The sequence below is a fragment of the Myxocyprinus asiaticus genome, chromosome 11 (genome assembly GCF_019703515.2).
Source record: "Myxocyprinus asiaticus isolate MX2 ecotype Aquarium Trade chromosome 11, UBuf_Myxa_2, whole genome shotgun sequence".
NCBI classification, from domain to species: domain Eukaryota; kingdom Metazoa; phylum Chordata; class Actinopteri; order Cypriniformes; family Catostomidae; genus Myxocyprinus; species Myxocyprinus asiaticus.
In genome coordinates this window covers 1,878,672-1,950,760 of record NC_059354.1, presented here as the reverse complement: position 1 = coordinate 1,950,760, position 72,089 = coordinate 1,878,672, and the positions used below count along the sequence as shown (strand labels likewise).

The window sequence follows — 72,089 nt, the reverse complement described above, 5'->3', positions numbered from 1 at the left end:
TTTCATATTTGGCTCCTAAACTATGGAATAGTCTCCCTAACACTGTTTGAGATGCAGACACACTCACTGAGTTTAAGTCTAGACTAAAGACTCATCTATTTAGCCAGGCATACACCTAATTTATCCATCAACTCACAATTAGGCTGCTTTAGTTAGATCTTTAACTCTGCAATAAATTGAATGGCATCTACGCTAATATTATATTATTTGTTTCCCTGTCTCAACCTCGGGACTCCTATCCCGAGGTCACCGGAACCGGTTGGATCCAGCTCCTTTCCTGCTTTGTGTTGGACTCCACCGCTACGTGTCGCTGTGTGATGATGACTAATAGGAGCCGGTGCAAGCCAAACAGTTTATTTCAGTCTATTACAATGGACTTCAGAGGATGAACTGATGCCAGCTCCAACCATAAGACATGGGATACTTCATATGCCATTGCCTGAACCTTGGACTTAGGATAGACATCAATGAAATTACCGGCCAGGTTGAACTGCGATGCACCTCACTGATCTTTGCCTACATCACCTCGGTCTAATGATGGACTACACTCTTGAAATGGAATACATAGACTATCAATTAATTCCCATCAAATCCCTTCATCAGCCAACTAACAAAGGACAATGCATTTATGTGAACTTCTGCAGTTAATCCAGGATGAACTTCAAAGACATTAGTAATTAATCTTATAGTTCATAAAAAAATCTTTTTTTTTAAACACTGACCCCTTAACACTTACTTAGTTTAATCATTTTAAACCATGACTTGCACTATACATAAGTAATATTGGCATTATATTCATGTTGTTTAGCCAGAGGGGAACTGGCCCCCACAGTGAGTCTGGTTTCTCCCAAGGTTATTTTTCTCCATTAACCAACATCTTATGGAGATTTGTGTTCCTTGCCACAGTCGCCTTCAACTTGCTCACAGGGGTTATAGATACAATTATTATTTAATTACTTATTTTTAAACACAATTCACAATCGCATTTTATCAAACTACACAATGATGACTCTAAGACATTATAGATATTACAGTTTCATTTTCTGTTAATGCATGATTTTCTGTAAAGTTGCTTTGAAACGATGTGTGTTGTGAAAAGCGCTATACAATTAAAAATGACTTGACTTGACTTGAAATAAGGAGTTCAGATTGTAGAATCCTCCAGCGCCGGCCACGGAGAAACAAAACCAATTGTTTTTTTCAGATAGTTAAAAAATGCAACTATCGGCCCGATTAATCGGAGGTCAACCTCTATTTATTTTTACTTCACGCAGTCTTAAGGGGCTCAAGGTGTCCACTCTGTTTTATGGTTTTTATGGTCAACATAAACAACACAATAGCTATCTACATGTTGGTTACACCACATGACTTTGATTTGGTGGACAAAAGTGTTTTTGTGCCAAAACACAATTCTTTCACTGCTTATTTTTTTAAAGAAATAACAATAAAAGATTATTCTGCGCTACTCATGCCATCATTTCTTTTCTTCTCTGGACACCAAATTTTTTACTTAAAGCCCCAGAAAAATATCAATATTACTTCAAACTCAGAAACTGAATACATGCTCATCTAGAAGAGGTGTATTCAAGTAAATGTTTTGTGTGAATTGCATTTATTTTTAATTTATTTTTAATTTAATAGATCTGAAAAAAAAAAAAAAAAAAACTAGCGTCATGTCATTGACCCTTATTACACACGGCCATAAAATGCACCATTTACCCTCTGTTACTGTATTTTATGAAGAATTTTGTGAAAATAATCCACATTATTATCATGAAAAAGGTTTGCTCTGCTCTAGATCGAATTTGCACAGTCACACACACATTTTTCTACTTCAATGTGCAGTGTTGGGTGTAATGCATTACTAAATAATTAATTACTCAAATTACTTTTTCCTTTGAAAAAAGTAAGGGATTACTCTTAATTTTTCAGTAATTTAATTACTGTTACTTCTGATGTAATTGTGTTAAATAAGTCTAATGTATGTTTTCTAATTGAATGCAGCCCAATTAAATTTTCTGGCCAGTTCATGAATAATTTATTTGAATTTATATGATTTATTTGAAAGAATTAAAAGAACAATTTCATTTCTATCCTTATATTTTTCATCTGGTCGAAGTTGATAAGGGTTTTAGAAGGTAATTAGTAATAAGTAATAACATTTTCAGACAGAGTAATTAGTACTGTAATCTAATAACACTGTAGAAGATGTAATAAGTAGTTAGTAATTAATTAATTTTTTAGAGTATCTTACCCAACGCTGTCAATAACCGAACTGTAACAGAAGTTTGGGCTGTTTCTGTGAAGGATGCTTAAACAGCGGTGTAAAAACAGTTGTTCTACACACAAAAGCGTTTTATGGGTGAAAACCTGAAAATTGTTTTAGTTAAAAACATGTACATGTTGTAACTGTACACTTAGGGCCGGCCCGTGGGTTTGTGGGGCCCTAGGCGAAATCATGAAAATGGGCCCCCCGTGTGAAACTTTAAAACATCCATAGAACCACTACAAACATGATGAGTATATTTTTTAGATAGAAAGCATTAAAAAAGAAGCACTATACTGTATAGCTCAGTAGATTAAAAATAACGTGTCCAATAGTTTTTTTTTTTCCCAACATGAAGATGTTAGGTTAACATGCATGCATAAGGGAATATGTGTATTTTAAGTGCTGTGACAAGTCACCATCTGATCACCTTATTTTTATCACCTTTCAACCTTTTTCTAGAAGTACAATTAAACCAATGTCTCAATTAATATGAGGTAATGGAAACTGCAAGTAAGATAATTACTGGGTAACATTTTACAACAAGGATTGCATTAGGTATCATTAATGTATAATAAAATTTTCCAGCATTTATTAATTTTGGTTAATGCCAACTTATAAAAATACAATTGTTTATTGTTTGTTCATGTTAGTTCATATTGTATTAACTAATGTTAACTTATACAATTTTTAATGTTAAAAATGGACTAGTATATGTAGAAATTATTATAAATGAAAATCACATATTTTAAATAGGGCCAATAAACAGAGCACCGTGAAATACACATACCTCTTAGAGAGCAGAGATCTTTGCAGATAGAATGGTTTGGTTATTTTCCAGATTAATTGCTCATATGTTCACTCTGTGTGAGTTTTTTTGCATCTGCATATCGACAGTGTCTGAATTCCTTCCCCCGCAGATCATTCTTGTGAAAACATGAAAAGCCCTAAAGATTTGATAAGCACTGTTTCTGCTCTCCTTTACACAAAATAAGCCTCAAAGACTCAAATCGCCACAAAGCATTATTTTTTATAACTAATTTCGTGTTTCTGTCAGGCGTGAGCATTATTCAGCAAGATGTGCGATCTGTGTCTAATAATAACGTTAGAAGAAGCCGCGCTCCATTTCTGATTGATTTACATTATGAATAAATAATGCTGATTAATGTTTACTGCTTAGCTTTACTTCTTGCCGATTTTAGATATAATGCTGTTATTTTATTTGTTGTAACTAAGTTATTTGTCTTTTCGTGATTATTCAGAGCTCATTTTATACTTAATATTTAGTACTTAGTATAATACTTCAAATTTCAAAATAAAAGTCATCAATGTTTCTTAATCTTATAATTTGTTCATTTATTTTGCATATGTTTGCTCCTTCATGGGGCCCTCCCAGGCACGTCAGGGCCCTAGGCGGCCACCTGTTTTGCCTGTAGTAGGGGCCAGCCCTGTGTACACTTGTCATAGGAATATCTTACCTTCTGTTCTCTTCTTTTTAAAGAAAGTCAAAAGATTTCCTTGAACTGTTCTCTTCTTGGCCATTTTTGAATGTCCGCGAAACTTTTGAAAACTTGCATTATAAGTTTCATGTGTAGTTTCAGTACACACTGTACGATTTTGGCAAAGAATCCTAAAGGATTTCTATGGACTGAAATATGTGCCATTGGGACTTGAACTTGAATTTTAGGACTTGAATTTGAACATGTTTACTTGAAACTGAATTTGCAGTTTTGAACTTGAATTACATCAAACTTGAAATTAAATTTTTTTTTTTTTTTATATGTTATGCTTGTGATGGAGTGGTATTGGATCAACGGAAATGCTGAAGTTCTGACTTTCAAAAAAAATAAAAATAAAAATAAATAAATAAATAAAAACGCTCCTCAGGTCAAATCTCGCCACTTCGCTTCTATTCCACAACTGATCGGGACGATTGGGACCACAGTCAGCTTTGATGTGTATCGTACAGTCTGACATAATATCGCACAGTGTGCCATGGCAGTCTCAATGCCTTCATATCGTACAGTCTGACAAATAACAATCTTAAAGGACTGTAAAACACCTACAGTTTATAGCGGGCTTTAGGCTAAGCTTGTAGGCTCCCCTATTAGAAGAGTTCTGATTTCAGTGATGGGAAAATGAAGCTCTCTGAAGTGATGGGGCTTTCATTACAAATGTTTTGAAAATGGGTTCATTACTTGAAGCATCAGTATAATGTAATCTTGTGGTCAAAAAAATGAAGTGCACCTAGTAAGCTGCTGTGTCTGGCAAAGTTTTGAAGCAATAAAATGTATCATCTTCAGTGCTGTTATATCGTTTTCAAGTATTATTTACTAAATTGTTTATAAATAAATAATAACCAATTAAGGCTCAAGCTTAGAGGGCTTCATATAAAAGAAGTTGTGTTATGTTAAAAAATAAAAACAATGTGTGACAGTAATTTAATGACTCATTATTAACATGTAGATTGGTAGGAGGGCCGGGCAGTAATATTTTGCTAACAGGGTAGCGTAATGTGCTTATGTGGCTGTACTGGGTACAAACTTATACTGGTTTGTGTGCTTCTTTTGAACCAGAAATGAAGCAGTCACGTGGTTTTAGACAAACGAAGCTTCGGACGTCACAAGTCACGTGGTTTTTCCAAAACGAATCAAGCTCCGATACAGTACTTCGATATGAACTTTTTAGTTTTTTCGACATATGCTTCAAAGCTTCGGTGTCAAACGTCCCATCACTATCTGATTCTGCGCATTCAAAGATGTGCGTTTAGTGCTCAAGCACTCTGCTGATGACGAGATTTGCATCACACATCCTGTACACGGACGCTCGGCGTTCGCGTCTGACCGAAGTATACTTTGGGTTTAAGGGTGAGGATACCTGTTTTGTTAAACACTCATTTATCTTTTAGGACACTATTGGATAGGTTTAGTGTAAAGTTTTAGGTTAGGGAGGTAAGTTTTACTCATTAAAACCTCCATCTAAAATTCACCTTAAAGGAATAGTTAATCCAAAAATTACAATTCTCATGATTTACTCACCCTCGTGCCATACTAGATGTGTATGACTTTCTTTCTTCTGCAGAACACAAATGAAGATTTTTAGGAGAATTTCTCAGCTCTTTTGGTCCATACAATGCAAGTGTATCAGTGCCAAAATTTGGAAGCTCCAAAAATCACATTAGTAGTGGATTATTAATTGTAATTCATAACACCTTGTCCTAACCAGACGCGACGTGATAAGATTCCAGCTACAAGCAAACTGTCTGCCCACACAGGCGCAACGCGACACCACGATATTCATACACTAAAATGAGGATAATTGACAAAAAAAACTTAAAAAACAGAGCAATCACAGACGAAACAATGTTTATTGAACGCAACAAATTTTTCTTTCCTCACATAAGTGCCGTAACGCTTTCTACGGCAAGCCCCGAGGGGATAAATACACAATCACACTCATACACAGGGAAAATTTACTTTATGAATTGCATCCTTATTCAGTCTGTTACGATTGTTTATGTTCACACATTATGCCTGTTGTTATTTTGCCGATCTCCACGTGATAGGGAAGCAGAGAGAAAGTTAGAATGAGCCGGTATGTCTCCACTCTACCATTCTGAAACTGTGTGTGTGTGTGTGTGTGTGTGTGTAACAGAGCTCCAGCTGAGAACGAATTTATAGCAAAAAACTACTTTACTACTATTTATCTGTTTCTCACTCACACCTATCATATCACTTCTGAAGATATGGATTACCATAAACAATCCACTACTAATTTATTACTAATCAGTTTTGGGTGTAACGTGTTACAAAGTAACGCAGTCATTTAACACGTTACTTTAAAAAAAAAGTAATCTAATTACTATTAAGACATGAATAAAATTGCATTACCTGGGTTACACATTTATTGCTAAGACAATAATATTAATTAAGTAGAATGCATTTTAAAATGTATTATGTTGGTACTTTTGTGTGTGTTGCTGTGTCAACTAATGAGCATGCGCTCTAACAAACCACCATGGCATAGAGGACACGTATCGAGGCGATGGCAGATGAGTGAGCGGCGTTACTATGGACGCAGCAGAGTGTAGTTGTTTATTCAAATTGAAAACGAAAGTGAAGCATTTTCATGCGCTCACAAACAATCTCAGCGAGCTCTGGCTGAGGCACGCAAGGCTGGGCCGCCGACAAATCCTCTTCAAAGCTCCGTGTGTCTCACTCATGTGTCCCTCTGCAGCTGCCGTGGGAGGAGAGAGGGATCGGTTTCAGGTATATATGGATAACAGCGCTCGTTCCTCTCTGACACAGTGATATATATCGCTCACAAGATGGGAACATTTGCAGAACGGCATCTTGAAAGACGTCGCTAAGCAAATGGCTTTTTATGTTCTTTATGTACTGTACACAATAAAACACAAACACAATGCAACAGCGTTACAGATGCGCATGTGATCCATGCTCATTAGCTGAGGCAGCGCGTGAGTCTGAGCTCCACCCCATCAGGCCTTCAGAATTTCCACAGAATCCCTCAACACTGCAGTGAATAGGCATCTAAAGTCAGACTGTCAGATTCATTAGCCAATCAGATTGATTTATTTGTTCTTGGTGGGTGTGAGCTTTAGGATATGTCCCAGTCCAGGCCTTCTAGCTAGCCTTGAGTAACGCAATCACACTTTAAGTGATGTACGTAATTTGAAAGAGAACAGTGCGAGATCTTGCTGACGAGTCGGCTGTCATCACTGCTAGTATTGCCATTGAGAAAGAGATCCTTATGGATTTACAAACATGAGATGTTCTCCATGATCGTGTGATTGCTTAATTTATTAAACAGGAAAGGAGAACTGATTTTCACTTCAAGTAAATTGGTAAGTGCTTTTTGCATTGTTATAGCAACATCAGGAGTTTTCTAAGTGTAAATTAGACTGCTCGAGCATTCAGTGTCGGATCAAGTTATGAAAAAGTAACCGTGTACCCTGAGGAAACAAAATTTATTGCAAGCTAAATTTAAATCGCAAATATTATTAGAGAGCTTTTTCTTGGTATTTGACCTCCTTGGTTCTGGCTTTCGTGCGTGGAAGTGTTTTTAAAATGACAATTGGTATTACTAGTTGACTGCCACGTAATGTATGATAAGCATATGGCATCTTATTCATTGTGAAACTGTTTTCTTAAATGGCATGAATTGCACTGAAGGCCTAGACTTAAAATGCACGGGCCGCGGCTGAAACACACACATGCTGCACATGTACACACACAAACAGACATACTGTATATGCACACAGACATGCATGATGCAACACACAAGCAAACCTGTATATGCACACCGAAAAGAAACAACAAGCATTCAAATACACAATGGTTTTACTATCAAAGCTGTCTGCAAATGGGTTTTCAGAAATGTTTTCAGTTCATTAGTATTCTTTTTCTGTTTTTCACACCAACACAAACACAGGTAAACAAGCTTACTGTACACAAACATGCCACACACAGCTAAGAAGGTTGTAGATAGCAGGGACACGCACACACATACCTGAAGATACTACTACAGCAAATTTGAGATAAGAAAGTTGTTGCATTTTTTTTTTTTATTATTTTTATTTTTATCCCCTTTTCTCCCAATTTGGAATGCAATTCCCACTACTTAGTAGGTCCTCCTGGTGGGGGCGGTTACTCACCTCAATCCGGGTGGCGGAGGACAAGTCTCAGTTGCCTCCGCTTCTGAGACCGTTGATCCGCACCTCTTATCATGTGGCTCGTTGTGCATGACACCGCGGAGACTCACAGCATGTGGAGGCTCATGCTACTCTCCGCGATCTACGCACAATCTTACTCCGCGATCTTACCATGCGCCCCATTGAGAGCGAGAACCACTAATCGCGACCACAAGGAGGTTACCCCATGTGACTCTACCCTCCCTAGCAACTGGGCCAATTTGGTTGCTTAGGAGACCTGGCTGGAGTCAATCAGCATGCCCTGGATTCGAAATCCTGACTCCAGGGGTGGTAGTCAGCATCAGTACTCGCTGAGTTACCCAGGCACCCCCTTAAGTTGCATATTTAGAAATGCATTGGATCTCTTTAGGCAAGTTGCTGTCTTTGTCGTATTGCTGTAATTTTGTTATTGTTTTCAGTCAATATTAAAGTATTGCTTTTTTTGCAGGTTTCATTGGTTTTAGAAAGTAATTAGTAATCTTATTACTTTCCACATGAAGTAATTAGTAAAATAATCTAATTACAATTTTTACAGAAGTAATCAGTAATGGATTACTTTGAAAGTAACTTACCCAACACTGCTACTAATGCTGTTTTATGTGATTGTATGGATTACTTTTATGCTGCCTTTATGTGCTTTTTGGAGCGTCAAAATATTGGCACCCATTCACTTGCATTGTATGGACCTACAGAGCTAAAATATTCTTCTAAAAATCATATATTGTGTTCTGCAGATGAAAGAAAGTCATACACATATGGGATGGCATGAGGGTGAGTAAATGATGAGAGAATTTTCATTTTTTGGGGTGAACTATCATTTAAAACCCTCATCTGGTTCAAACCTAATTTCGCTCGGTTTTGGCGCCCCCGGCTGGATGTTTATCCACCTCACATGAGGCGTGCACCATTTCTAAAACAACATTTTATAATTGCAAAAGACGGGTATTAGTTCTGTCACGTCCTTAACGTTTTAGAGGTACGTTTATATTACTCAAACAATATTCATTCAAATAAGCTGTACAAAGCTAACTTAAGTCAATGTTAATTATGATGGACAAATGGTCTCCCTTCTTTTCTCTTTACTTTAAACACCCATAATATGTCACGGACATGACTTATATGACATCATATGGTTGTTGGGCCTCATGTATTCAGATAGAAGACAAAGGCAGGCCTAACACAAGTCGTAAAACCTAACTCAGCCCCCACACACCAAGTCGTAAATTTTCCTGATAAAAATCGCGCCAAAATCAAACAAGGGAGTCCAAAACAGACTACAAATCCATGAAGCCTTGCTCACTAAAGGATCGAACTCTCAACTCCTATTGGCACACAACAGAACGTCCCTCAAACATGACATCATCAGGAGTAGAAATACCTCTGAAATGTTTCGTGAGTGGCTTCCAGCGACTTTGTTCACCGAATATAGACGTAGCTCTTTGCTGCTCTCAGGTGCAACCTCGTGGCACAAGGAAGTAATGTCTGACTTGAGACTATAGCCATACAATCTCCATCTCGCTGGACGAGTTGAGATTACTCTGTGTTCCACCGAACACTCTAACGGATCCGAAGGAGACCGCCGAGCAATTCGCATCTTCATCTGTTTGCCTACAGAAGTGAAGAGATTAAAGATTTCTCTTCCATCTTCAATCAAGTCGACATTTCTGAGTTCTCCGCCAGCCCGCCGAGAATCAACAGCCGTACCGCCTGCCGACAGAGCGAGGAAACGGCCTCCCGTCATCACCCGAGCCTCAAGGAACCGGGTCAGAGTTAAAGGACGGAGGAAAACACATTCTACCTGTGTCCTCATGCGATTCAAGTAAGAGGTTTACGTCTGGGCAGAGATAGAATATTATAGTGTGTTATTCTTGTGTTTCAAGGTTTTTGCTTGTACAGTTTACGGACCGTCATGTCCGCTCATTATTAATACTCAGGGTATTAATTATCACAAATTTGTTTTGCTGTATTGTGGTCCAACCAAATTGGATTGTTATGCAATTTCGCCATCGCGGGTGAGACAGCAACTGAGTTCATCCATTAAAGAGTCAAATAACGCGGGACTGTTTACGAGCCGATCGCGAAATCGGCTTTAGGGCCGTCACTTCTCTCTCTCTCTCTCTTACTAACCACACCCTCCCCCCCACACACACACACACACACACATCCACACCCACACCTTATGTGTTATAGGATTATTTTTATTTCCATATCTAATCATATCACTGTTTAGTTTGTAGTTGTAAGTCGGAAGTTTATTGACTGCATTGTATTAATTATTAATCGATATTTCTGCATAAATAAACTTTTGTTTAAATTACAAAGAGAAGTGTTTTGGTTTGTTTTTCATACGCCTGTGTCATGCTGACGGGATGTCAGTGCTCGGATTCAAACCTTCATTCATTGTTTTTTTTCCCCGAAAATCAATATTCTTCGGATGCCGATTTTCCTAAGAAAACAAATATTGAGACTGTTTTACTATTTGGTTATTAGTCCCTAATTCCAGGGTGGTGCCCCGTCAATGTTAATCCTTATTAATATTCTATTAATTGTTGATAATTGATAATTATCTTTGATGATTGAATTTGAATGATCAATAAGCTAGTGTTAATTTTAATTAATGTTTCATCGATGTTAACAGTTAACGATTATCTTTAATTGTTGATTTAAAGGATTTTAAAAGCTAACATTGATTCTCATCAATGTTCTTTTGATTTTAATAATTAATAATTATCTTTGATAATTATTAATTATTGTAATAACCAAACTTGCTCCTAAACGTAGCACACTACATTTACTGGAGTCCCATATCAGCTTTAATGAGTTAGATCCAATTAATTAATTTAAATATTAATTAATAACTACAGAAATAATTATTAATTATTTCTGATAGTAACACTGATCTAAACAACCGGTAAAGCCCTACATGGTTATCAATTGGACAAGAGAATCAGAGATCCACTGCTAGTTCTTTTACCAGGATGATTCTGATCGATCGCTGACTATTGATTTGACATGTTCTGTGTTTCAAGCTCACTACACTTAGCCCATCGTTTTGACAAACGGTTTAAACTGAAACAATAAATGTTGGATTATCTCAATAGGACAAATAAACACAATACAATAAAGATACAAATGATGTAAACATTGCTGGTATGTTTCAAACTTCAAGTAAGCATTCGGAAAATGAATAAAGTAATCAAAATAAATAAAACAAAATAAAAGACTTTAGTCTTCACTGTATTCATTACATTGATCCTTATTAAAGCTACAAAAGTTTTTCTGTCAAGTGCAGTGAGTGATTTTCTCTTTTAACGACACACAGCAGCAGGTACAGTATTAGGCTGCATTTACGCTTTAAGACCTATTGCACAGATCCAATATACTGACACATCTGATTTTTCCCAACTGTTTACATTCACTTAAGACATAACCGATTGTGTTTACGTGAATACTTGCCAAGATCTGCATTTTGGCATAATTTGTGTGTGTATTTGACTGTACACCTGAGTGGTGCTAGTTATCTTTCGTGGCTTATTGCACTCTTAATAATTTTTTAATAGGCTATCAAGTGCATTCCGCTTTGTATTTTCTCATTCATCCATGTTTCTTCATCATTCTGACCCGTCAATAACTTTAAGTAGTCCTGCCCACTGAAAGCCGCACAGATATTTTTACATAACGTGATAACGATAGCAAAATCTCTATCGACTGACACTTTATGTTGTCACACTCGATATATATCGTCATATCGCCCAGCCCTAGCTTGAGCAGTGTGCAGTGGAATCACATCATTCCCGTCCAGGGGCAGGTTTACGATTTCTTAGGCCCCAAGCAACTGACCAACCAGGGGCCCCATTTTGAACATTTTTGCTTAAATTACATAAAATTTATTTTAAATCATAATTTTAAATTCATCCTATCAGCCGTTGTTGCCAAATACATTCAAAATGTTTAATAAAATTAAAATCTAGTTAAATATAATGAATGTATGTTTTCCAGTTTTTCCACAGGTAAAAAAACAATATTAACCTACATATACATATATTTACATGTTTTATTTTTTGTTTTGTTTTTGTGAACAGGGTGTGCAAAAACCTACTACTTCACCCTGTAACATTTTGGAATTTAGTTGGTATTTATTAATATTATAACCCATCAATTACAGTATTTATTGTTGTCCAGTTTGTCATTATAACATGATATGGTATTAGTATTATTATTACTTTGAGGATTTATACATTAGTATTATATTCCTGTCTTATTTACTTTACTTTCACCAGGATCTTATATTCTAACGATGCAGGGTATTGTTCACCATGTTGCAAAAGGCTGTATTTTATGTAAGCATCGTAGACAACATTCATAACAGTAAAAGTAAACACACAATCCTGGCAGCCCCTCAGCACACTATCAAGCGCTGAAACTTTGCTTGGTGCAGAACAATCTGGAGTAATGTTAAACATTGTAACAGTTCCATCTTTGCAGCCTGAACTTGTTCAGAATGTTAAATCTTTGTGACACCTGCGCTAAAAACAGTCTAGACGCAGCGCAACAACTGAAACAGAACTCAGGTGTCTCGAAATGCGTTTTTGAAACCTGAAGTTCTTATTAACTTCAAACAGGGTCTGAAAATGTGCCGGTCCTGCGTGACACATTGAAGAAACACCGAAACGCGGTGCAGCAGTCAAGGACGTTCGTCCAGCGCGTTTACATACAAAAACAATGGAAAAACAGAGCAGACGCATGCAAAAACACTTTCGGTGTGAACGGCCCCTAACTCATCCGTTCGCGCGTATTGAACATGTGAGTGAAACAAGTTCGGAAGGCCTATATATTTTTTCATAAATTACAAACCAAAGTCCTGCTGACCTGAACCTGGCAGCTTCTAACGTGAACCGCTCTGAGAGCACTGACAACGTTGTGTTCGCGCGTGTCCCCAGAACAACATGTCATTTCAAGAGGTTTTGCTGAGCTTTCCCACCGGGGTGGGGGCCCTCTCAGTTGCATGGTTTGCATGGTGGTTAAACCCGCTACTGGTCCCATCTTCAGTCCTTGCCTTTTCATACTTTCAGTAAGCCATTTCAAGTCCGTCACATTGCTAAACCAGTAGGCTATATAAACGGTAACAAAAGCAGTCATAAAATTAATTCGGGATGTTATGAAATGTATAATAGGCTACTCAATAACGATCCATGTTACTTGTTGCTGTGATCATTGTGGAGCATCTGTAATACACAGCTGAAAGCGTTCATGACCCTTATTTTCTGCATAGTGCCATAAAGTTGGCTTGCTATATATGTCCCTACTGTATAGGCTCATACACAAAATATACCATAATTTGAAGCTCAATAGCATTTGAAGAGAATGACTTACAGTCATACAACCAACTCCAAAGTGTTCATCTAGGTGTCAGCAATAATGCACATCTTTTAGCTTTTTCATATTTATTAAAATAAATTGTCCAATCATATGTAAACATTGCTATGTATGTCCCTACTGTAATCTAAACAAAAATATGATATTTTGGACCAAGCTGTTAGTCAGCGCTCTCCAGTATCATCTTGAAAATTACAAAATGAAGAAATGTATTTGGAAAAAATTATGTTCTATCCCGCCTGTTGGTGTTCCAGAGACTTGGCATAGATCTTTCAAATTTCTGGATCCTTAACGATTATTTTCATAAGAATAAACTGACAGGCTTTGACGTTGTATACTAGCCTGCTCGTGAGGTTTTTTTAAACACTGTCAAATCCTTACAATAAATTTACTTTTACTGTAAGTAGCAAGCGTCTCGCAATCATTGTTAAGTGTAAAGTGAGTGAGATATGTAAAGGCAATAATTACCATATACTAGATATATAGGAAGTTAGTAAGCTATAATGTTGTAATGCTTAATGTGATCCTGTCCGCCTCTGATGACGACATCGAGGTTTACACTGATAGCATAACATGTTTCATCAGGAAGTGCATAGAGGATGTTGTTCCGACCAAAACAATACGGATCTACCCCAACCAGAAACCATGGATTAAAAGCAATGTTCGTGCGGCACTTAATACGCAGACCTCCGCTTTTAATTCCGGGAAGGCGGAGGAGCATAAACAAACCTGTTATGCCCTCCGCAAGACTATCAGAGCAGCAAAATGCCAGTACAGGGACAAGATTGAAGGACAGTTCAACACCACCGACTCTAGAAGCATGTGGCAGGGAATTAATATCATCACGGTCTTCAAAGGGAATAAAAACTCCGCCGTGGACACCGCTGCCTCTCTCCCAGATGAGCTAAATATTTTTTATGCTCGTTTCGATGGAAACAACACCACCCTCATGGAGAGAGCTCTCGTGGCCGAAGCTACAGAGGTTAGTTCACTCTCCGTCTCTGTAGCTGACGTACCCTGATCCTTCCGACGTGTGAATATCCGTAAAGCCGCGGGTCCAGATGGCATTCTGGGCCGTGTCATCAGAGCATGTGCGAACCAACTGGCTAGAGTTTTTCTCCTTGTCTGTGGTCCCCACATGCTTTAAAATGTCCACCATTGTGCCTGTACCACAGCAATCCAAAATCACTTGCTTAAATGACTGGCGTCCTGTTGCTCTGAACCTCATCATCAGCAAATGCTTTGAGAGGCTAATCAGATATTACATCTGCTCTGTGCTGCCTGCCTCACTGGACTCACTGCAGTTTGCTTACCACAACGACCACTCCACTGATGATGCCATTGCATCTACACTACACACTACTCTCTCCCACCTGGAAAAAAGGAACACATATGTGAGAATGCTGTTTGTAGAATACAGCTCAGCATTCAACACTATAGTGCCCTCCAAGCTTCATGAGAAACTCCGGGCTCTGGGTTTAAACAGCTCGCTGTGCAGCTGGATCCTGGACTTCCTGTCAAGCAGACGCCAGGTGGTTAGAATGGGCAGCAACATCTCATCTCTGACCCTCAAAACTGGAGCCCCGTAGGGTTGTGTTCTCAGCCCACTCCTGTATTCCTTGTACACACATGACTGTGTGGCAACACATAGCTTCAATGCCATCATGAAGTTTGCTGATGATACGACGGTGGTATGTCTGATCACTGACGAATGATGAAACAGCCTACAGAGAGGAGGTGCACACTCTGACACACTGGTGTCAGGAGCACAACCTCTCCCTTAACGTCAGTAAGACAAAGGAGCTTGTGGTGGACTTCAGGAGAAAAGACAGAGAACACAGCCCCATCACCATCAGAGCACTGGTGGAGTGGGTCAGCAGCTTCAAGTTCCTGGGTGTCCACATCACTGAGGAACTCACATGGTCCGTCCACACTGAGGCCGTTGTGAAGAAGGCTCATCAGCACCTCTTCCTGAGACGGCTGAGGAAGTTTGGAATGAACCACCACATCCACACACGGTTCTACACCAGCACTGTAGACAGCATCCTGACTGGCTGCATCACCGCCTGGTATGGCAACAGCACTGCCCTCAACCGCAAAGCCCTGCAAAGTGTGGTGCGAAATGCCAGACACATCATCGGAGGTGAGCTTCCCTGTCTCCAGGACATATATACCAGGCGGTGTGTGAAAAAAGCTCGGAGGATCATCAGAGACTCCAGCCACCCAAGCCATGGGCTGCTCTCACTGCTACCATCAGGCAGGCGGTATCGCAGCATCAGGACCCACACCAGCCGACTTCATGATAGCTTCTTCCCCCAAGCAATCAGACTTTTGAACTCTTGATCTCTCACCATCAATATACATCAGCACTGCACTTTATTAATCTCACACTGGACTGTCATAAATATAAATATATTCTCTCTTAAATACACACTGGCAACTGACTATCTACCAACAGCCTGAATGTCAATACAGCACAATACAAACTATATTTTATATATACTATTTTTATTGTATACTGTGTATTCTATATTGTGTGTACTGTATAGTGTACATTGTATATTATTATTTGTATATTGTGTTGTGAGTAATTATGTGTATATTAGATATGTAAATTGTGTTGTGTAAATGGTATATGTCTCATCAGAGTCATGACTGCTATGTTGCTCGGAACTGCACCCAAGACTTTCACCCACTGTTGCACTTGTGCATATGGTTGAGTGACAATAAAGGGATTTGATTTGATATGATTTGATATTTATTTATTGGGAATACAAAAGATTCCTAGTTAGAAATGAGAAATTAAGTTAGAAATTAAGATTAAATTGGTAGAAAATAAGAATCTTCTTAAGACCATTTCATGAATCTGGCCCCAGACCCCATGTAGGAGACAAGTAATCAGGATTTTCCTCTGATTTGTCAACTTTCTGTACATTTAGACTCAAAGTAGGAACAAATAAAAAGGTTACTTACATGAACAATGTTCATGACTTTATTTACTCTGCCAAGAGAGTACTTCAAGATGAGAAGAAACTGTCTCGGTAAAAAGAACTGGGTTGACGTAAAATGGAATGGAGGACAAATTAACCATTCCACACAACAAGACTGGGACAGCTGTGAAGTGTTTGTCATGCAGGTTGGTTTTCCTCATTAAATTGTACAACATGAAGAAAAACACAAGTTCTCATAAACTCTGATGCAGTTCTTATAAATTTGTGGGGCAGAATGTTGATTTGGTTCAGTCTTATAAGAACCTTGGAGTGCACCTAGACAACAAACTAGAATGGAGTGGGAAAATTTAGACTACATACAAGAAGAGCAGACTCTACATTTTGTTGCAAACATTGAAGAGCCTGAGCCTCCACATAAAGTAGAGTATGCTAACAGTGTCCTTAAATAATGAATATGATTTATGGATTTAGATGTATGTATTTTTTATTTTTTTTATTTGTATGTATGGCTGCTGTGGTGAAACAATCTCCCCTGGTCCATAAAAAACATAATCTTGTCTTAAGTAGATGGCAAAAGAAGTTGTTGGGGCTTTTCCCAATATCCCTTGCCATATGACAATTAACTCGTCCAAGGAGCACATGGAACTTCTGAGACTGACAATGGCAGAGGAAATTCTGAAAGCCTCAGGTAATTTATTTCCTCACAAAAACACATTTTGACTATGGTATAAAGTGTAGATTTGTTTTATCACAGAAAAACCACACATTTTGTAACACGATACTATCATTTTTACATGAGTAATACAAGATCAATAAAATTTTAAATAGTAAACATATGGTACCGTACTACTATATGCTATTTACAGTATGTACCATTTGCCAACACAGCTAACTGCATGTTTTCAGTATTCAAGAGTGGACATTACTGCTCATTATGTGCTGCCTCAAAACCCCCGGATGGTGGTCCAAAAACGTTTTGGGTGGGTAATGTAGCATTGATTATACATTTTTAATGGGCATACTATATTGTTTACAAGTGTGTGTGTGTGTGTGTGTGTGTGTGTGTGTGTGTGTGTGTGTGTGAGAGAGAGAGAGAGAGTGACTGAGAAGTGAACTGAGAGCTGGAGAAAATATATCCAGCAGAAGTTTTATCAAACAAATATGAGAAGAAGATGAAAGAGCTGATCCTGAGAGAGAACCCAGAGATACTTCTGTCTGACTACAGTGGACCAGAACCCAGCAGAGTCTGGTGTAATCTGCTCTTCTTCACTGATCACCCATCAGCCTGGCACAGAACTCTCATAACTGCCATGAAATGCAGCAGAAAAGGTGGCATCAGTAAAGACAGACAACTCACTCTAGAAGGAGAAAAGGAGATAAAGCTGACTGTAAACTTGTATCACAATGGTACAGTCATGGTCCAAGGGTCAGAACCCAGCCTTGATTAATTCCAGAAGAATTTAATGGACTTTAAAATAGAGGTTCAGAAGTTTAAGAAAGATCCTGAGGTGAAGAGCAGTGTAGAGTCCTACAACATAACAGCCACAAACACTGACCTAAGCTCGAGCTCCCCTGTAGCACACAGACACACTGTCTCTCCTGCATCTCCAAAGATCAAGGTCTTGAGACAGTATCGCTGTGCTGGAGCAGGACTACTTCCTGTTTAAAGAGGAAACTACCAACAACCTCTGCCAGCTCCAAAACCAGACCAGCCACCGTAACATACAACAACTTCAACAGCTCTGCTCTGCTGTCAGACAGCTGGAGGAGAACAACCAGGAGATGTGAGAGGAGCTGAAGAGGGTGAGAGAGGAGCTGATCAACCAGGGCTCGACAATAAGGACTGCCCGATGGCCCGGGGCCAGTGTGAGAAAGATTCGGGCCAGTTGCTAGAACTGTCACTTCCCTGATCGGGCCAGTGCTGCATTTATAACATTAGTGCAAGCAAACAACAAGCGAGAAAGCACAAAAATTACACGGAGTCTTCTAACTGAGGAGCGAGCGTGAGTATATTTATCTCGCAAAGACGTGCAAATGCATAATATACTGGACACGCCAAGGCACAGTCGTGTGCAGCACAAGATCATGCAGACACCCAGCGCACTCTCCTAACACTGTCCTCGCTCTTTTCCAAGTGTCTTAGCAGCAGCTATTACCAATGTGTAGAAAATAGCATGAAAAAAAAAAACCACTTAATGAATTTCATAGTGGGATTTAACGTCTTGTGCAACACTTTAAGTATCCCCGCACATTCCATGTTCACAGTGCGCGAAATCCCCACATTTTTCGTTTTTACATGTTAGTGAAAATTAGTAATCCACACAGTGGAACACAAGAAATCAACAGTTTCTTTCTATAGGACTGAAAATCCATGTCTCTCCGTGCATACAGTTGTGCTCAAAAGTTTGCATACCCTGGCAGAAATTGTGAAATTTTGGCATTGATTTTGAAAATATGACTGATCATGCAAAAAAACTGTCTTTTATTTAAGGATAGTGATCAAATGAAGCCATTTATTATCACATAGTTGTTTGGCTCCTTTTTATATCATAATGATAACAGAAATCACCCAAATGGCCCTGATCAAAAGTTTACATACCCTTGAATGTTTGGCCTTGTTACAGACACACAAGGTGACACACACAGCTTTTGAGCACAACTGTATGTCTCATCATCATCTCTCTCTGTGCAGCGTAGACTGTTTAACATGCATGTGCTCTCGTAAAGGGACAGAGTGCTAGTTTTATTCCCACTGTAAAAAAACAAAAACATTTTCTCTCATTAATTCGCCTTTAGAGATGAAGCGCCGAATGAAATGTAATAAACTTTGTTAACCCCAGTTATACACGTGTCTGGAAATCACGAGCTGCTCAATATCCAAAATGTAAGTATACATTTAATTAGGTAATGTTTCAAAATGTAAACATTAATTCGACATGATAATGCCATTTGATATGAAAAGAAGCAAGATCACTATGGCTATTAGGCTATTATTATCAGAACTGTTATCTGCAGGGTGAAGATGAATATTTAAAACAGTCTACTTCATATCATCCTCATAAAACACCTGCTATATGTCTAATTTCTGGACCATACAGGTATTTATGTTTTTGTTCTTTATATATCAGTCAGTGTTGGTCTTGTTTGGGTTGTCTGATTTCATGTTATATACACAAGGTTAATTCACAGATTAGGCCTAATATCTACCTACTGTATATTACATATATATATCACAACTGATTTAGTAGCAAGTCTGTTCTCTCAGCCAATAATCAGATCTTTAACTCAGTGAATAATCTTTGATCCTTCTTGTAAAAACACTACACATGGGCAAAAGTTGCATGACAGCATGACTAAACGGGTGACTGAAAACCCATCATCTCCTCCACAGAACTTCTGGCTTAAAAGCACATGTGTAAATGGCAAGACGGCTGAGGTTAATATGATGCATTTATGAATTTATATCTGTAAAGCGCATATATAGGATTACATAAAGTATAAATCATATCTTGCAAATTATAAATGTGATTCAATTTTGGGGGACATTGTATTTTTTATTTTTTTTCTCCACTTTTTCTCCCCAATTTGGAATGCCCAATCCCCAATGCGCTCTAAGTCCTCGTTGTGGTGTAGTGACTCGCCTCAATCTGGGTGATGGAGGACGAATCTCAGTTGCCTCCACGTCTGAGACCATCAATCTGCGCATCTTATCACGTGGCTTGTTGAGCGCGTTACTACGGAGACGTAGCGCATGTGGAGGCCCTTGCTATTCTCCACGGCATCCACACACAACTCACCACACACCCCACTGAGAGTGAGAACCACATTATAGCAACCACGAGGAGGTTACCCCATGTGACTCTCCCCTCCCTAGCGGGGAGACCTGGCTGGAGTCACTCAGCACACCCTGGATTCGAACGCGACTCCAGGGGTGGTAGTCAGCGTCTTTACTCGCAGAGCTACCAAGGCCACTGAGGGACGTTGTATTAAAAACATAAGATATGAAAAATTATTTATCTTTGGACATATTTTTTAAAGCTTTGATGGTAAAAACAGCTATTTGTCATTTTGTTGGGGCCAGTGAAAATCTGAAGCACTGGCCCAACCGGGCCAGTAGAAAAAATTCTTAGCATTGAGCCCTGTCAACACAGTAATATGCTGGATAAACAACTGGAGGAGATGAGACGACAGCTACACACAAGCACTGAACAACAGCAACAGTGTACAAGCACAGAAACACTCAACACCTCTACTTCTGAACACATCACAAGCACAACACAACACCAGCAGTGTGTTAACACACAAACACACACCATCCCATCCCTGTAACCCCACAAGTTTCTCAGGTCTCTCAAGCTTCTCAGAACTCCAAGAGAAAAGATATCAGCACCAGACAGAGATATCCACAGACCACAGCAACATCTATCAGCAGCAACAGAGAAGAGAAGAGACAACACAACATCATCATCCTCTGTGATTCTAACGGCAACGACCTCGACCAGAGAGGACTGTTTCCAGGGAGAAATGTGAGGAAACTCTGGTATCCCACCTCTCACTCTGCTTTGAAGCTGCTGAGAGAAGATGAACTGGGTGCACCCTCACACATTATACTGCACACTGGGACAAACGACCTCAACACCAGGAGAGTGGACGTCGCCAAAGCTCTCATCAACTTGGTGAAATCAGTTAGAGGGATCTACCCCAGTGCCAGAGTCATCATCTCTACACTTCTGCCTCACAGAGGTGTTCCACAAAACATAATCAATGCCATTAATGCAGAGATAACTGATATGTTTGCACTCATGATGACTGTACATATAGCAAATCATCAGCGCATCACTCATGCGCATCTATATGACGGTCTCCACATGCATCGAGACGGCATGAGACTATTTGCAAAATCCATCAAGGATGCGGGTCTCAGGAGCCCCCAGAGAACACGCCCTGTCAGAGAGGAGAGGGTCACACAGCATCCCGGCAGACAGTCAGACAGCTACACCGCTGTTGTGGCTGGTAGAGGTAGTTCAGACACCAGTGACCTCAGCCAGATCAAAAACATGCTGAAAATTATGTGGCAATCTGTTAGCTTAACTACCTACAATGTGAGTTTAGTCAAGCATATTCTTTCCATATCCTTTATTATTACTATTATTATTATTATTATTATTTTGTAATGAATTTTAATTGATTCACTACATTTCAAAACAATATTGGGTCACAAAATCATATATTATTCTTTCTGGTAAATAGAACATTTCTCAATGTCTTCATTTAAAATAACATGCTACAACATTCAGAGGATGTTCTCTTCATCTTTTGGAGAGAAAAGCACTAACCCTGATTTTTTAAATATTGTATATAGGTCGGATATAAATATATAACTTGAGACATGGAGTCGTTTGGAGTCTCAAACCTACAGAGTTATTTATACCTTCAATCAAAAACCCTCATGTTAAAAATGGAAGAGATTCAGGAGGAATTATAGTCTGGTTTAAAGAGCATCTTTTCCACTACATTCAGCCTGTAAAAAAGGGAAAACATATTTGGATGAAACTTAATAAGGAATTCATTTGTTCAGATGAGGACACTTACCTATGTGCAGTGTATATCCCCCCATACGATTCCCACTATTATAATGAGGACACCTTACCAACACTACAGTCAGAGATCATTCAGTTTCTCTAGGCTCTGTACTGTTAATGGGGGATCTGAATGCAAGAACTGGAAAGGAACCAGACTACATTAGTTCAGCTGGAGATAAATATATTAACAGTACACATATATAGCAGAATCGACTTTTTACTAAAGCACGTCAGAGCTATGACAACACGATAAACAGACATGGGAAACACGTCCTGCAGCTCTGCAAAAGCCTGGGTTTATATATAGTTAATGGCAGGACAAGGAGAGACTCTCTGGGTCGATTTACTTACTGCTCACCTCGAGGCAGCAGCACAGTGGACTATGCTATAACAGATACAGACCACAGTAAGATCAACTACTTCATGGTGATGTCACAGCTTCCTTTCTCAGATCAGTCACATAGTCATTAGTCTAAACGAGAAAATCTGGCATCTTCTGATCAGAAAATTAAATTGTATTCCCTTCCCGCCAAATTTATATGGAAAAATGACAGCCTTGCACAATATAAGGCTGAGCTGCACAGCACGCATGTTCAGAAAATGATTTTCTACACCAAATTTGGATTAGACAAGAAAAGTATCAATTTGGCAACAGAACAGTTAACTAAAATATGTTATATAGCCCTGAGAAAAATGTTGGGCTGATTGGTTTGACAAAGATTGTCAAACATCAAGAAAGGAATTACGATCATTATCAAATGAAAAACACAGAGACCCTGTAAACCAGCACACACAAACCACATATCATCAAACCCTTAAAATGTACAAGTCACTACTAAGAATGAAAAGAACTGAACATATGGCAGAAAAACTGAACAAGATTGAGGAGGCTGTCAACGAAAATTCCTTTTGGGACTTATGGAACAATTTAGATAAATAAAAAAAAAAAAAAAAAAGTCAAATCCATTCCCATCTGTAACCCAAAACTCTGGACAGAACATTCACAAAACGAACCAAACCTCAGCCAAAAACAGTTGACCTCTCAACTAAATAATCTGGAACACATAATAAAAGATCAATTAAACCATTTGGACACCCCCATATCATTAAATGAACTGACTGAAAAGATGAAATCCCTCAAAAATAAAAAGTCTTGTGGCTTGGATGGAATATATAATGAGATGCTGAAATATAACAGCCCCAAACTGAAAGATGCTATTCTTAAATCTCTTATTACTCAGGACACTTTCCTGAGAATTGGAAGAAAAATCAAATCACCTTAAACTCATCCAGAGTGGAATAGGAGGAAAGGCATATGATATCATAAAAGACATGTACAAAAACAATAAATGATATGTTAAGATAAATGACAAAAGAACCAATTATTTCAATCAGACCAAGGGAGTGCGTCAAAGCTGCAGCCTCAGCCCGACTCTATTTAATATTTACCTAAATGAATTGGCCACAACCCTTCAAAAGTCACCTTGCCCTGGACTGATCTTAGATGGCAGAGAAATCAAATGCCTCCTTTATGCTGATGACCTCCTGCTTCTGTCACCTAATGAAGAGGGACTACCTGAAAGCCTCTCCATTTTAAACAAATATAGCAGTGATTGGGCTTTACCAATAAACATGGAGAAGTCCAACATCATGATTTTGCAGAGAAAAAAAAAAAAAAAAAAAACAATCGCATTATGAGCAATAAATATGTTTACAATCGGGGGAACAATCCTTCATCATGCCAACTGCTAGAATTATTTGGGTCTTACAATCTCTGCTTCAGGACAATTTGATCTGGCAATAAAAGATCTGACTGACAAAGCCCATAGGACATATTATAGTATAAGAAAATCATTATTTAAATTCAATAATTTAATATTATTCAATTAATAATATTGAATAATATTAAATTGTGTCTGAAAGTCTTTGACAGCATCATCAAACCTATACTTCTATATGGCTCTGAAATCTGGGGCCCCAAATATAAATTAAATTATGAACCCTGGGATAAAAGCCCTGTTGAACCTAGAATTCCACAAAAACATTCACAGAATTCACAGAAATGCTCCGAATCTGGGTTGTAGAGCAGAACTGGGCCGGTTCCCTCTGCTCACTGAAATCCAGAAGAGAGCAGCTAAGTTCTAGTTCCATTTGTCAGACACACCTCCAGATAACTTCCATCACTGTGCCTTTACACACGGGACAGGACACTGAGAGAGTGACACTATGCACTATTTAGTAGAAAAATATCAACAAATTTCATCCATCCAGTTCAGACTAGCAAAACTGAAACAGACAGAAAGAATAACCCATGAAGAATACATTCATGATTGGCAGCACAAAGTCACACAAGTACATAGATTAAACTACTTCCACAGAATCAAGACTGGCACCATATTTGATCAATATTAAAGACTATTGACAAAGATAGCTACTGTCAAAGTATCATCTGAATGAGCACAGTGGAACTGGAGACCCAGAGAGGACAGACTGTGTTCACACTGCACTGAAGGAGTCGTGGAGGGCGAGCTGCACTTCCTCACTCACTACAGTAAATATGAGACCATTAGAAACACTTACTTTACACAAATAGCTCATATTCTACCTGATTTCCAGGACATGAATGATTTAGACATATCTTATGAGAGAGAAAGTAGAGTGAGTTCAGCTGGCAGCACAGTATGTGTCCTCCTGTCATCATATGAGGAAGTGAGACTGACCCCTCATCATATTACAGCTCTATTCAAACTACTATTTTAATTTCCTTTTTTTCTTCCCTTTCTCATTGCTCTCTGTATTTTACTTTGACATTTATGTGTATTATATATTAATATCATTATTATTTATTTATTGTATATACATGTTTTTTATGTTTGTAATATGTTTATTAGTCAATGCTTCGGCAACACTGTACATTGTATACAGTCATGCCAATAAAGCTCATTTGAACTGAATTGAATTGAGTGAGTGAGACAGTGAGAGAGAAAGTGAGAGAGTGAAAGAGTGAGTGAGTGAGTGAGAGAGAGAGAGAGAGAGAGAGACTGAGTGATTACTGGGCAATTTGATAAAATTATTATTATTATTATTATTTTCAGATTGAATGTCACTGCTGCAAGAGGTGGTTCCATGTTGGATGCTTTTCCGTGTCAGACAAGCAGTTCAACAGGGCTCAGAAGGTTGACTGGAAGTGCTACCTATGTAAATAAGTTTGAATTCCTGTGGCTCCCACCAACAATCTGTCTAAATATGTACATAAATAAAACTGTACACAGTTCCCTGTCTTTCTTTTCATTTTGTTTTAGTGCTTAATTAGTGTATTAAATTAAATTGCAATTTAATATATATATATTTTTTTTTAAATGCACTTAATTACAAAAAATGTATGTTGAGTCCAAAAGGCTGTTATCTGGTGGCCAGCTGACAGAAATAAAATCCAGATCCTGACACCAAGGCCTGTTACAATACTGATAGATACAGAAATATTTACATATAATCTGAAAAATAATTTTTAAAAATACCACAAATCTAAAAGGTGTGTATCGTAGCTGACACCTAGATGAACACTTTGGAGTTGGTTGTATGACTGTAAGTCATTCTCTTCAAATGCTATTGAGCTTTGAATTATGGTATATTTTGTGTATGAGCCTATACAGTAGGGACATATATAGCAATGATTACATATGATTTGACAGTTTATTTTAATAGATACCAAAAAACAAAAGACACTATTAGAAAAAATAATTTTATCAAATCTAGACAGGCCCCATTTCCAGCAGTCATCACTCCAACACCTTATCTTTGAGTAATCATGCTAAATTGATCATTTGGTACTAGAAAACCACTTGCCATTATATCAAACACGTTGAAAGCTATTTGGTTCGTTAAATGAAGCTTAACATTGTCTTTGTGTTTTTTTTTTTTTTGTGTGTGTGTTTTTTTAGTTGCCACAGTATGCAATAGACTGGCATGTCTTAAGGTCAATATTAGGTAAAAAAAAATGGCAAAAAAGAAACAGCTTTCTCTAGACACTCATCAGTCAATCATTGTTTTGAGGAATGAAGGCTATACAATGCTTGAAATTGCCAAAAAAACTGAAGATTTCATACAAAGGTGTATACTACAGTCTTCAAAGACAAAGGACAACTGGCTCTAACAAGGACAGAAAGAGATGTGGAAGGCCAGATGTACAACTAAACAAGAGGATAAGTACATCAGAGTCTCTAGTTTGAGAAATAGACGCCTCACATGTCCTCAGCTGACAGCTTCATTGAATTCTACCCGCTCAACACCAGTTTAATGTACAACAGTAAAGAGAAGACTCAGGGGTGCAGGCCTTATGGGAAGAATTGCAAAGAAAAACCCACTTTTGAAACAGAAAAACAAAAACAAAAGGTTAGAGTGGGCAAAGAAACACAGACATTGGACAACAGATAATTGGAAAAGAGTGTTCTGGATCTAAACCCCATTGAGCTTTTGTGGGATCAGCTAGACTGTAAGGTGCGTGAGAAGTGCCCAACAGGACAGCCACATCTATGGAATGTGCTACAGGAAGTGTGGGGTGAAATGTCACCTGAGTATCTGGACAAACTGACAGCTAGAATGTCAAGGATCTGAAAAGCTGTCATTGCTGCACGTGGAGGATTTTTTGATGAGAACTGTTTGAAGTAGTTTAAATTGTAATAGTAATTTTTAATGTTATTAATGTCCTGTCTATACATTGTGATCAGTTGAATGCCACTTTGGTGAATAAAAGTACCAATTTCTTTCCATAAGAGCAAAATCTGTACATTATTCCAAACTTTTGGCTGCCAGTGTATATATTTATATATATAATAAAAGGAAACAAATCTCTCCTCTTGTTAAAACTTGTCAGTCGCTGTCTTGAAGGAGAAAAATTCAGAAGAAATGGTGATTTTGCACCCCCTTATATAGGCCAAATGCACACCTCAAGGGGCGGGGCTAAAACACCATTGCCAATTATGGAATTGCCGTTATTGTACAAGGGCTTCAACTAGGTAGTCGGAGAAGTAATTCCCCATAATCATCAGCTTAACTGACACTATGTCGAGTGGTTCGAAATGTAACAAGCATCTTATTTATAACGCCGAAGCTCACGCTGCATGCACAACATAACTGAAGATGTATTATACCAATATTTTGACCATACTTAAAAGTGTGTAATAATAAAAAACTAAAAATGACAATGAATAAAATTCTATAATGTAAAAATATTGTAAATAACTATCAATCACAAATGACCATTAAGAGTTCCCTCTTACAAAATAAAATACCCTTAAATTAACAATAATTTACTAATATTGTGTAACAACATTATCCTGCTACACATGCATAATAATTATAAAAGTATGAGCAAAATGCTGTTTAAAAATAGGTTTAGATGGAGTATGTCAATGCATGCCAACTTACTAAAAGTATTTCCTGTCAGCTAACACTAACCATAACTATACCCCTAAACTTTTTGCATTTTAAGAAAAGAAAAGAAAAACTATTGGCTTTGTTTATTTATTAGTTTTCCAAATGAGGACATACCCAGATGTCCTCAGTGGGACGTTTTGTGAGATTTAGCCAACTTGTGACAATTTTTTTCTGCAAGGCATAGCTAATATAGTCTAATATATTGTATATCATTTATATAAATATCATAAATAAGCATTAATATCACAGGCTATTGAAGGATGTTAGAGGAGCTGTGCAGCTTTGGTAGGATACTGGATTGTGATTGTTATGATGTGTTTCAACTTAATGTGAATACAGTGATATTCCTGATAGCTGTAAAGGAAATCTGAGAGCAGACTCCCCCTTCCCTTCAGTTTTAAGTGTAAATCAGATTTATAGATCACATTTGAATTATTGTGCCATTTGAGGGAAGCAGTGGTAATTAGCCTTTATGCATCAGCATAAGCAAAGGCTCCATTTGCAAGAGACAACCTGTGATGTTGAATGAGTAGTGTTTTTAACATCCTGAATTTGTGAGTAACATATCAGCTGTTTTTGTAAACCCGGTGCATATTAGTGTCATCTCACTCATGCCCTTTGACACTGTTGCTGTAAAAGAGGGCGGCTGTGTCAACGCCCCGTTACACCCACATGATAAAGATTCTTCTTGATTGACTGTCCGATACACGGAGTGTCTACTGCATGTTCAGGAAGCAGAAGCCACAGTAATGGACACTAACGGACCAAAGGTATTGTGTGTTTGTGTATTGTCCCTGAAATGAATTCCTCTTTTTCATTTAGCTTATTGTATATATTTTTTTATTTATCTTTCACCTGATACATTTCCTTGAATTTTATTCTGGCCTAGTTATGCATATTAACATGCATATTATAGGTTAAACATCTGTTAATGCTGATTCAAATATATAGGTAGCTGCTTAATTACTCCAATTGAGATTTTATTAAAAGTACATATTCAAGTATTTACATTAAAGGATGACACACAGCATGTTTTGTCTGGTTAAGCAAATTTGCTCTTATGAAGGTAAAAATGGCTGAAAATAAAAAACTTTCTGACACAGTGTCATAGCCTTGACTGCATTACTTACTAATGAATTTTATTGTGTTTTGCCACTGTAAGAGTTTTTCTTAATCATTTCAGTCCCACCCAATGTTTTAATGTTTTCTTCCCAGGGTTACTAAACATCTGATCGTCAAAGTGCCACTGTTAGTGGAAAGGCCATGACCGTGCTTATTGTAAATGACGTGTGTGAGATTAGATTAGCTGTGTATCAATCGTGATTCAGCACAATCAGTTTAACATGAGTTTATGAGAGTATTATGTGTTTGTGATCACCTTGAGCGAAGAGTTCCTTGTTGCACAAAACATTCTCTTTGAAACCTTTGCAAACCGTCCACTAGGGCTCCAGTGCAAGATGACCAGTAGAAAGACACCACTAGGCAAGACTGGCTTGAAATACACTGCCTGGCCAAAAATAAAGTCACCGTTTGGATTTAAATAAGCAGATACTTAAAAGCCTATGATTGGATCATTATTGCAGTGATTAATATGTTTCAGCTGGCAACAATTCTTTTAACCCTAACTGATGCAGTGTGTAGCTTCTCATTTCTTAAACAACCATGTCGGAAGAAGTATCCTGTGGTCGTGGAAAAGATGTTACTGTGTTTCAGAAGGGGCAAATTATTGGCCTGCATCAAGCAAAGAAAACAACTAAGGAGAATGCTGAAATTACCGGAATTGGGTGAAGAACTGTCCAATCATTATTAAAACCTGGAAGGATAGTGGTTCACGGCTATGTTTAATTGTGTAAGTAAGAGCATTTCTACACGCACAATGCGACAAGAACTTACAGGATTGAGGCTAAACAGCTCTGTGGCCACAAGAAAGCCACTTGTCAGTGAGGCTATTCAGAAAAAAACAACTTCAATTTGCTAGGGAGCATAAAGATTGGACTGTGGAGCAATGGAAAAAGGTCATGTGGTCCAGATTTACCCTATTCCAAAGCGATGGGTGCATCAAGGTAAGAAGGGAAGTGCATGAAGCAATGCACCCATCATGCATAGTGCCCACTTTACAAGCCTCTGGAGGCAGTGTTATGATCTGGGGTTGTTTCTATTGGTCAGGTCTAGGCAGGGGCGGGTTTACGATTTCTGAGGCCCCAAGCAACCAACCAATCCGAGAATGTTAAATCTTTGTGACACCTGCGCTAAAAACAGTCTAGACGCAGCGCAACGACTGAAACAGAACGTAGGCGTCTCGACATGTGTTTTTGAGACCTGACGTTCTTTTTAACTTGACACAGTGTCTAAAAATGTGCCGGTCCTGCGTGAGACACTGAAGAAACAGTGAGACGTGGTACAGCAATCAAGGACTTTCATCCAGCGCGTTTACATAGAAAAACAATGATAAAACAGAGTAGAAGCACGTAAAAACACGTTCAGTGTTAACGGCCCCTCATCTATTTGCGCATATCTGTGTGAGTGAGCGCGTATGGGCGAAACAAGTTCGGAAGGCCTGTATATTTTTTTCATAAATTAAAAACCCGAACCCAAAGTCCTACTGACCCGAACCCGGCGGCTTCGTGAACCGCTCTGAGACCGCAGACAACAGTATATTCGCGTGTGTACCCAGAACAACATGTCACCCCTCAAGCGGTTTTTGTAGAGCTTTGCTACTCGGGCCGGGAGGCCCCTGACGTCCAGGGCCCCACACAATTGCGTGGTTTGCTTGGTGGTTAAAACCGCTACTGGGTCTAGGCTCAGCAACGTTATGCAGCAGTACAATGAAGTATTTAAAGTAAATAAAATGCGCAGATCAAAATAATTAGCGCAGATCAAAAAATAATAAGCATGAATAAAAAATATATAAACACATTTAAAATATGCTGCAAAAAAAAAAAAAAAAAGAAAAAAGAAAGAAAAGAAAAAAAAAAGAAAACCTAAAGCAAAGTCATCAGAATTGCAAACAAAATCATGTTTTCCTTGGTTATATTACTGTTTTTTATGCTCTCTGACAATTTTGATCATATTTTCATTTTTTTGTACACTTACGCTGTATTTTACTTTGCTTTTGTTTCCAAGTTCTGCGCTTGATTTTCCAAAACTTGTGAGTAGATTTTCATGTAAATCAGGGGGCGTTTTGCGTCCCCATTGGTCCACTTGTTCTTGATCGACAGCTCCTCCTCTAGCCAATCATTCGAAGAGGGGAGGTGACGTCACTCCAATGCGACTCTGACGGCTGCTGCTCAATATGCATATTTTTAGTATATTCATAATTATATAGAATAATACATTGTGTTAATATATTACAATATACTGAGTAATACATAAGGAATTGCCGCTTTTCATGTATTGGGAAATATATGACAATATATGTCCTTATATATTGTAATGTTTGTCATTTTATATTCAATAATACACTTCATAATATATAGATGTGCATGTGATAAACAATGGTAGTGTGTGCTTAAATATATTTTAACATATATGTTGTACATATAGTCACATTTATATGGGAATATGTATGAGCAATATATGTACACAATTCTGAGGAAATATATACTGTAATGTATCCATATATGTGAATATTTATGTAATTATATATTTGTAAATATATACATATTGAGTTTAAATATATTTGAACATATATGCACTATATTTTAACATATATATGGGAACATGTGAAATATATGTACACAATTCTGAGAGAAATATATTCTGTAATATATATCCATATATATATATATATATATATATATATATATATATATATATATATATATATATATATATATATATATATATTAATGTGTGAAAAAAAAAGAAGAAAAAAGGTTGTAGATTTTGTCCAACAGTTTGAAATACTATGTGGAAAGCAAATCTGTCACTGAATTTACATTTATGTCTTCATTTGCCTGAATCTGTAAAGAATTGGGGACCTTTGTAGGCATATTGGGAATATATTTTTGAGACATTTAATGCTGTATGTAAACCCATGCGTTAACTAATGAAAGAGAAATGATTTGAGTATTTCAATAAAGCTATTACATGTAAAAATGTAGTACAGTTTTTGTCTTGTTATTGCTATATATATATTTTTTTTATATATGTATCAATATAGAGCCATACGTGGTTCATGCATTTATTGCAGAATATTGAAAAATATAAGCACTAGATTCCCATATATGAAAATGTATTATTTAATACATCACATTATATTTTCCAGTATATTCACATATATTTTTGTTTCGTAAGGGCACAGTCCAATCTTTATGCTCCCTAGCAAATTGAAGTTGTTTTTTTCTGAATAGCCTCACTGACAAGTGGCTTTCTTGTGGCCACAGAGCTGTTTAGCCTCAATCCTGTAAGTTCTTGTCGCATTGTGTGTGTGGAAATGCTCTTATTTTCACAATTAAACATAGCCGTGAACCACTATCCTTCCAGGTTTTAATAATGATCTTCTTGCAGTTCTTATCCCAATTCCAGTAATTTCAGCATTCTCCTTAGTTGTTTTCTTTGCTTGATGCAGGCCAATAATTTGCCCCTTCTGAAACACAGTAACATCTTTTCCACGACCACGGGATACTTCTTCCAACATGGTTGTTTAAGAAATGAGAAGCTACACACTGCACCAGTTAGGGTTAAAAGAATTGTTGCCAGCTGAAACATATTAATCACTGCAATAATGATCCAATCATAGGCTTTTGAGTATCTGCTTATTTAAATCCAAACGGTGACTTTATTTTTGGCCAGGCAGTGTAAAATAACCATCTTAAGACAAATGTTTCCAAAACTATTCATGAGACTTGTGTACAGTACTGTAAATATCTGAATTTTTAGCAGTTACTTTATATATATTGATTCTACCATTATAATCAACAACTTTGAATCAGTAGTTTTATATTTTTCCGTTGTTTTTAATTTGATTACATTATTCGCTGTGCTTCATGGGATTGAAGTTTATTCCATGTTTAAGTAGACACGGTTTTTTACCTTTGTTTTTTTGTTCGATTTTCAAATACTTTCTTGCTTCAAATCAAAGTTTGTAATGTTGTGATTCACCTCAGTGATGGTTGGTTTGGTTCATAACTTATGAAGTTTTTTTATAAAATTCCTATGGAAGAACCGAGACAGTTGAAAAAAATGGACAGTCAAAATTTTACAGCAAACATGCACATTTTTGCACCTTTCAAGATTCGTTTATATGCTACTGTTAGTCGTCTAATGCCTACCACGACACACGTTTCCTAATGAAAATAAGCATATGAAGTTACATGGAAAGATTTCTTTGAGGAGCCTCTTTCATGTTGGTGAGAACTGTTCCCATTAAAGTGCAGCATCTCAGAGTGTTTCAAGCAAGCAAATTAAATCGTTTCACACTCATTCTCCTTTTTTATACAGAATTTGAGAGTCGATCCTGAAGAGCTGTTCACCAAGCTTGAGCGGATTGGGAAGGGATCATTTGGCGAGGTCTTTAAAGGGATTGACACCCGCACGCAGCAGGTGGTTGCTATAAAGATCATTGATCTGGAAGAAGCTGAAGATGAAGTGGAGGATATACAGAAGGAGATTACAGTCCTCAGTCAGTGTGACAGCCCCTTCATCACTAAATACTACGGCTCTTATCTGAAGGTGAGGCCCACATGCCTGAAGGATAAAGTGGGTTCCTCTATTAATGGACCTGATTATAGAGTGTTTCCCCTTTCTGTCTCTTACCTGAGTGAACTGCAGAGCCAGTCTTTCCAAGTTTTTCTGAGTTTGAGCCCCTGGAGCTGAAGCCATGCCAGCAAATGTGGAACCCTGAATGATTTGAGTGTATTAGCATTATGATTTGTGGAACCCTGAATGATTTGAGTGTATTAGCATTATGATATGTGGAACCCTGAATGATTTGAGTGTATTAGCATTATGATATGTGGAACCCTGAATGATTTGAGTGTATTAGCATCATTCAGTACATGAGAGGAATTGTGAAAATGTTCAGAACCAGACTTTTGACCTAGCATAAAGTCTGGCCCGTTTTGCAGCTTACTCTGGCCAAAGAATCGCACAGTTAGACAGGAAGGGGCAACCACAATGCATTTTATGTGATGTTTAAGGGGCAGTTAAATCAGTCAGCAATAGAGCTGTTCAGCCATGATATCAATTTATAGGGAACCCAGAAGACTAATTCACCATGGTTTCGTTTAGAAATGTCCTATGTAATTTTGGATCTATGAGTAAAATAAGATCTGTGGTTAACTTTGTTTGAAGATACGTAGATGTTTTGTTCTACAACATAAATGACACACAGCCATACCATAAACCTGAATGTGCTTCATTGCAGACCTTATTTTACTCATGAATCCAAAACTGCAATTATAAAAACCCAAAGGAAAATCCAGAGGGAACCCATTATGAATTCTCTTCCATGTTTTAGGAAAACAACCTGAACAGCTCTATACCGAATAAATACAGATCAATGCAGAATAAATAACTTTCCATTGTGTGTGGACTTTGTGGTCAGAATTTCTGTCCATCCTTTATTAAAAAATACAGACTAATAAAGCTCAAACAAAGAAGAATTTACAGTTGTGCTTGAGGAAAGACTGTCCCATTTACCTTTTCATCAAGTGCTTCAAACAGATATCTTTACCAATATCTTTAAAAGATTTGATTCCATAAACCTCACAAACTTTGGCAGAAGCACTTTTTGTAGCTGCCTGATACCTTATAAACACAAGTTGTTTACAAGGTAATAACTTGCACTGCATTAATCCAGCAATCACATTGGAAAAACTGAAATCATTTCTGTTCACAGTATGCATCAGATTGTTGTGTGGGCATGTGATCTGAGAATAAGAGTAATCTGAGGTTTCATTGTGATGAAGCAGGTTGATGTGTGTCAGGCAGCTTGTGGTGACTTTTTCACCTGTGTGAAGTAATTCTGTGTTGTGACGATGATCTTCTAACTAAAAAATGCCACATTTGATTGCTCTGTTTGTCCATGCACATGCAATGAAGCTGTGCTTTGATACTGTTAGGTAAAGATAAAGCTGTGGCTGTGAGTCACACTGAGCTGGAAAATCTCATACAGCATCAGTCCTATCCATCACTTTGCATTCTTTAGGATAGAGGTTGCTGATCTAGCTATATTTTAGGGGACAAAATACTGTAGCTGAATGTGTCCCCTGAAGTGAGGGGATGTCATCACAAAGAAATATGATTTATATAGAAACTAAATAATGTCTTCATTACTGAATTAATATTCTAAATTCGTTATAATACTGAACTCATGGTCAAACAAAAAGATTTCATGTTTGAACTGAGAATGACCAGACTCCATGTCTCCCTCTCTCTTGGTCTCTCTCTTTCAGGACACAAAGTTATGGATCATCATGGAATATTCAGGAGGGGGCTCAGCCCTGGATTTGGTGAGAATTTTGATTCTCTTATCTCTACCAGTATTTGGTCTTCAGCAGGGTTTCTTACCGTGAACCCCAAAGGGACAGTTCACTTAAAAAATTATAATTAACGCTGTCTCAAACTTGTATGACTATTGCGACATGCACATAACCAATAAAAAATAAAAAATTAAAAAAACTGTAATAAGAATGAGAAAAATAACAATACAAATACTTCATAAATACTTTATATGTCAACTTTACTGAGAATTTCAGGTGGTACTTCAATGGACAAATACGGTTGGGAACACCTGTGGTTTAAATGTGGAGGTCTATATAGGTTTAAGAAGTAGTAAAGTAAATCTACAGGCTGAGTTATTCAAAAGTTTAGCTCTGCGTGACCCCCCAGAAAATCAACAACAACACTAATGTATAAAAGGCATCAAAATGACCCCTCTTGGATTCAACTTTTTATATTTTTATCTTCAATAATTTAAGAATTAGATCATACACAACTATTTTAATGTTTAATTTGTTTATTTGTTCATTCTTAAGGTTTAAAAATTAAAAGATCAAATTCAGTATTATTTAAATTAATTGCAACCTTTCCTGAACCGACTTTTTCTGAGCCTTCATTGCAAATACATTCAAAACATCTAATAGTGCAGACAGATTTCTCCACTGGAATGTTATAAATGTCATCTGCTTTTCTTTAAAATACAAAAATATAATTTGTTATAAAAAATAAATACAAAAAATCTCTTATTTTATTTATTTATTGATACACTAACATACCTAATATTAATAGATTAGAACAACACTCAGAAAGCTAGATAACTAGATCAAATGTGCTAGCTAGTAGCTACTCAAGTATTTTACTAGCTTGCTGATTTAGAATATTTAAATGCCAATGCTTCAAAATCTATCTGTCATATATTTTAAAAAGCTAAAAAAAATAATAAAATACAGTATTTCCAGACAAAACTTACCAAAATGTGCTAGCTACCTAAATATTAGCACTAGCAGTTTGCTAGCAAAGCTGATTTTATTTTGGATTTCATTTTGACCCCCTTTGCGAAGACTTTGAGTAGTGATACAAAAATGTATATTTTTTCTGACCCTATGACATTAATGAGACTCAAACACAAGATTTTTGAGGATAACATAAAATATAAAGGAATAAAATGTTTATATTGATAAAGTATTCCGAAAATCACACAGTCAATTTGACCCCTTTTATGCATTCTAGGGTTAAACCAGCCCAGTTCACTTGACTTCCTTTCCGCTTCCACCAGATATCCTGCTCTCCTTTGGGAGCAGGTAGAATGCTTCATCCAAAGCAGATTTGAATGAATGAGTGTTGAGATCCTCACTTGGGCCTTTTCTCTGTGCTACAGCTGGAGCCTGGAGCTCTGGATGAGACTCATATTGCCACCATCCTTAGAGAAATCCTGAAGGGTCTGGATTACCTGCATTCAGAGAAGAAAATTCACAGAGATATTAAAGGTACTTGTGGTACCTGCACAGCACCTCATCACACTGACATAGCAAACCACTAAAGCACAGGCTCAGATGTATTCTGCCTCGATGTGGCAGGAATACATTTTATGTAGATTTCTACAATTAAAGGAGTGATTTCAGATTTCAAACAACTTAATTCTCAGCATCTGTGGAATGATGTGAATTACCACAGGAAATAATTGAAAAGAAGTCAATCCCCAGTTTGTAAAAAAACAAGCAATAATTGTATTTGCAATAGTACACTTACAATGGAAGTCTTGAGGCAAGTGTACCGAAGGGTTTAGAAGCAGAAATATTCAGCTTGCATTTTTGTAAAAGGGTTTATATTCAATGTTCTGTACAAATCTTTTTTTATTTGAGCTGTAACCCCCCCCCCCCCATCAAACTCAATATAGCTAATATGTGCTCATCTGTTTGTGTCTTTCCAGCTGCTAATGTCCTGTTATCAGAGCAGGGTGATGTGAAGCTGGCTGATTTTGGTGTGGCTGGGCAGCTCACAGACACACAGATCAAGAGGAACACGTTTGTGGGCACTCCATTCTGGATGGCACCAGAAGTCATTAAACAGTCAGAGTATGACTCAAAGGTCAGAGCCTGAGCATGCTTACAGCAACCAATGTGTTACAGGTATTTCATCATTTTGGGGCAAATGCAGTGAACAGTTGCACCACTTCTGCATGTGGTAAGCGCAAAATCCCTTTGTCTGAGGCCACATCCACAGTAGTATTTTTTCGGTAGAGCTGTCAAAATGAATGCATTAATGCACACATTACATTTAAAATGTTTCACAAGCTAATTTTTCTTAAACGCAATTAACACATTTACCAATTTTCAAATTGTATTCAGCTCTGTGTGAGTTCTAAACACTGGTTGGAGTGGGGTGGAACATTTGCGATGTATCCGGAGTCAATTACACTGACACACACACCACAAACACACCCACAACAGCAATTCCATGTCAGTGATCCAGTGACTGAGAAAGGACCTCTTACAAAACAAACACAGATGGGACTTGTGACAAAAGTCAAGTACTTTGTTGCCGCTGTGGAATTTAATTGCCACAGAGGCACATCAAGTCTTAACTATCACCTAAAATGGAGCTACTGGTAGGCTAGCTTGTTAAATAATTTAAACTTTGAACCTGTTGCCGCTAACATTTCAGACCATCTGTTAATGATTACTAGAAAATTTGGATGACATATAATTACGTGGGCAGTGCCAGTGCTAAAAGCAGAATAATGTTTGGAATGGCATATTACCATATTACTCTTACTATTTCTGCCATACATATGTTGCATTCTATTCAAAGTCGGATGTGGGAAATTCCGACTTGATATCTCCGATCTCCAACAATAAAGGACAGATGCTCAGAAGATGACTTATAAGCAAGCAAAACTGCAATGCTCCTGTTAGCTTACCAGGTGTTTGATTGTCACCAGAGACGTCTCCTTGCAGCAAAACTGATAAACGATGCTGCAATTCTAGCTTTTGTTGTACAGGTGTACGATAATCAAAATACAGTATAATTTACCATATTTTAAACAACTGTGTTTGCTAACATTTGCTAAACAGGTTGTAATGTATTATCATGTAATGTAGGAACTTTGACTCATTGATGATATTATTTCATAAAAGCATTCCAACATGTTACGTCACGCACCTAAAACCTATTTGTAGATGTTTCCAATTTGGAAGTCTGATTTTAAGGGGCATTCCATTGTATTTTTCCTAGTAGGACGTTGGAAATTCAGACTTTCCAAGCTGAATGGAATGAAGCATTAGATATGTCAGAAACAGTAAGAATAGAATGCCATTCTGAACACAGACGTTCTCTGCAGCTCTTTTCATGTAGAGCTCAATGTGGCACTTGACGCCATGATGCGAATCATGTGCAGTCCCTATCCAAAGTAGATTTCTACAGATTGCCACAGAGATTGCCCATCGCAATGAGTATGCAACCTATGGGGACTAGTTCTTTCAATTAGTCAACCTCCCACTAAGACTTTGGGAAATGTTTAATGTTACTTGAATTAGTGCTATTTTAGTACATTTCTATCTTTAAACTTCGGAAGGCTTTGTTTGGAAAATGTTAATAAAGCATCATATTGTTACATCATATAATAAATGCATATTGACAGGAAAAGAAGTATATATTGTATAGAGAGTCAAATTTCTGCGTAACTATGACAAATCATGCAATTAATCAGGATTAAATGTTTTAATCCACTGACAGCACTAGTTTTCGGTGAAAAACGCCTTGATTTTGCTACGTTTATGCCTCTAATCCACACTGGAACAGCATTTTCCACCACCAAAAACATGGCCAAATTCACTAACCGCAATCCAGTTTAACGTGGAAATAAATGCGCTGAAATAGTGCTGCACTGTGAGCATTAAGTCACTGTAAATTACTGTCATTCTTTACAGTACAAACATGCCTCTTCTATTATTAATTGCATCTTATTCACAAAAGTGATCCAAGCGATCCAAGGACATGTCAGCTGAGGCTGAAATTAGTTCAAGAGTATAAAATTAATTAAAAATGTATTAATAACTGATTATATCTAGGTGATTTCAGCAATTTGTCAACTTCTGCTAGGCTTATCCACCAGAATTCGACCGCATCACATTCCTTCACATTCACTCTCTGCAAAACGCTGCCCTCCAAAGACATATCAGCCAAACTGAAGTCAGCAAACCCAAGGATATGTAAAATTTGAATTATGAGCCCAAAACTTGACATTTCAAGTAGTGTTTAATTAAGACAACTTGACAACATTAGGGTTTACAGCAAATGTCTTTGAATCACTATGTATTAAATATGATTATAAAATATGGAATTGGCAAATATTGATAAATGTGATTGTGATTCATTTGATTAATTAATCAGAGATCATGTCTTTAATTTGATTAAAAAAATAAAATAATCAATTGACAGACATCATCTAAATGAACTGATGTTAGTCAGTCGTGTGTCTTTTACAGGCAGATATCTGGTCATTGGGTATAACTGCAATCGAGCTGGCAAAAGGAGAGCCGCCCCACTCTGATCTTCACCCCATGAAGGCGTTATTTCTCATCCCGAAGGAACATGCACCCACACTGGAGGGTAACTACAGCAAAGCTCTCAAAGAGTTTGTAGATGCCTGTGTCAATAAAGATCCCAACTTTGTAAGTGCTGCCAAACTAAACTAAAAAGCCTTTGGATTTCTGCATGGCACTAAAGCCAAGCTGATGACATAAGCTGTTGTGAGTGTCTCTAATATGTTTCTGTTGTGTGTAATTGTGTAAATTCTGTTGTCTTCACCAGAGACCAACAGCTAAAGAGCTTTTGAAACACAAACTTATCGTTCGATATGCCAAGAAGACGTCATACCTCACAGAGCTCATTGACAATTACAAGAGATGGAAAGTAAAACAGGCTCGTGATGAGTACAGTTCAGACTCAGACTCGTAAGCACAGAAACAACATCCACACACATATAATCATATATATAATTATCTTGTTTATTCACTGAGAAATGATTCTGTATCTCCAGAGAGGACAGTGAAGCATCTGGAATGAAGTCTGTAGATAATAACTGGATCTTCAACACAATCAGAGAAAAAGAGTCCAAACAGAACCAGAATGAAATCCAACAGCAGGAAGTGCTCATCCACAATCAGGTGGGGAACGAGATGTTTACCTAGAGATGTTTATCTGAATAAGGACATACCATACTGTCCTACAAAGACAAAAATCCAAAAATTATGGCAACACTGAAACAGGAAATATAGAAAAAACAGGGTGGATTTTCTACAATGAAAACACTCCATATTCTGTAAATCCGAGCACAGCTGAGACGAATCCGTCTGTCACAGGTCAGATCTTATTTCAGTCATAACTCGTCTTCAACAAATGTGTGGTTACTGCATTTTGCCTTTATGCGGCAACATAGTACTGCAATGTTTTTATTAAGGCAAATAGTTTAAGATGGAAATACTACAGACAAAACCTATCACTAAAAGAAAGCTTTTGGAAAGTTTAGAATAAAACGTTTTATTTTATTTTTTTACTTTATTAAGGAATCATTTTTTGTCTTTGAGGACATACCCAAAGGAAAGTTTTGACAAATGTTGCTCACTGGGAACAATGTATCCCCAAACTATAGCCTAGTAAAACTACACACACAAACATATTAACTCATGCATACCATATTAATCAAAACACAGACACTCATACACACATTTATATACATATACTTAAGAAACAACATTAAATCAAAATTGACCACATTTACTTTCTTAATACACATTTCTGTTCTTATTGTGTGTGATTCATCAGTGCTGTGTTATTTATTCCAAGGGGGAAAAAGGATTTGTTCTCATGATCTTTAATGAAAATGTAATAACTGCATTTTTTTTCATTGAATATCCTGTCTCTCAAACGTGTGTTGTGGATACAGTTTCATGCTGACTTGAAGGTTCTTTGTACAGTTTGTATGTTGGTTTGGAAACTGTAAATCAATATATATTTAGATAAATGTCATAATACTGTCATATACAGTCACACAACTCTGTTCTTAAATGATATGGGTGTCAAGAAGAAGTTTTTTATTAATAGACCAGTAAGAGAATGGTTCATCTGTCACAGCAAGCTTTTATCCTCAAGATGTGGTTAGAAGTGGGACTGTTTCTAGCTGTGGTCCCTCTGAGCTTCATAGAAAGCTCTTTCTCTCTCCCTGTCTGTCGGCATCTGTACTGTAGAGAGCAGCGTGAACTGAATTTCATTTTAAAGTGATATTGTAGTTGTCAGTGAGTGATTATATACTCTTGCAACCCTCTGTCAGTTACCATAGTGTGTGATATGATCTTCAGAGGTTTGTCTTTCACAGTATACACTGCCTGTCTGTCTCAATGTTTAGGTTCCAGACAGTCTAAAGAGACCTCTCTCCCAGAGCATGTCCTCTATTATATCCCCATTGTTTGTAGAGGTAAGACTTCAATTCTGATTAACCAAGTAATTTTCCAACTTTGTTTTCTTGATGGAAAAGATATATCCTGAAGGGCACTTTTTCAAGTAGATCACAAAATGAACTTCTTTGTCTTCTGTCAGCTGAAGCAAAAGGTTGGTGTTTATAAGTCTGCGGTGTTAGAGGACCTAAAGGAGGCCATGCATCTGGCAGAAGAGTCATGTCCAGGCATCACTGACTTTATGGTGATGGAGGTGGTGCAGAGATTAAAGAGGTATTCACACCAACCTTCACTAGCCATCAGTGATAGACTGGGACAGAAAAACAGCCCAGGACCTATACTGCCTAATACACATCATTATCGCTTTATTATCTAGTAGTTCATATTCATTTTGTTATGTTTAAAATATCTGTTTTAATATGGCAAGCCAAACTGACTGTGAAGGATTTGAATTATAGATATCAACAATTCAATTTTCACTATTTCAAATGCAAATTTTTTTCATAACAGCAATGGAATTTCTACTAGTGAAAGTCTTGATATCATTAATTACATCTGCACTAGTAAAAAATTCAATTCTTGATATTAAAATGATGTCATCACTCACAGAAACAAATTTTTTTATACAAAAAAATTGAATTTCAACTAGTAAAAAAAAATGTATTGTGTAGTGTTCTTAATATCTGTAACTAAATTTCCACCAGCAGAATTTCACAATATTCTGTCTATCACAAGCCATTTCGACACTTAATCATGTGCAGGATTTGAGTTATAGATATCATCAATTCAATTTTCACTAGTTAAAATGCTATTTCTTGATAACAGGAATGAAATCTGTCATTCTATCCTGCACATAATTAAAAGTCAATTGAGTTTGCCTTTTTTTTTTTTTTTTTTTTTTTTTTTGCATATTAATAAATATTGTTATTTATATTGTAAATAAATTTGGTGTCGACAGCTGGCCCAACAAGAAAAGTCCCTGTGCTCTCAAGGGCCAGTCCATCCCTGCTGTCCGAAACATGTCTGATGTGTTTGCTCTTTCTCCTTGTCAGGTTTTCCTCCACTCACTGAGTGATGTCTTTAAATTCCCAGTGAGCTTCCATGAAGACTCACTCTCTGTGGGCGGAACCACATTCGAATCACAGTGCACTACATCCAGAACACGTGGAGAACAGACACACACATACACAAAGTTGAATGTCGAATACCTCTTAAGAATGAAGCAGGTTGTGTGTGTCTGAATTTTTTTGTGTGATGGGTTATAGATTAAATCATTGTTTTACAATTTGAGGTACTTGCTGTTAGATGATGATAGTTTGTGAACTGAATTAGAAAGACCCCATGAAATGGCTTGACGAACTCAATTTTCTTGTGTTGACATATTTCCTATTGAAATAGGAATTTGGGTGGGACATTTCAAAGTGCATGTATCTTTTTTTAATAGCCAATAGGCAGTCATGAACTATCATTTTATTTTCACTCTAGAGAGCATTTAATTGCACACAAATTTGGGTGCAAGATAAATCATTAATATTTTTAATCTACAAGACTGTAAATTGTGTATATATACTGAAAGATAATTTTGACAACTTTTAGGAGTACATTATCATATAAGATAGCTTCAAAGCTACCAGACTAAAAGCAACAATCTCCAATTTTAATTGTATGGGATCTTCAATATGTATATCAGCTCTTTTTTACAGAGCAGTGATGAAGGTGCAATAATCAAATCCATCCATCCATCCTCTACCGCTTGTCCTATGCAGGGCCACGGGTGGTGCTGGAGCCTATCCCAACTGTCTCGGGCCGAAGGCAGGGAAACACCCTGGACAGGTGGCCAGTCCATCACAGGGCAACAATCAAACAAATGTTAAAAATGTCCTGTGCTCTTTTTGGCACTTTAAAAAAACCATAGTTTAACTACATTTTGAGTGTTTCCTTTTATTTGTTACAGTGCATTTATTCTCTTTTAAATTTTAATTTCATTCTTGTTTTTTTTATGTGACATATGGACTCCCAAACCTAGTGAGCTGCCTTGCTAAACATCATTTTTAGGGCATCATAGGTGGACTCCTGTCCTGGAGGGTATTTCAAAAAGTAGACAGCATACATTTAATTTTGGCCAAAACCTAAGGCAGCATCTCATGCATTTTGAGATTAGGCTAACAGAACACATTGCATGAGCTCAGGTATGAATTTGTTTTAGATAGCAGACAAAGTCAAGATATAAAAAAATATTCCATATAACAAGGACCCTTTCATGTAATATTTGTGTGTGCAATGCATTTTGTCTCTATCGAACATTAATTCAATAGCTTTGCAACATGCTAACACAGAACTCTAATTGAATCAACTTTATCAATTCTCTCATGCGCTTCACGTGAGTGTCCATCAAGAGGGATGTTGCCTAAACTTAAAAACAGTTTGTCAAGATTACGATCAAAGAACATATTAAAAATCAGCAGTAAAATCTGACAACAGTGGTATCATAAATTGTACTTCTTTAGCTCAAATCACGATAAAAAAAAAAACGCTATCTTCTCGGCAGGTTCAGCTTATGCACGTGCGTTCTCGAGGTGACTGACAGGCGATGTCTGTTCCTAAAAAGTGATTGGCTCTTTACCTGTTAGGCAGGACTTTCCTTTTCAACATTCGCCATATTGGGCATTCCAATCTCTTTCATTCATTTTAATACCAGTGGTCTGTCTCGGGCTAAATAGTCACTGGCTATAATCATGGTGTCTACTCATCGCTTTCCAACAGTAACAGTGTAATTATATCACTGTACAAATAAAAATGACATTTTAAAGATAAATGGGGGAATTATTTACACATGCTGTGTTGGTTTAGCGCCTGTTTCACTAAAGGAATTATGCACTCCTGCGCAAAAATGGCCTCAAAGTCTGTGCCGAATGCAATTTGCATGGTGCAATGCCGATCTCGCAGCCAATTCTGAGTACTATTTAGCGGAGGATGCAGCAGACCATCACGATCTGCGGGGAATGTACAGGCAACATCATTCCACTACTGTGATCCAGACATCTGAATCATCTCTTAAAAATGCCAAAGGTGTGCTTGACTACACCGCAATATGTGGATATATGCCAGGTTATAATGCTCTTCTCCATTACTTGATGAATAACTGCCAACATCATCAAAAAAATAAAAAAATAAAATAAAAATAAAAGATTTTTACTGCCTGCTTTTCTCACACTGTAAATTGTGCCAGGCAATTTTTGTGAGACTAACATACATAGAAAGGTGTGTTTGTGCGGAAAGGAACGACAATGACAATTTAAATACTAAAGACGCAGCGCTATTTAATTTCTTATTGCGCATGCTTAAACTACATTGTGATCGGTTTGTGAATAAGATGCAGGTTTTTGTACTGAAATACCACACACAAAAGTGGCACAACTGTTTGCACCTATCTGGAAAATCAACCTACGAATGGCTTACTTACTGTCTCTGCATATTAATTTGTGATAGAACTCACTGCATCCTTGTTTGTCCTTTATAGACTGCTTTGGTCTTTTTGTATCTCTAATGACACTGAGAGTTCCAGCACCTTTGATAGCACCTGAAGAGGTTATGTAACAGAGGGAGCAATGGGATTATAGGACTATAAACCTTTGCTGAAGTCCACATCAGAGTAGTACACAACTCAAGAGTGATCACTGTAATCATCACCCTCTTGGGTCCACTGTGGGATCTTTTGACCTTCTGAACAGAGCTGTTAAGTTTCCTAGGGGCCTAGAGTTCTGCCATGGCAAAGGTTTCCCTGCAAGGTGTTTTCTAATAAATACAGTGGGGTCCAAATGTCTGAACCCACAAGTGCTTCTATATCGCATTTTTCTAATTAATCACAAATTGTTTCATTACAAATTATGTAATAATAGCATTAAGTGAAAAGTGGAATTCCAGATTTTCAATGTGATCTCAGACTTTTGGACCCTATGCTAACGGATAACTGCATGCAAATTCACACAATTTTATTTCTTACATCCAAAAACAAGATCAAAATTTTTCACTCTATATACAGATATTACAGACAATGTTTATACACATATTACATATTTTTTATACAGGAAAAATATACATAAAAATGTAAACTTTTGCATACAAAAAATACCTTAGACAAATAAAAGACCAATAACAATAGGTGACTAGATTATCCTATTGGTTTTAAAAACAGTTCTACAGTACATTCAGTGAGTACAGGAATCAGTCAGCCATTTTAAAACAGAGTGCAAGCGATGTGCCATCTGGGATTTTCTCTGTGCAGTGGACCTGCTTTTGTACACACAGTAGTAACACAGTTTTGACATGGACTGTGGACACAACAATACAGCTTGTTAGATTAATGAAACACCTGTTTGCCACAACTGTTGAATATTGGCAGGGAGAGTAACTAATGATGACTTGATCACATGTATCAGGCTTTTGCACAAGTGAGTGAAAAAGTAATTTAGACCTGTGACATATAATGTAAGTGAAAATGCATGACCAAGAAACTTAACCATGTCTTTTCACTACAGTTCTCTTTGAAATTCACTTTATTTGTGGACAGCTAGTTGATGTTATAGAGGATGCCTCACTTTATTTGTGCAAAAACAAGTCATAATGAAATAATGGCCAAAACGAATGGCTCCCGCATGCCCATGATCAATATGGCATTCTCTGAGGGTGTCATTCATAAAACACCAGCAGAATGACTATGTAAAATGCCCCATTAAATTGAATGCAACATTTCACGTAAGAATGTTCAATTCAATGCAACAATTTGTGGAAGAATGATTTTACTAATTATTTCATTCAATACGACGAATTACGCAATTCATTAAATAGTTTGTAAAACAATTCTTATGTAAATTTTCTCTGAATAATTCATGCAACCATTTTTACAAGAGTTGTTGCACTGAACTGAAAACAATAAAAAACAATGCAACAACTCACATAAGAATGTTTTTTACAAACTATTCAATAAAACAATTTATGTAAGAATTAATTGAATATTTCATAAAACCATTCTTAAGAGAATTGTTGCATAGTATTGTATAGTTCATAAAAACAACTTGTGTAAGAATGTCAAAAGCTAGTGAGATCATTTCAGAAAAGTGAATACAAGGGCCATGATTGTGGTTTTACTTTCAAACTACCATCAGTCTTTCAGCATCCACTGACTGTTACTTTTTTAATAGCTATCAAAAATACTGTCACCCATGGTCACAGTCTCCTCATCCAAATAAATGACATCAATCAATAAAAATGATTGATCATGACAATTTTGATAGCTATTAAATCTACCAAACATTATGCCACAGAAAGTTTCAGTTCCACCAAGTGTGTTGCAAATGACTAGTTTCTTTTTTTTTTTACATCTCATATTTAGTCTTTTGCCACTCAATTCAAACAATAAAACCCAATCTAGAGGTTTCTACTTATAAATATATTTAACACTTAATAACAATATGTGAGCCATTCTTTCAGTGTCTAAAATCTAACAAAAACCTTGGTTTTACTATCATACCTTAAACAACAATTAAATCCAAAGGGAATGTTGGTCCCATGTGTCGTAAGGCGGACTGACGGTGGATAAAAATGGCTGTGTTGAAACCTGACACGTGCATGGAAGTCTGGAGAAAAAAACCAGCAGGTTGCACAAATCATTCTCCATTTAAGATTGCACCAAAGGTCCCCACACCAAACACAGGGTCGTTTCAGCTGATGTCAACTCTCCCTTCACCCAATCTGCCATGTCTACTGCACTCTGAAACCACAGAGGGCTCTTGTATTATAATAACCAACGGAGGCCACTTCATGCTAAACATGTTAAGCACCATGAAGAAAAACAAACATTTTAACCCATACATTTGGTGATAATGACCTCAAAATGTCATTGTTCTGTTTTCTTTTTGCTGAATGAGGTCCATGTCAGTGTTTTTACAAGTTAACCAAGGACTGGGTTGAGAACTTTCCTGTTAACTAAACAGTTAAGCCATACATTAAACCGTTTCAAAAGAAAGAGATCCAGCTGTTCGTAGCCCCAGAATGAGAGCTGAGGCTGCTGAGCCACACCTGAAGACTGGGGCGGGACGCTCTGCTGATGAGATTATTGCTTTAATTAACCAAGTTGACCCTCTGATGTGAGCAGCCCAGGTCAGGTCCACTGATCGAAGAACCCATGAAAGAATCATACTGTTCAGTGCTATAAAAAAATGTCCTGATTACAAGCCGTACAGTGGATTCTCTTGAGACCCAAGACCAAATTGACCTCAGAGGTGTTCAAGACCAGCCCTGTTGTCTGAGAGACAAATGAGAGAATGATGGGTGAAGCTGTGGAGGGCGTGGCTATATAGCTATATAGAGACCATAAAGTATTGGCTTCTACTAGTCCGTAGAGCTGGTGGGGGTCAGCTACAGTGGAGAGAGACAGCCTGGCATCGAAATATGTGAATGACTTAAGACACTGTGATTTACAAGCACCGCACCTCAGACAAGCTGTCAGTCTCCAGAGAATAGCATCACTGCATTAACTAGTGGTTCAGGGTGCGTTTTCCAAAAAGCATTGTTAGCCAACTATGGTCGCAAGTTCCATCATTACCAACATAGTTACGATCTGGTGTTTCCCGAAACCATAGTTGCAACGAACATTCGCAAACAGCATCACAAAGTTGTGTGGTTGAAACGACAGCTCACCTCATGTGGTTAGAAGCACAGTTTCTTGTTAGCTGCTGTATTTATTTTTCAATTGATATCCGTTCAGAAGATTTTCTTGTCAGCATTTGTGACAGTATTTTTAAACTTTGAGAATGGCTGTTTATGGCTGTCAACTCCTCCAACAGCACTTGAACTTCAGTCTTTGTAAACTGTGCTGTCCGTGTCATTTTTAGTTTTAGAAATGCTTATGAGCAAAATAAGCAACAAATGCAGAACAATAAATCAATCGCCCTCACCGCCTTCTTTCAAATTATTTTTAATCAACACAAACTTTCTTTTCTTTCATTCCATTACAGAGTCAAGACTTTGACATCCATTCAACATCCGCATGAAATATTACTTCACACCCTGCGTAAATTTATTACAACATTACCAACACTGTTGAACACATTACTGAATGTGGTTCGAACGGCAAACTTGCTGATTTGCGACACAGTTACTAAGGTTTCGGGAAACAGTCATGACTAGCTAGTTAGTTTCTCTACCAATGCATCTCCAACAAACATGCTCCAGTTCTTTTCTGTACAAACTACATTGATTTATTAAAAATCTGGTTGTCACTACCTGAATTTTTCCAAGAGTGAATTTGGTTGTAGAATGTGGTTGGCACTCCCATAAATAAATGAAAATTTTGTCCTGAAAATTTAAGCAAGTCTGTTCAGTTATAGAATGCGATTGTCACCCTTGTTTGTAACTGAACTCTGTGTTAACTGTATGAACATGATATTATTTAGCACTCTAAAACAGGGCTGACAACTGTATTCTGCTGCGGTGTGAACTAGGGGTGTAACGGTTCAAATTCTCAAAGTTTAGTTTGTGTCAAAGTTTTAGTGCGGTTTGGTACTTGCCATGTTCAGGAATAAAAAATATATACTGCCAAATCCAAACTAAGAACACTTAATTTGGTTACAAACACTTCAACATGTTTGCACTTATGAAAACTCACTACAATATTACTACAGTAACCATAATTTGACCATGGTATTTTTAATAAAATGATAGTTACCGCAAATTAAACTATGCATCATACATTCATGGTTCCTACAATATTACTATTGTAAATCATATTGGATACTGCAGCATTTCTGCCAATGAACCATACTTCAGTCACTGTAACTACAATATTACTATAGCAAAACCATGGTTAATTTCTAATTACTAAATTAACATTTTAACTTAATACCTGCAATATTATGCTACATGCATCAACAAAGTGCATTTCAAAATCAACTCAACATATACTCAACATTCAGAAGCTAAACCTCACTATGGAAAGAACACTCTTGCTATTAAAATGGATACGAGAAGGGATGTTGCAATGCGGCTTGCATGATTTAAAGGTGTCATGAATTGGATTTTTAATCTATTTTATGATGTTTCTTGAGGTCCACTTATGTTAGTGTGATTTTTTCATTAGAAGTAGTCATAATTTAGGAATAATTGGTCATTTTCTATCCAGTTTTTGTGCCTCTGATTCAAATGCTCCGTTTTTTGGGGCGCGTGTTCTTGAAGACTTCAGTGTAAACACCCACTGCTGTGATTGGGTACCATCTTTGCATGTGGATAAGTTTAAACGCCCCCGCCATTACACGTGTGTGGGGGGTTTTTTTAAACTTCGGATGGTTAAAAAAATGACAACCGGAGGAATTCATCCATACATGCTTGAGCCAGAGTCTGATCCCGAATTTGAAGAAAAGTAACCCCCATCACAAACACCACAGATACTGCAGCCATTTACTTGTCTATTTGTGTAATAGGTATTACTTTTATTGTTGTTTAAACCAAGACGCGACACAACGGTGTGTATTTTGTTACATAATTGGGGCATTTTCCAACGGTGAAATATTTCCGTGTTTTACAAATGCTGAGTAACGCATGTCAGTACCAAATAAAGTGTAAATATATGGTGCTATCACTTTTATAAACTGTGAAAGGATACACTTACTGTGCAACATGTAAACCTATACAGGATACATTCACCGGTGTTTGTCACACTGTCGTTTGTTATATAAACATCTTTCATCATATATTCAGTGCAGTGACAAATGCATACGTTGTTCATTACAATGAGTCATGTTTTCATTAAAAAGGAAAGAGATTGTCTAAATATATTGATATCAATACTCTATAGGTGCATCTGTGGCAATTGTGCCATCATGCCAACAGAACAAGAAAATATATGCTGCTTAGAGATGCCTGTGCATTAAAACTAATACAATTTGAACTGTCGTTTTGTGAATTGTTTGTGGAAGAATCATTGGTAAAATGAATCGAGCAAACAAACACATTCTTACTGACGCAATCCGGGACTTCATTAAAAATAAACGTCAGCCACTCTTTCTTAATGTTGGGAACCTTGCGATGCAAATGCAAGAAATCTAGTTTCGCACAACCTGGCACTGCAACGTCTTGACATCTTCGTGGCCATTGTGACACCTCCTGTTGCTCCAAAAATAATCTCACTGCTCTAACCGCAAGACCGGTGGGTGGGCATAAGCAGTGCTGATGATAAAGTAGCCATTGATCTGTTTATGCAGAGGTTGGCCTGTGCTGATATAATACCTCACTACGACGTATTAGTGAGGAGGAAGTAGAGAACAAGCCATTTTGGCACCTTGGTTTCAATAAAGCCTTTTTTTGGACTAACAAAGAAGTTTTCGGTTCTGAAATTTACAGTATGTTTTTATAGTGCTATGAACTCAACTTATATGTCAACATATCATGGTAAGTTTGATTTTCCAATTCATGACCCCTTTAATCATTTGCTAAAATTCCGAATCTTCATGAACGCAGTAGTGCAACATAACTTTGAGAATGAACACCTCAAGTGTTTTAGTTATTGTTTTATATCAGTTTGAATTAGCACTGAGTGCCTGCTTAAAATTAAAGGGAGTGTGTGCTGTTTCGGGCTCACCTGCACTTCACTGCGAATGTTACTGCATGTGCTATTTATAGCAGAGTGATGTCGTAAATGGATATCATATTCAATGTATAACCATGAGTTTACGCCACTTGTGTTAAGCAATATCTGCAAACAGTGACTGCAGGTAGCTTCAGGTCATACTTGTTATGACAAGTAGTAGTTTCATGTCAATACGCAAATATGTTGCTTAGTTATAGCGTCAAAAAGTTGACCCATGTGAGACACAGGGAGAGCGTATCCATCTACAAAGCCAAACAGGTGCATTAGCGAATTTTGCAATTAATCTCGTATATTTTACGCTGTTTTCTTACCATACCAAACCGTATGCTCTAGATGCGTCGTTTCACTTGAGATGAACCACGTTGCAAATGCTTACCAAACTGTGGGTGGCAAACTGTATGGTTCGTGTAAGAATCGTTACACCCCTAGTGTGAGCGAAGACTATTTAGCTGCTGTATGTAGGTGGCTGCAGAGAATCTGGATAACCATGTCCAGAAGGACTCTGCTACTAAAAAAGTCAAAAGGCTGTTTGTGATAGAACATAAATGATGCGTGAGGTGGGATGGTCTTTCGTTTGCTGGGTCTCACTATCTAGACTCAGTTGCTCTGAGGGAAGGGGGGCGTGGCAGCAGTGGCACTAGTGACGTTAAAGCCTGTAGGTGGTGCTGTTGAGCTATGGCTGGGCTGCAGGTCTTTGGGGATCCCACTGTGGGAAGCCAGTTGGTGGCCGAAGGCTGCGCTAAACTGCGGGAGCTGTAGTTTAGGTAGGGTGGAGGTGAGGAGGTCACGAGAAGAGGGCGAGGATGAAGGTGACGTGAGGCCGGTCAGGCCCGGCTGGGGAAGAGCGGAGAGAGCAGCGGTCGGCTGCATGATCGTGGAGTGCGAGTTGGAGAGTGGGGCGGAGAGAGGGGTGGAGAGAGAGGTGGAGAGGAGTTGACTTTCAGCACTGAGGAGGTTCCCGAACTGTACCGGATCCGTAAGCGACAGGTGGAGGTTATTCCAAGAGGTGCGTGGAGGCCCTGGAGCACCTCTCAAAGGCATCTCCAGCAAAAGAGGAGGGTCAGTTTGATAAGAGGCACCATGTCGGGGAGAGATGTGATCCCTGTAGGGCGATGGCAAGTGCTCGCTGCTGTAATGACTAACTGGTGTGGAGGAGTCAGACTTGGGAGCCCGTGAAAATGTTTGTTCTGTTAATCCACTAGTGGGACTGGTATGCCCTGTGGTGTTACTCTGAGTGGGCTGAGAGGAAAGGGAGGTGGAAAAATTATGGTCTGGTGGGGCGTGGAGAAGGTTACCCTCCAGTTCTAAACTGGGAAAGGTCTCAGAAGTCATGCGGCCATTAAGAAGGTCTCCGATGCCTGCCGCCGTGACCCCCGATCCAGAAAATACGGCCATGGTGCGGTGGTCGACTCCGTCCGCAGGGGTCAGTTCACCTATTGAGGACAAACACACCAGGGAGTCGGGATATGAGCCCATCGCCTGCAGGGCTCTGACCAGTTCTTCTGCCTCCTCGGTGGTGGGCAGCAACTCTCCGTTCTTACCTGGATCCACAAAGAAAAGTCAGACTACATGCAAAAATACCAACTAGATTTTGAATTTTTTTTAACTGTGTAATGGTTAAAATGATGCTTGTCTTGGCTAGCACCCACACAAACACACTCACGGTACATAATCTAAAGTGACCATACCCTCAAAGAGGTCAAAATCTTGAAGATCATCAGGTAGTCTGGGCAGCACGTCAGAGAAATCTTCCTGATTCAGCTCAAGATCATTAGTAATGTCAGGCATTTCATTTGTGATGTCATCAGGAAGCTCATCTGCACTGAGCTCTGGAGTAGATGGACTCCTGCGAGACCGACAGACAGACATTGGACGTGGAAGAAAAGACTTTAGGCCAAAAGATACTCTGCGCACGTATGGAAACACGCTGACCAATGCACTACAAGCCGCACTGTACATACTTTATGGATTGTCTTGCTTTACTGTGGTGGTAACAAACATTTGCATTCAAGGGGGGAGTTACCTTCAAATGTGTTTAGGTAGCTAGCTAAAAACATGTCAACAGTAGGGGTATAACGGAACGACATTTTCACGGTATGATAACCGTCACAAAAATGACCACGGTATTACGGTTTCACGGTATTTAGGTGCATTGATTATATTAAAAGCAGTTCAATATTTGGTTATGAAATTTCTGATAAACAGATAAATATTTCAGTTATAACCAATTCTTGAACTTTATTTGGGATTTCTTAAACTTTAATCCTTTAACTTTTGATCTTGAACATCAGGACACTCTCTTAATCTGACAAGGTAAAAAAAAAAAAAATAATAATAATATCACAAACAGGTAAACATTAATAAAAAAAACAATTGGCAACATTTACAACAAGTAGTCAGATGATTATAACTAAAAATATTGTGTTATTATTATTTTATGAATTATGAAATTGAACTGTAATCATTTATAATGATTATTGCCCAGGTTAACACTTAAAATATGCATTTGCATGCATTCAGTAATTTGTTGTATTTGTGATTTAGTTCAATTCTACAATACCTACTGAAAATATATTATTCATTTGCAGTTTATTTATTGGCATTTTGACAATTTCAGCCAGTTTCACTGTCAATTTCTTGCATGCATATTGTCAATGTCAATTTCCAGCACACCAAAAGCCATGCATTTTGTAAACACTATTTAGTACTATGTTTTACAAATAAAACATATTATTAGTATTATCAAACACATTGGCCTACTGTTGCGCTGCACTTAGGCAAATAAACAAACAGTTGGCACATTGTAATGTTGAATGAGTGCTTAAAACCATTTGCTGCATTTGTGATTGTGACAGAAAGCATAAACATAACTTTAGCCTAACTAGTCATTACAAATCATGTAAAACTACATTGAATCTGGTGTTTTTATGAAAGGGCTATAATTTATTATCCTGTGTACTGTATTTCCACTTACGTTCATCTTCGCAAATTCCGTGGGATGGTGCTCACGGAGAAGGTGCTTAAGGTTTGAAGTGTTTCCTGCCTGAGCCGCTATTTTTGGCGGCAAACATTACAGACTGGGTGACCATCAACATTGATGGTGCCTCGTGGGTCTTTTACATAGCCAAGTAATCCCAGACAGTGGACTTCAACTTCTGTGCCGGCGGAAATAAAGGGTCAGGCTCAGACATGTCTGTATGTTGCGTTCGTGCTGCACTCATGCTGCGCTCTGCTCATGCTGGACCGATGTGCTCGTGATGCGCAGCGCTCGCGACACCTGCATGTCACCATTAAAATTGAGTGACAGTCAAATGCAACATGAGGAAGGCGCAATTTAAAGATTTATTTTATCTAGCCAAGTTTATATGATGCGGTGTAAATGTCACAGATTCTGTCTTTAATTAAATTGATTTGGATTTTAGAAAAGTTCTGAAAAAAATCTGTCTTTATCTTCATGCAATACCGTCAATGAGATTTCAACGGTATGATAACCGTCCGTTTTTAAAACCGAGGTATATTGTGAAACCTTGAAACCGCTACATCCCGTCAACAGTTTTACTAACTTTTTCTAACTTGCTCAGCATGATTCTTTCAACTGTTGCTCCTCCATTTCAGTAGCTGACCTGAAAGAGAAAACTGGCTACAGAAGAAGACTTTCTATAGTGCCTCTTGCAGCAAAGCTGAGAACCCGGTGCATATTTGCGATGCATTATAAATTGTGCTCTGCACATTTTTAATAATAAAAAATTCGAAAAAATAGAGTGGCTGTGGGGTGGGCACCTGACGTGGGCATGGTGAGCGGGCAGTGTAAGGGAGGAGGACATTGGCAGGTTGCCCTGTGGAACAGCAGGAGGAATGGGCTTCTGCGGTCTGCGCGGACCTCGTCTCCTCTTCTTCTTGTGTTTCTTGGTCAGTGCGGGCGGTTTGGTCTTCTTACGAGGGCGACGCTGTTGCTGCTGCTGACTGCGTCTGTTACCGTCCCCTCGCAGGAAATTATCCTGCCACACATGCAATCACATAACACTTAGGGGCTGTTCACACAGGACATGTTTGTGCTTTCCACTGCACTGTCTGTTAATTGTCTATATAAACCTGCACTAGATTGTATAGAGTAGATTTTATTTGTATTCTCTCACAATAATTTGTACAGTTTTGTATTGTACTGTATTGTATTTATTGATATTTCCTATTCTGTAATATATGTCTACTGCTGTAACGTCTCATTTTCTCACAGGGAATTAATAAATTACGATGCTATCTTGTCATATTGTACCGTAGACGGACGTCTTTGACCATTGTGGTGTGTCTTACACCATGACTGCTGTGTTCTTACAACACTATCAACTTAAAAGTTGTTTGACATGTGTCTCCAGACCCCTGTGTTCTATTCCATTCTGCTGTGCTGCATAAAGTTGTTTTTGACCTCAAAACCCCATCCTGTGTGACTGCTCCTTATCAATTCTGTGCTGTCCACATGTGTGGAAATGTCAAAACCTCCCTTTTGATGACATCAACCTAAGTGATGTGAGGTCTCACCATTTTCTTTGCATGTTCGTCACAGAGAGGTGTCTGGTGAGTGATGTCAAACACAGGAACAGAGCACTGCTGTCCATCAGCGAAGCGTGCCGTACAACTGGAGAACAGCTGCTGAGAGCGATTCAGTAGGATATCTGTGCAGAAATGCTGTCAAGAACCAAAACACACAACCTGAACACACTTACTTGTTACTTTGCAATGGCATTGCTCACACTGCAGGCCAAATCCAAATTTGTATACATCAGTGAACCAGAAGAATCAAGTCATGTTTATTTGTATGGTGCTCTTCACAGTACACATTTGTTTTGAAGCAGAAAATCATTACGTAAAGTCATTCAAAATATGTGCAGTGTGAACACAAAACCTTTGTTTTCATTAAGTATATCCTCCAAAGTATCTGTGGCACTGTATAGGCCTGGGATCTCATGCCATTGTTTTTGTAACCCTGATCTTCAAGCATCAGGCCACTAAAAACACATATGTACTTGTAGTTCGAAAGGATACGTTGAAAACAGTGGCGTGAAAATGGCAAAGCTATGTTGCTGCAGCTTTGATCCTTGGTGGTTCCTGTACACATTGTCCTTTCATATTTTGGTGGTACTGCAGATCTTGAACTGAAAAAAAACACACAAAAAACAAATATCCTCACTTATACAAGCACATCAAAACAAACACACACATCTAAACATGCACATTATCCCTCTAAACACACTGACTGAACACACCAGGCTGAGATCTGTGAGCTCTTGCTGAGCTTCTGAATGAGCTGTGCAGTACAGCCGGGGTCTTTGCTTGCAGCATGGAGCAAAGCTTTCCGGAAGGCATATCGGTATCTGCTGTGACGGGTGGCTGCCCTGTCCTGTCTGCACAGGTGTCTATACCTCTCCTGCAGGTATGTACACAGCTGTGCCAGACGTGCCCGTCTGGACAACTGTTTTACATCTGAGTAGCTGGCACACACAAAAAAAAAAACCGAAAGAAATCAGTCTGGGTATTATGACATGCTTGAATTTTCTCTAAAACAATTGAGTTGTCTACTCTAACAAACAAACTTTATTAAAAATGACATTTGCACCTCAGATTAAACTCAACTTCATAAGTGAATACATTTCTTACCAGTAAAGAGGACTTCCTTCCTGTATTCTCCAGGCCTGAGGCAATAAAGGTACAATGTCCTCTGTATCTTCATCATCTGTACTGTCCTCAGACCAGTCTAGCCCTATCCAGACACATATCTATTTTCAGATATCCAAAAAATGACTCCAGACAGTGTTGGGTAGTAATGAACTGCTTGTAATCTGCATTATGTACACAAATTACATTTTTAAATGTGCACAATCAAATTCCAGTTACTTTTAATATGGATTACATGATTGTTCAATTCCATGTTTACAAATATGTATTAAAGGAGTGTAAATTGGCACTTAATCTAATACATTTAAAATCAGAACATACAATAAGTAATCCAAAGCAATCAGATTAGATTACCTAAATGTGCAATCGAAAAAAGTATGTTACTGAACCCGGTTTTAAGATACATCTCGGGTGATCCGATCACACGTGGTCGCAATTTTCAACGCACATATCGTGATTTATAAAAAATAAACAGTGTAAATATGTGCGCACCGCACGGACACTCTTGACTGTGCGTACGCACTCTTTTAGTGGTGTGTGTGTGTGAATTGGCGACTCCAGCTGGATAAATAATGAGCTGAACAGACCTATTATAAACTCTGATTTTCATTTAATTCACATTTAGAATAAAAAAGTATGTAGTTAAGCACTTGAAACAGAAGTAATCGTTATCAATCCAATAGAAGGCTAAATTATTTTTATGTAACTAATTGAAAAGGCATTCAAATATAAGCTGTAACAGGGAAATACTGGTTTGGGACGCGCTGAGTTTGGAGAAATGTACCGTGTCATCATAGAGAAGGAACATACAGTAACTAAAAATGACAGCGAAGATTTCTTAGTTTGAGATATTTTCTGTTCTATTGCAATCATGTACTGAGATAAGTACAGCGTTTGAATAAAGATTATCTGTGATGTGCACCTGACTCTGATTGACGTGAACTGGCTCAGTAAAACGGACAGTAGCTATAAGACAGGCACTGCTGGCCACATTCAGTAGTCGAACAGAAACAGTATTGTACAGCTGCAAACACATACAGCAACACACATAAAATGCGCATCAAATGTGCTGCCTGCTCCACTTCATCCCAACCCTCAATCGCAATGAAACCCCCATTCTAGTCTAATAAAAACATGATGAAAAGTACATTTGCCTTTCAGCTGTTTTTTGAATATAAAATACCAGTCAAATATAAAATCTTAGTAATCCGATGATATCAGACAATGCTGCACAAAGAATTTTAATTATTTTTGTTTTGTTTCCAGAACTAAATATTTACCTTCTCAATACCCTTAAAACGATTTAAAAGGTTTTCTGAGAAGCAAAATTGCTTAGGTTAGATTTATGATAAAACATTTTGCCTAGGGATATTCAAGATATATTCTATGAAATCAAGTTAATATCTTAATAAATAATATGTCTTCATGGTGCAGCATCTAATCTTTGGGCACATGTGACATTTACAGTCTTATCTCTTATAATACAGTAATCACGTGTCTGGATGGTGAAATGCATATTGTAATTGTATGCATAGTAAAAACAGGCATTGTACACTCCATATATGGTTATTTTGGGGAGGAGATGGGATGGGGAATGAATTACGTGCACGTATGCACAATCTTCCGCTAGCTGGGATTTATTAAGGGAACTATGCGCAGGTTCTGGTGTACGTACAGTTTTATAAATCGGATTTTTTTGTGCGTACGCAAAATCTGACTTTTGTGCTTACGCACACTTTTAGGAAGAAATCTAAGCAGAGTTTTATACATGAGGCCCCTGGTTACTTAACTGCATCTTCTGTGACCACTTGTGTTCGAATTCCAAGGGGAGGGTCTCTGTTTTATGAGAACATACATCGATCACTATGTTACTGCATGACAATGAATTGCGAAAAAGTCATAAAAGACAAAGTGTGAAAACCGGCATACTGTTTCTCCCAGAAGCAGCTGAAATTTAAAAGAAGCACAAATGCAACATTGAGCAGAATTATCCATTATTTTAGTGGATTACCTGTATTAAAGGAGCTTCGGATGTTTGTGCTTCTCATCTGTGTTGATATAAGATACACTTAAGAACATCCGGGAACTTCTCTTGCTTATGTATCCGCTTTTTCAAATTTTCTGATCAGACAGTTATTTCCATTTTAAAGCTGCTCGTAACAGGCGCAGTTTTCACTCTTGTTTTAGTGCAGCGGTTGATTGACAGGTGAAGGGTTGCGGTTAACTGCTGGCTGAGACACATTCAGGACGGATTAGCGTTTACACCTCAAATGTGATGTGGACACATGCGTTTTTGACTACCTCTGTGTGTAGTTTCTGTGATCTGATCACAAAACGTTTTAGACCACGTTTAGACCTGTATTTAGCGCTGACCACATGTGATCAGATCACCAAAAACGCATCTTAATACCAGGCGTAAACAGGGTCACTGATTACACTTTTAGTCATGTAATCAGTACCAGATTACAATCTACCCTTCTAATGAGATCAGATGTAGGGTCTGTCCAAAAACCTAGTGAGCTTACTCCGGAGGCAGCATTTTAAGACATCATCGGTACGCTCCCGACGCAAAGGCTGTTCCTAAAGCTAGGTATCTTAATTTTGCTACCTCATAAGATATCTCGTTTTGGCCAAATTCTAAGGTAGCATCTGATGTATCCTTCCCTGGTTAGGCAATCCCAGAATGCACCGTGATGAGCTCATCCAAGATGGCGGATGAAGCGAGATAAATTTAGATTATAAATATACTTCTTATCCATTCAATAATGAAAAGTATCGATAAATAACAGTTTAATATGATACAAAACTGACTTTACCCAAAATGTGTATGTGCTGTGCGTATTTCTGCTCATAAGAGGATTGCGTCATTTTCTTCGCCTCACCTGTATTGAAATAAGATGCTAGTCGAGTGCGCAGCATGTGAGGAGTGCTATTTGAATGATGCGCAGAGCCGCCACCTATGTAGAGCGTTCAAAATTGCTCTCTTATGAGGCATTGTTTTAGTATGCTGCCATAGAAGATGTAGGCAGTAGACAGCGAGGCAGCTAATTAAGTTTCGGAACAGACCCGTAATCTACACTACACTGACTCCAGAGTAGTGGACTGTTAATGTGGGTTTTCCCAATGGCCAATTCAAGTATCAAGTGTACAGTGGAAAATGGCAGATCCAATGAAATGATCAAATAAAAGGACATTTCCGTAACTGACACCAGGAGCATCGCTAGACTTCAGTGTCATACAGGCTTAGCCCACAGACCATATTATAATATAAAAATAAGAAGAATCCTTCCTTCCACGACTTAAAAAATTACCACCCTACCTGTCAAATAATTATATTAAGTGCAACACGGACACTGGTTCAGAACTTTATATAAGCAAACGTCAGGGGCACAATAAACAGATCACGTTAATTTAAATTGCAGAGGATCAAAGCGAGAATTACAACTTGTCGGCTCATTGTTCACTGTGGTTGCCGTTGTCTCTGTGGCATCGCACTCAACAAGTCACGTGATAAGATGCGCAGGTTGACAATCTCAGACGCGGAGGCAACTGGGACTGAGGCGAATCACTACGCGACCACGAGGACTTAAAAAGCACATTGGGAATTGGGCATTCCAAATTGGGAGAAAAAGGGGAAAAATCCAAAAAAAAAAAAAAGTACAGGAGTTTTCAACATATGGGCGTCTGACAAGGGAGGCACGAGCTAAAGGCTCACACTCAAGTGAAGAGAAAAATAATTGGAACTGCTGAGTCCATATCAAGATACTGTATGTGGTAACATCCCCTCAGTTACAGTATTGTATAGAGAGGACTGCTCGAATCTGTCTGGTTCTTTCACCTGAATAAAAAAAAAACTGCTGCAGTGTCCAGATACTAATAACTCTGTGCTGATGCGCCAAAAGACCAAGGATTTCTTTATTGCAAAATCATATCCTAAAGTATGATTTAACTATGTCCTCCACATTAGGGCTGGGCAATATGTAAAAAAATATTTTAGCGATAATTGCATTAAAAAATATCGCGATATCCGATTACCTTCATCAACCCACGTGCTGAGGGTCAGAAATTTTTTTACTTTATTGATATTGTTTTAAAAATTGTATTAATTTATTGAAACACAATAACTTTAAAAGACATTTCTAAATTAAAATTGCACTTTAAACTAAACTAAAAAAGCATTAAAATAACGAAGTGATCAAAAAATCTTATTTAACCACCTCCCCAAATCCAAACCGTCTCCAATGGCCCCATTTGCCATTACGCAAGCATCCATCAACGACACCAGGTGGAAGATTACTAATAGCCTACAGATTAAGAACTAAAGACATTATAAATATAAAGACAATGATGATCAAAATAAATAAGCCTAATAAATTCCCTTGTGCTCCCAAAATATTGCTGCCAAATGTGTTCTTATCAAATTTGTGTTTGTATTGCATTTTGATAATACAGTAATCCTGCCAAAAGAAAAGAAAATAATACTCAACTTAGGTTCAAAGTGAACATGTCTTGTATTACTTTAAGGTTTATTCACTTTCGTCTTTGTTTCTTTAATACAAAGATATACGGAACCTGCAGAGTTGCATTCATAATGCATGCTAACCGCGTGGAAATAAAGTGAACTACAATCACAGCACCTCCTGAGATAATCAGAGGTCATTTACATCATTCTCATAGATGACAATATTCTTGCAAACAGTTTTCAGATGAATGAAACAGAGGGAAAAAAAAAAAAAAAAAAGAGTGAAAACTCTTTACATGCATTTGTTCCACAAGACCTGTTCCAGCTCGCGCTGCACGCCTCTGAACAAACAGCGAATCAGACACAAGCAGTAGCTATGTTTCCATCCAAGTTGTGAATTTAATTTATGCAAAAAATCAATATATCGCAAAAACAATGTGCGGATAAAGCTGCGTTTCCATCCCTTGTGCTCAAAAGAACAAAACTGTCGCTTCCAGGGAAACTGTAGCGACTGTGTGACACTTTTACTAATAAAATACTCACAGTTTAGGACGCACAGACAAAACACTTTTACTCGCTTCATGACTGGAAATGACAGCATGTCACACAGTTCTGGGAGCACTGTGTGTGTGTGCGTTCCTCCATCATGACGTTGCGGTGTGGATCTATAAGATATTCTTTAAAAGTATCAATAAACCCGCTCTTCGGGAAAAAGTGCAAGTTTGTGTTTAACTTATTTGCTCTGCAAAGTCTATGCAGGCTTTGGATTTTTAGGACACCGATATTTCAGAATGACCAGGGCAACAATTCAGTTGCGATGATTGGTCCGCTGGTTCATCCAGTTATGAATTAATTATTCAGTCTAGTGCCTGACTGATTTATCGGTCAGCCGATGTTATCAACCGATATTAGCCTTTCACAGATATATCGACATCGGCGTGTATGTTTTCCGATATGCGCAGATATTAAAACTTTTTTTTCCAGAACATATAATGCAGAAAACAATGCTTGGGGTGATTTAGAATTGGTGTCATAGCGTAGTTTCTCCAGCAGAGCGTGCTCCGACTCCATTGTTTACAGAGCGGAGCTGATGATGGTTCAGCAGACAGGGCGGAGTTGAGCGGATTCTTCACGGTAAGTTGCTGACTAGTTTGTGAAATATATACTGGAAAGTTAATAAACAATGTCTCCATCATTTTCCCTTTTCAATATAACTAATATAACGTTAACCCTGTCCCTGACAACCATGTCACTCATGTTTATCACATCTGTTTGCTATGTTAGCCAGCTATATTTTGTCAGTAACATAGCAGATTGAAAGGTAAGCAGATCATCTTTTTGCAGCTCAGCAGACAACAGTGCGGTGGTGGATTGTGTCTGTTGAGTGTTGATTTAACACTATGTTGTTACCTAGTTGGTGAGACGCAATGCTGGAAAGTAAATAAACATCGTCCATCTTTTACTCTCCATGACAACGAGCTTATAGCTAACTAGCTAACCATGTAGCTACTTTCATACCTTTTCAGCTGAGTGGAAGCTAATGTGTAAACATGTACTCACCAAACTGTTTTGTTCAGGATTCGCAGTTCAGTAGCCCCTTCAACCAAACAATTCCAGTCGTTGCATTTACAAAATTAATGTAATAATATTTAAAAGTCTGGTTTTCCACCGGAATACAGTGTAACACTGCTGCCGCTGTTTCTCTCTTGACTTGGCAGCAGCGAACCATGAGTTACTGTTTGTGACTGTTTTCTTATACATTAACAGCTAAATATTGCTGATGATGTTTTGATAAGCAAGAAAACTGTACTTTAGTACAATTTAGAGGTACTTGGACTTTACTTGAGTGTTACCATGGCATTTTCTATTACTTTATACTGCCACTCCACTAAATTTCAGAGGGAAATATTGTACTTTTTCCAATGTTGACAATGTATAATAATAATAATGTCAAATACTCTTTGATAAAAATATTTAAGAAAGTAGCCCTCTGAGTACCTTTATATAAATTGGTGCACAATCTACATAGAAAAGGTCTGTTTTCATTCCAGCTCAAAAATTAACTATATCGGCCACCATATCGGTAATCGGTGAATTTCCCCCCCTCTAAAATCTGTATCGGTCTCAAAAATCCCATATCAGTCGGGCTCTAATTCAGTCACATGAGGTTTTTGATGCGCATCTTGTATTCCTGTTAAATTTAATAGCCGTTTATTCAGTAAATGTGTTTTCATTATAGTTTATGTGCATTTCTGCTTATTTAATAAAAAATGTATCCACCTCAAGAGAGCGAATAAGTTTTCCATACACATTTTGGAGATTTTATCCACATCTTGGTGTTTCCATCCAGCAGATTTTATGTGATATCCTAAAATGTGCATAAAAAAAGCATTGATGGAAACATAACTATTAACGGCTTTTCTTTTGTCTGTTCTTAAAAATATAATAAAGTGTGTTCCTTCAAGCATGCGTCTCTGAGACTAACAGCATTTCTTGGTATGTGTTACTCCGAGACGTCTTACAGGTCACCCGCCTGTTGCTGGTAGATGAGCAAAATTACCCGCACATGAAATACATTTGGACGAGGAGCTCGTGAACTGGATTCAGCCTCGTCGCATTTGGTGGGTGGCGGGTGCTAGTTTCACACCCTGGTCACTGTTTAATATATTTGGCGACTTCCCAGATCCATGGTTTTGCCATTTCCCAATATTGTCGATTATGTCTGTTCGGAATCACCATCGGGATCTGTGTAAGACATCGTCTATATCTGATTACATCGTCCTATTGCCCAGCCCTACTCCACATCCATCTATTGCATTAACAAAGCTGCTGGCTCTGCGTCCGTTCTATTGTTGTGACAATGATGCTCTTTTTAGCCTAATATTGAGATTTTTTCTCTCTAATATTTCTACTTTATTCAAACAATATACTACTTTATTCTCACAATGCTAAGAGCTTATTCTAATAATATTTAATTTATTGTCAAAGTATTATGACTATAAATTGAAGCCTGCCTTGTTGCTTTTGTACCCTGACGTAATTAACATTAAGCCTTACTTCTTTTTTTTTTTCCCATCACAAAAAACCTTCGGGGCTATTAACAAAAGATCCGGGGCTTCAGCCCTATCAGCCAGGGTCTAGCTACGCCGCTGATAGTATGTTCAAAGCTTCACTCCATTTCAAATACACTGTATTTGCTATGTGATACTGTTCTGGGACTCGTTTAACCTTTTAGTGCACTGTTCTGATTGAGCGTGGAGGTACCGTACCAAGATGTGGGAACAGGTCTCCATGCTCTCTCTGTCTTTGAGTGTAGAGCTGCACAAGATGCTGAAGTCTGAGCAAGCAGACAGGGGGTGCTGTAAAGGCAGCGGGCCGCATGGCCACAGAGCAGCGCTGAGGGTAGTCCTTGGCATCCAGCGGACAAGGAGAGGCAGCAGAAAGAGGTCTCTGGATGAGTGCCTGGTTCTGAGCCCCTGCTGACGAGAGCAGGCCAGATAGCACTGAAGGGCTGCTCTGAGGTGGAGCTGGATTGCATAGCAGAGTCTGCACTGTACCATGTTGGGCATAGAGGGGGTCATCCGCATGTTGGAGGGGCTTGACAAGCCTTGGTATGGGTTGAGGTGGAGGTAAAGGTGGCGGTGGTGGAGGTGGTTGTGGCAGGTGTGGGGAGGTTGGAAGTGTGCAGGGTTCTGTGATGGTGCTGAAGTGCTTGATGTCCGGCTGAAGGTGCTCAGGTTCCCGGGCAGTCACCCTCAGGCCGATCACTGGCCTGCCAGGTGGCTTCCTCGTACTGGAGCTTTTCTGCGTCACGCTCTCCTCTCCGTCCGTGTCCTCCTCGTAGAAGGCAAAGGGGTCGAGGAGGTCAGAGTCGCAAACGGGCAGTGGGGTGAGACGAGAGCAGGGTGGAGACGGTGGGAGGCCGTCTAGCCCGTTAGAGGCTCTAAGTGTCAGAGAAGGAACGGTGATGTTCAGAGCAACGGACTCAACATGAGCGCGGGCACGCACCTCCTCGAAAGCGTCCTGCTTCTTCTTGCGCTCTTTCTTAGGGATGAAGCCCAGCACCTGTAGGTGGCTGTTGCAGTATCTGCCAAAGCAAAATGAACAATATTTTATTCAAAACGTGTATATCAACAAATGGATGAACACATTTTAAACAGTTGAGCTTAGGGCTGGGCGATATTGTTACAAAATATCTCGAAATTTTGCCTATGGACGATATTCGATATATCGCTCGATAATTATGCTATTGCACTGAAATGGCTAAAGAGTGTTTTGTTTTATGTTTTTTTTAAATCAGAGAAACCATAATTTTATCCAAACAGCCATTGTAACCAAGTAGATTCGATATTTAAAAAGCATTAAATAAAAATCTATGTAAAAATACTGAGGGCATAATTCCCACAGATTTAATAATTTACATTGATATGTACTTTAATATTTATACTACGTTTTATATACACAATGATGCAATTTTATATTTATACTGTATTTTATATACATTTTATGATACATGATAGCTTTTATTTATCTTATATTTTTACAAAAAAAGCGTTTTGTTAAATGAACACAGTATGCAAAACTACCACTGTTTTTTGGAACCCAGTTGAATGTTGCATAATACTAAATAATTACTGTGGGACCCAGTAAAGTTTATTATTATCATAGAATACTGAATTATTATTTTTTGAGGATAACATTTGTTTTATTTAAAAGTATATATTTCTATCCTACTTCACCTTCACCTGGAGCTTTTATTTTGACACTGAAATTGTGAAATGAGTCTACTGATGCTGTTTTTGAAAGTTAATGACCAAATAAAAGGCACTTTAAAATCATCGCAATATTCACAATATTACTTAATTTTATATCATCAGCAAAATCATCGTGATTATATTGTGAATATTCGATATATCACCCAGCCCTAGCTGAGCATGAAATGATGGATGCAAAGGCAACCGCAGCCAACTGACTAACACTCTTAGCTGAGGTCTCAAATGTATTTCAAATTCCAGAAACTGTATTCCAGTGCTTCATTTCATTCATTCTCCCATTCATGTAGAAAAGCACATGGTCTCCAAGTAATATCAGGCCAGGACTTACTTGACCACACATACACATTTGAGAGCTGCAACTATGAATTATTTTGATAGTCAACTAATCCGTGGGTTCAAACAACAATCCAGCAAAGAAAATATTTGTCATCAACATTGTTGACTATTCGTTGTTACCCTAACCCACTCAACTAATAATTCACAAGCAGTAGCACAAATGCAGTTTGACAGTCCAGAGTAACGTCTCACAACAGTGCTACACTTCTGATCTCATCAGCTCGATTTCCTAGCAATGTGCAGCTCTTACCTTCTCTCTTCTGCTTTGGGGATAGGGTTGGTGCATCGCTGACTGTTGTACTTGGCCACATATTCACACCGTTTAAACGGAGCAGTTTTGTCCTCCAGAACATGGCGAATGCAGAAGGCATATCCGTTCAATCTGCGCTGCTTGCAGAGCTTTGGGCTGTAGGAGCACAGCGGCTTATTATCCACCTCTGAGAAATGGATGTGTTTACCTTCATACATCACGTGATTCTGGTCCCTGAGAACATCAGCTGTTCAGAGAGAGAAAAATCAGCAGGGATGTGTGTGAGTAACAACATTACTCCATATAAATGACACGTAATACGAAATGCAGACACACTGAAACACTGTGGCCTAGATTGTTGCTGCCCCAAAAGGATTTGAACACTTGAACCACATGCACAAATGTGGCATCTGCAAAAATATTATGTTTGGGAATTCTCACAACTTTGCGTTTTGCATCACCAAGAACACTACAAGTTCCACTAGTATCTGACAAGGTTACATCAACCTTGTGTCCTGGTTTAATATCTGCACTAAATGGCAATTTTGAGACACAGCTAGATGATGTGGTCATAGGTTCACTACAACATCTCAACACAAAGATTATACTGTAGAGACAAGAGGAACCAAAATAAACTGACAGTTGACAATCAAAGAAGTAATATCTATTGCATCCTCAGCGTGCAAGCTATAAAATAAATATATTCTGTTCAATAGTATAATTATTACAAGACATTGTCAAAAATAAAGAAATGTATATTATCAATTTAAATATCCATAAACAAGCACCAAGGTGGTACCACAGTATTGTTGGCATCAGATTGTTGACATGGTATTTTGATAAATGCCATGGGACTGCATGTTTAACAAATAACCGTGGTATTTACATGGTTCACTAAGGTTCTACCATGTAAAAACATGCTTTATATTAACGTAACATTGAATTTAAATTATATACATATCAAATCTGTACCCACATCCTCTGTCTTTGGCAACTTTGTTTTAGCACCATATTTCAGATGCTAAGCACATCATTTTTTTTAATAAATGTTCACCAGTTGTGTTAAATAAACATCGCTATCGATCAAGAAAAGATATGATAAATAACTCCCAAAACACCGTATTTAGCCAGTGATTAATCTCTTTTGGCCATGGGATAGCACAAATACATAGTTTATTAGTTCAAACTCGGCCGTTGAGTTTAACTCGAGTCTGTAGATGTTAAAATATCACATTATGTCGACTTTTAACCCGTTAGCTGCGATGCTAAAAACAAACCCAGGAAACACAAACAGTGAGGTGCTACTGCTCTAATTTGAACTGTAAAACGATCGAAAACACATGTATGAGAAAAAATTAACTTGCGAAGATGCGGGTGTTGTAATTCGATTTTGATAAAGACGTGAAGTTGTATAACGTAATCGCAGTAAATGTGGCTATAAACCATCAGGCCGTGATAGCTGCAGCCGATTGTGAATTAATGTTCGTTTAAATGCCAAGCATTTGCAAATATCACTTGTAAATAAAACTGAGAACTTCTAAAGCTATCGCAGAGCTATTTTATTAAAGAATGGCGAAAGTAAATCAACCAATGTAAACAATGGCCTAAAGAGACTGCTCTGCCTCGGCGCTCGAGTGGCGCGGCAGCGGGGTCAGAGTGCTCAGAACACGCGGAAGGCTGTAATAGAGCCCGCGGACTCCGCTTACCTGCAGTGGGTTCAACCTCTACGGGGTTTCACTGCGGACAGACTGTAAACACGTCCCAGATCCTCAACTGCACAGAATGTTCATCGGAATTCCTTAAATTACGGAACAGTATTCCCTGCTGATGTCGTGAACCGTTAAATCGATCACAAATGTGTTTTTAATATTACGTTATCTTCTGCTCTCATTGAGCTGATCCGCGGGGGTTTCGAGTTCAGTGTCTGGCGGAGTCACAGCACCACCACCAGCACTGCGGGGACATGACAACCGTTCAACTACAAAGCAACAAGTACAACCACTATAAAGATATTGACACAATTAAGATAAATGTTACTTTTTGTGACAAAGAAGAGACGATTGAACACCTTTTTCACTAACAAGACGAACCTCTTGGTTACTGATGGAGGGAACGAGACGTTGTTTCGATGTAGTGACACTAGGGGTCACTCTTAGGAGCCCCAAACACCTCTGATCTTTGAGAAAAGGCCAATGGGAACTGGCGAGTGGAATTTGCATGCCACTCACCCGGAATAAAAGGAGCTGGCTCGCAACCACTCATTTAGGTTTTGTGCTGAGGAGCCGAGACAGGGTCCCGGCCATTTCAGCGGGTAGTACAGCCTTGTGGTAAGAGGGACACAATGTCTTGTTCCCTCCATCAGGAAACGGAGGTTACAACAGTAACCAAGACGTTCCCTATCTGTCACTCACTCAACGTTGTGTCGATGTATTGACACTAGGGGTCCCTATACGAAACACTACAAACAGCTGAACTGTGTTACGTGGACTGGCGGTGCAGGTAAAAGAAAGCCGCTGTGTGCCTAGTAGCAAGTGCATCCAGCCCGCACGTAGCCTCCCTAGTGCCCCATGAACATCGCACAGTGAATCCAATAAACAGGCAGAAGATCATAACATGAGACAGAACGAGAATACACTTGATAAACGCTTGGTAAGGCAGGTGAACTGGCAATACTTCACAATATGGGAGTGTGAATTCATGGCTATTATACAAGACAAACAGGAAGTGACACAGCAGGAACTGATGTGGCAGGAAACAGGAAGTGACAGAGTTCAGAATTCAGGTGAGGCCTCCCTCTGGTGGACGGGAGACCGCTGCAACGTTACAGAATCCCCCCCTCTACAAACACCTCTTGGTGTTCTTCTCCTAGGGCGTCCCCTTGGTCTAGGTGCTGGGTGATCGGGGTGTGTTAGATGGAACTCGTGGGTCAATGAGGGGTCTAAGATATCTCTGGCGGCTACCCATGATCTCTCATCTGGTCTGTATCCCTCCCAATCCACCAAATATTGCATCTGGCCCCCTCTCCTTCTTGAGTTTAGGATTTCTCTGACCAGGTATGCCAGAGCTTCATCAATCTCCAAAGGCGGTGGAGGTTCCATTTCTGTGGTTTCAGGGCCAGATGCAGGGTGGACCGGTTTTAACCATGACACATAAAAGGAAGGAGAGATGCAGTAGTTAGCAGGAAGCTCAAGCTTGTAAGACACAGGATTAATTTGTCTCAGGATACGAAATTAACCTACGTACCTGGGGCTGAGCTTCCTGCAGGGTAGACGCAGTCGAAGATCCCTTGAAGACAACCAGACCCTCTGGCCTGTTTGGTAGTTGGGGTGGGGACGTCTCCTACGGTCGGCTTGAATTCGTTGAGCCCAGATGGCACGTTAGAGCCTGACATGAGCGCTGTCCCACACACTCTCACTTCTCCTGACCCAATCGTCCACTGCTGGTACCATTGAGGGTTCACCTGACCAAGGAAACTTGGGTGGTTGGTAGCCCAGAACACATTGGAATGGAGTGAGTCCTGTGGAGGAATGAGTGAGGGAATTCTGGGCATACTCAGCCCATGGAAGAAAATCACTCCATCTTTTCTGTTCACGGCTGTAGTATGATCTGAGATAGCGACCGATCTCCTGGTTGAGCCACTCAACCTGTCCATTAGCCTGTTGGTGGTAGCCTGAGGTTAGACTGATGTTAATGTCTAGCTGATTGCAGAATGCCTGCCATACTTGTAAACTAGGGACCTCGGTCCGACACAATGTCTTCTGGTATTCCATAAACTCTGAAAACATGATGAAACAAGACATTAGTGGTTTCCATGGCTGTAGGGAGACCTTTAAGGGGAACCAAACGACATGACTTTGAAAATCGGTCTATAATAACCAAAACAGTAGTGAAACCGCTTGAACTAGGGAGATCCGTGACAAAATCTACAGATAGATGGGACCAGGGTCTCTGAAGAATAGGGAGTGGTTTAAGTAGTCCAGGAGGGAGTTCTCTGGGGGTTTTTGACTGTGCACAGACGGAGCAAGACTTGACAAAGTTAGTAACATCTTGAGTCAAACTCGGCCACCAGAATGATTTACATACAAGCAGTATAGTGCATTGGATACCTGGGTGTCCGCTGCAGAGAGACATATGGACCCACTGGGTAATGCGTTGTCTGAGAGTACGTGGTACGTATTGTTTGGTAGGAGGACATGCTGGTGGGGTTGGATCTGTTTGTTGTTCATGCTGAATCTCTTCCATGATGTCCCATCGGATGGGGGCATTAATGACTGATGGTGGTAGAATCGAGTCTTGGTGACTAGGGGCGTGTGAAGGGTCATATATCCTAGAGAGGGCGCCTGCTTTGCTGTTTTTGCTGCCGGGTCGATACGTGACTGTGAACTGAAATCTTGTGAAGAATAATGACCATCGTGCTTGTCTTGGGTTCAGACGTTTCACACTTTTGATGTATTCTAAATTCTTGTGGTCAGTGATTACCTGGAATGGGTGAGTCGCCCCCTCTAGCCAATGTCTCCACTCTTCTAATGGTGCTTTAATGGAGAGAAGCTCCTTGTTGCCCACATCATAGTTCCGCTCTGCAATGGTCAGTTTCCTGGAAAAGAAAGCACATGGAAACATTCTGCCTGGTGTGCTGTGTCTTTGAGAGAGAACAGCTCCTATTCCACAGTCAGAAGTATCAACTTCTATAATGAATGGAAGGTTAGGGTCAGGGTGTTTGAGAATAGGGGCTGTGGTGAACTTGGTCTTGAATGTTTCGAATGCTGTTTGTGCTGCATCAGTCCATTGCAACTTCTTGGGTTTACCTTTCAGGAGGGAAGTCATCAGGTCTGCGGTCATACTATAGTTTCTAATGAACTGTCTGTAGAAATTTGCAAAGCCTAGGAACCTTTGTAGTTCTTTGACTATCGTGGGACATGGCCAATCTGTAACTGCCTTGATCTTTGGCATGTCCATCTCCACTCCTTGGTGATTGATATTATAGCCTAGGAAAGTAGTACCGGTGGTATGGAATTCACTTTTCTCAGCTTTAATATATAGTTGGTTCTATTGTAGTCGAGTTAGTACTGTCTTCACGTTTTGAATGTGTTGTGCTCTGGTTTGTGAGTAAATAAGGATGTCGTCTATGTAGATGATGACACATTGGTTTAGGAGGTCACGGAAGATCTCGTTTATGAAGGACTGGAATAGCTGGTGAGTTGGCAAGGGCTTGTGGTGAGAAAGGCCATTTTCCACTCATCTCCTTCTCTGATTCGGAGGAGATTGTATGCGCTTCGGAGGTCTAATTTGGTGAAAATTTGAGCCTCACACAATTGTTCCAGGGGAGAAGGAACTAATGGGTATCTATACTTGACTGTCACTGAATTGAGGCTGCGGTAGTCAATGCGGGGTCTGAGACCGCCGTCCTTTTTCTCCACAAAGAAGAATCCTGCTGCAGCAGGGGACGTGGAAGGGCGTATGAAGCCTGAAGTTAATGCAACCTCAACATCATTTTCCATAGCCTGGGTCTCAGGAAGTGATAGTGGGTACACCTTACTTTTTGGAGGAGCTGCATTGAGCAGGAGTTCGATGGCGCAATCCCAAGGACGGTGAGGCATAAGTTGGGTTGGCTTGGTTTTTTTTTGAAAACTTCAGCAAACTGCATATTCCTCTGGAATCTTGGTTTGAACTTGAACATCGGGGCTTTCTGTGCTGGTGGAGAGACATGGCAGAGTGATTTCAGACTGGAAGCAGT

At 38.6% G+C, this 72,089-nt stretch overlaps 2 protein-coding genes across 4 annotated transcripts; one reads left to right on the top strand and one right to left on the bottom strand.

The window, feature by feature from the left end:
* The first annotated feature begins 28,036 nt into the window (after nucleotides 1-28,036).
* On the top strand, nucleotides 28,037-43,144 carry stk24a (serine/threonine kinase 24a (STE20 homolog, yeast)). Its single transcript, XM_051710495.1, has 11 exons — nucleotides 28,037-28,091; nucleotides 32,764-32,994; nucleotides 34,719-34,775; nucleotides 36,143-36,251; nucleotides 36,695-36,852; nucleotides 39,252-39,437; nucleotides 39,577-39,719; nucleotides 39,806-39,932; nucleotides 41,171-41,239; nucleotides 41,362-41,492; nucleotides 42,272-43,144. Exons 1-11 carry the CDS (start codon nucleotides 28,071-28,073, stop codon nucleotides 42,288-42,290), a joined length of 1,251 nt encoding a protein of 416 aa, XP_051566455.1. The 5' UTR covers nucleotides 28,037-28,070; the 3' UTR covers nucleotides 42,291-43,144.
* A 2,052-nt stretch (nucleotides 43,145-45,196) lies between these two features.
* LOC127448155 (INO80 complex subunit D) lies at nucleotides 45,197-68,490 on the bottom strand. Of its 3 annotated transcripts, none has more exons than XM_051710482.1 (10): nucleotides 68,446-68,490; nucleotides 66,356-66,602; nucleotides 64,264-65,081; nucleotides 56,515-56,617; nucleotides 56,124-56,348; nucleotides 55,903-56,012; nucleotides 55,399-55,532; nucleotides 54,643-54,860; nucleotides 52,551-52,708; nucleotides 45,197-52,403 (listed from the first exon to the last, which is right to left on the bottom strand). In XM_051710482.1, the coding sequence occupies exons 2-10, from the start codon at nucleotides 66,571-66,573 to the stop codon at nucleotides 51,460-51,462; spliced, it is 2,928 nt and encodes a 975-aa protein (XP_051566442.1). In that variant the 5' UTR covers nucleotides 66,574-66,602; nucleotides 68,446-68,490; the 3' UTR covers nucleotides 45,197-51,459. The 3 variants fall into 3 exon arrangements, with proteins under 3 accessions (XP_051566442.1, XP_051566441.1, XP_051566440.1); XM_051710481.1 differs by having other exon boundaries at nucleotides 68,424-68,477; XM_051710480.1 differs by lacking the exon at nucleotides 68,446-68,490 and adding an exon at nucleotides 68,062-68,408.
* Nucleotides 68,491-72,089: the final 3,599 nt, after the last annotated feature.

Bases quoted from the DNA above. Each gene is read 5' to 3' on its own strand.
- stk24a (XM_051710495.1), top strand. From the start codon at position 28,071: ATGGACACTAACGGACCAAAG. The intron at 36,252-36,694 runs GTACTTGTGGTA...GTGTCTTTCCAG, and splicing joins AATTCACAGAGATATTAAAG to CTGCTAATGTCCTGTTATCA. The intron at 36,853-39,251 runs GTCAGAGCCTGA...TGTCTTTTACAG, and splicing joins AGTCAGAGTATGACTCAAAG to GCAGATATCTGGTCATTGGG.
- LOC127448155 (XM_051710482.1), bottom strand. From the start codon at position 66,573: ATGTATGAAGGTAAACACATCCATTTCTCAGAGGTGGATAATAAGCCG. The intron at 65,082-66,355 runs GTAAGAGCTGCA...TTGCTTTGGCAG, and splicing joins CCCAAAGCAGAAGAGAGAAG to ATACTGCAACAGCCACCTAC. The intron at 52,404-52,550 runs GTATGGTCACTT...TTGTGGATCCAG, and splicing joins AGATTTTGACCTCTTTGAGG to GTAAGAACGGAGAGTTGCTG.